We start from the raw sequence: 72,089 nt of genomic DNA, 5'->3' as shown, positions 1-72,089 counted from the left end.
CCTCTTCCACTTCTTCTACCGCCCATTCCTGTTACAACCTCCTCTCCACAGGAATCTACTCCAATAGAACCACAGACCAGAAATGATTCCTCTAGCATCACTCCCCCTGTGCACCACACCTTAACCACCGCTCTAATTCCAGCTACAGAGAAACTGAAAAGAGTGCAATGGCCAACATCAACTCATCAGGCTAAAAAAGGTAAAAGTATTCGACCGATAAGTAAGATTAGTCCTGCAAAGAAACCCAGGCGTTATATTCCCTATGCCTTACCAGGAGAGCATACCGGACTTTATGATGACTCTTGCTTGTTAGACACACCCATTATGGAGGCCTCTGAAGATATTCTGCGGGCGACGGTGGCTGGCCCTAAACAGTCACCAAATCAGCGATGAAAATCATAAGTTGGAACTGTCAGGGTTTGGGCAATCCCCTGACAGTCCTATCTCTAAAAGCCCTTTTGGCTAAGGAAAAGCCTGACCTGTTATTTTTGATGGAGACCAAAAATGTTGATGATGTTCTCCTTCGCTTGAAAAGATCTTCTGGTTTTTTGCATCACAGGCTGGTTAGCCCTGTTGGATCTGCGAGGGGCTTAGCTCTTTTTTGGAATGCAGGGTTCTCTCTGTCAGACTTCTCCTCCTCTCCACATTTTTTGGACTTTACTTGTATGGATATCTCCGATGCCAGGTCTATGAGAATTACTTGTCTTCATGCACCTGCAGTTGTTCAACACCGTCAGCATCTTTGGCAGACCTTACGTCATTTTAGTAGCTTCAATGTCTTACCTTGGGTATGTTGTGGTGACTTTAATGAAATTCTACACAGATGGGAGAAAATAGGATCTCGGCCACCAGACTCTTACCGCCTTGACTCTTTTCGTGAGCTCCTCAATGATTGCCGGTTGTTGGATTTACCTTCTCATGGTTGTGCTTACACGTGGTCCAATAACAGAGTTGGAGATGCTTTGGTGAAGGAGAGATTGGATCGAGCGGTCTGCAATGCTGAATGGTGTGTCTCTTACCCGAATGCTCAAGTGTTAGCTCTGCCTGCAATAGGATCAGATCACAGCCCTCTTGTTATTAACACAACACCCAGTATGAGTCGACGAAAGAGACACTTTACCTTTGAAGCTTTCTGGAACCAGGATCCCGGATGTCAATTAGTTGTTAAAACCTCCTGGCACTCAGCCTCGACAAGGGACTCTTCTCTTCCAGTAAAGCTACGTGCAGTTGCCACAGCTTTGTCCACTTGGAGTCGCCAGGTTTTCTCCCATAAGTGCAAATGGGCCATTGAATTAGAACATCAGTTACAGAATTTATCAAACCAGCACCCTACTATACTGAATCAATCTCAGCAACAAAAGCTTAAAATCGAACTTCAGCAAACATGGCAAAGGGAAGAGCAATATTGGGCGATTCGATCTAGGATAAACCGGTTACAATGGGGAGATCGTAACACTAACTTCTTCCATGCTACCACTCTTCAAAGAAGGCACCGCAATAAAATTACTATCTTGAGGAATGAACATCAGCAATGGGTAAGGGATATTGAACATATTAAAGAAATGACCACTAACTACTTCTCACAGCTTTATACTACTTCTGGGCCTAGACCTTATGCACAGATTTTAGAACAATGTCCACAGATGATTGATGCAGAAATGAATGCAGCTCTCCTTGCTCAACCCACTCTTGAAGAAGTTCAAGTTGCTACCTTTCAATTAGGGGCTTCAAAGGCACCAGGCCCGGATGGTTTAAGTGGTTTATTTTATCAATCACATTGGGAAATTATTAAAGTGGACATTCACAGAGCAGTGCTTCATTTCTTTTCTTCTGGTATATTACCTCCATCTCTAAACAGAACTGCTATAACCCTAATCCCCAAAACCCCAAACCCGGAAAGCTTGGATCAATATCGTCCTATTAGCCTATTGTTGACACCTCAATTTTTAGTATGTTTATTTTATTAATTAAGTTTTTATTTCTTTTATTTTTTAGATAATAAATAACAAATAACAAAAACAACAAAAGAAAAGAAAAACAAAAGCAGCCCCCCCCATTTTCTTCACGTGGGCTCGTGCGGCTTGGCCCCACCCCCCTTCCTTCTTCTTCTTCCCTCTTCTTCTTCCTCGCTCCTTCTTTCTCCGCCTCTGTAGTTCACGCGCGGTGGCCGGCGACGCGCGCGAAGGACGGCCTACGGCCGAGGGGAGTAGGCCGACGTCGGCCGGAGAGGATAAGATCAGGCGCCATTAATGCCGAGCGAGCTTCGCTGGAAAGCTCGATGGGACACCGGTTCGGCCGAGCGGAACCGGTGGGTAAGCCGGAGGCCGGCAACCGAGCCCCTCCGTCGACCGGAGTTCCTTCGCCTATAAATAGGTGGCCGCAAGCATCGTCGGAGGGCATCGCAAGCTTGGAGATCTTCCCACTGAGAGACTTCGGGGGAGGAATCGACGAGCGAGCGAGAGAGAGCTCGAGTTGTGAGCTCAGCCCACCCTCCACCGAGAGACTTCGGGGAAGGCTGGCGGCGAACAACTTCGAGAGGGTCGGATCCGGCCGGTGGAGGCTCGGATTTGGCCTGAGTGAGAGGAATCGGAGGAGGAAAGGTCGGATTCGAGGGGAAAGGAGGTGCCATCGACGCTGCCCGACGCCATCCCTGCGCCAAGCCAAAAGCTCCCGACCACCCCGACGCCGTCACTGCACCGGATCGCCACTGCTTTCGACACCCACTGTTGTTGCAGTCCTTCCTGACGCCGTCGACCGTCCACGCCGAAACTCCAGTCAGCCGCTATGCCGTTGTCACCCTCCGACGCCGTGCGTCGTTGCCATCTCTTGCCCTCGATTCGGAGCGAAGACCGGGATCGAGGAGGATCCACGAGATCGGCCATCGCGACACGCCGTCGCCACCGTTCGCCGTCCAAGCTGCCGTTCACGGACGGGTAGTGCTACCGCCGCCGCCGCCGTCGCCGTCGTAGTCGCCATAGCCTCCCCCTCCACGGTTCAACCGCCGTCGCCATCGTCGCGTCGCCGCCGCCGTCACCGCGTCCCCGCGGTTGTGCCTCGGCCCTCTCCCCCCTCGGCGCGCGGATTCGCAAACCCTAGGGTTTGCGATTTCCGGGTCACGAAGCGGATCCGGGTTTGGAAAGCGGGTAGGGTTTCCGCGATTTAAGGGCGGCGGAAACCGGGTCGGGAGTTGGGTCGGACCCGGGTAGGGTTTCGCTAGGAACCCGGCCCGTCGGGCCGGGTCGGGCGTCCCCAAACGCCCGGCCACGGCGTCGTTTTAACAAAAATAGAAAAATAAAATAAAAAAGATGAAAATCCGAGTCGGGCCCGCGTTGCGGCCCGTCCGCGATTGGGTCGCCGGCCCGGTCGGACCCAACCCGCGGATCCGACCCGGTCGGTTTTATTTTATTATTTTAATATAAAATAATAAATATTTTATTTTTAAAAAAATCAAAAGTATTTTATTTTCAAAAAAAATATTAAAAAAATGTTTTAATTTCCAGAAAAATCGAAAAATATTAAAAAAATATCGAAAAATGTTTTATTTTCTAAAAAATCGAGAAAAATCAAAAAATAATTTATTTTCCAAAAATATTAAAAAAATATTAAAAAATATTTTATTTTCCGAAAAATCAAAAAAATCAAAAATATTTCATATTTTCCAAAAAATGCCAAAAATCCAAAAAAGCCAAAAATTCAGAAAAAGCCAAAAAAGACTTGTATTTTCCCAAAAATACCAAAAATACCAAAAATACCAAAAAAATCCCTTTTATGTCCAAAAAATGAGAAAAATACTCAAAAATGTTTTCCTCCCAAAAATGCATGGAAAATCCCTCGAAAATCCAAAAAACCTCGGGGTTTAAACAAGATTAGGTACCGAAAGGGCATTAGTGATTAACTAGTGTAATCAAGTCCCCGATTCTAATTTCTCTCAGTTGCGCAGAGTGAGTATTTCTCCCGATACTTCACTTGGGTTTCTAATCAACCCACCCCAAATCGATTAGTGGCGACTCCATTTTAAAAATTGATTTATAGGTTAAAAACTTAAACTATTAAAGTCGTGAATTGGTGGACTTGGGAGAGTCCGGGCTTAATAAATTCAGCCGAGCCATTAGCCTCCTTAGGCGCTCGTACCCGATTGCGAGCGCCAAAAAAAAAAAAAAAGAGGTCGCGACACCTATGTAACTATGCCTACAAAATCTTTTCTAAAGTGCTAGCTAACCGATTGAAACCCTTACGCCTATGCTGATTACTGAAGAACAGAGCACGTTTGTTGATGGCAGACAGATTCAGGACAATGTTCTAATTGTACAGGAAGTCATTCATCAGCTCAAGACTAGGCAAAGAAGATGTCATTTCAAAGCAATTCTCAAGTTAGATATGCAGAAAGCTTATGACCGTGTTGAATGGGACTTTCTTAGAGATTATTTACTTCGATTGGGATTTCACTCCCATTGGGTTTAGCTAATCATGCAGTGCATTTCCACGCCATCTTTCTCTATCAAAATGAATAGGGAGTTTTTACCGACTTTTCACCCAACTCGTGGGCTGAGGCAGGGAGATCCCCTATCACCTTACTTGTTTATCATAGTTGCAAATCTATTATCCTTCCTAATAAGGAATGCTATGAATATGGGCTCGCTCAAAGGCATCAAGCTGAATCAATGGTGTCCTACTCTATCGCATCTCTTTTTCGCTGACGACGCTGTCTTTTCTCTTAATGGTACCTTGATGGAGTGTCAGAATCTTTCCAATATTTTAAACTAGTATTGCTTGGCATCAGGACAAACTATCAATCGCAATAAGTCTGGAGTTTTCTTTAGTCCTTGTTGCCCTACATCTCTTCAGGAAAATCTAGCTGGTGAATTACAGGTACCAATTTTACAGCGTTGTGGGAAGTATCTAGGGATCCCTACTGATTGGGGAAGATCTAAAAGAGATATGTTTTCCTGGCTGTTGAGCAGAGTTCATTCGAAATTAGAAGGATGGAAGGAGAAACTAGTATCAAAGGGTGGAAAAGAAGTTTTATTAAAGACAGTTATTCAATCTATCCCACTATATGCAATGTCTGCGTTTAAGATTCCCATATCATTATGTAAAGTTATTGAGAAAAGAATGGCAAAATTCTGGTGGAGTAATGATACAAGTAGATCTGGAATTCCTTGGCAGAGTTGGAAAAATCTTCAGAAAAGAAAAGAACTAGGCGGATTGGGTTTTCGTGATTTGGTGAGTTTTAATCACGCCATGCTTGGTAAGCAGGCTTGGCGTCTCTTGCATCAGCCATTATCTTTATGGAGCAAGTTTTTTAGGGGCTTATATTTCCATTCTTCCACTTTTTAAAAGCAAACAAAGGCACTCGGCCCTCATGGGGGGGGGCGAGCTTATTATGTGGGAGGAATGCAATTTTACCACACATTACTTGGTCTGTGGGAGATGGCACATGCATTAATATCAGAGAAGACCGATGGCTCCCTATGGGAATTCTAGGTGGACCTAAAGCCCCTGAAGAACCTACACTAGTTGCTGAACTTATTGACCAGACCACCAGTTCATGGAAGATTGATTTATTATATAGATTTTTCGACATGCCAATCATTCAACAGATCACAGACATTCAACTTCGGCCTAACTTCACTTCAGATGCACTTATATGGACTGCAACCAAACAGGGAACATTCACGGTCAAATCAGCATATCATGCACTTATTCGTACACAATCAGTACATCAACTTCAAATGCTTCTACATCATACCAACTTCCTACCCGGTTATGGCGTACCCTCCGGAAGATGCCTCCGCACCCAAGATCCGAGTCTTCCTCTGGTCCATCTGTAGCAATGCTTTGGCCACACAAGAAAACCTGTATCGAAGACACATATTAGACAATCCTTGCTGCACATTATGCAAAAGTAAGACTCCAGAAACATTAGAACATTTATTCTTACTCTGTCTGTGGACTCAACAGGTGTGGAATCATTCCCAGATCGGGGTTTCAGTCCTTCCCACTCACATTCAGCGTCTGGACTCGTGGATTGTGGCCACGATTGGAGAAGGACATCGCTTACCTCGGCTGGCCTTTATTTCTAATATTCTGTGGCAGATCTGGCGTGCTCGGAATGCCTTCGTCTTCCGAGGTACTTATCCCAATCCAACGCAGGTTGTAGAAGCGGCACTGACTCACGCTCAAGTCGATCGCTTATCTTCATCTCCTTATCTGCATCAAAGGAGTTCGATTAGAAACAGATCCCATCTATGGCGTCCCCCAGATCTCGAAGTTTTGAAGGTTAATATCGATGGATCTTTTCATCAAGGTAGCAACCATGGTACAATCGCTTGCATTTGTAGGGATCATCAAGGCCGACTTACCGATGGCTTCTCTTTAGGCGTTGTGGCTGTCTCCACTCTTCAGGTTGAGATCCAAGCCCTCTCTTTCTCACTCCGCCATCTTCTGCATCAAGGGCTTCAAACTGCAGCAATAGTCGTTGAATCAGACAACCTCACTGTAGTGGAAACGTTGAATCGTCGCTCTCAGCCGCCGTGGCGAGATCGATCTCTCTTCGCAGAGGCTGCCTTCCTTCTAACCCTTTTTTCCAATCTTACGTTAGGGTTTTGCTGTAGAGAGGTGAATACCATCGCAAACTGGGTTTGTAAGGCCCATACGGGCTCTAGCTTGACTTCTATTTGGGCCCTTCGTTTGCCCTCTCCTCTCTTGAATCTGTTATGCACGGACGCTCTTGCAGCGGCCTGTATGGGTTATTCGGATTAATGAAATATGGGCTTTCGTTCAAAAAAAAAAATTGCCATCTTAGAATACCAACTTGATTTCGTAAATATACATTTCCTCATACACCTAAGGCAAAAGTCAAACGTCTTGGTCCAACCATTCATAAACTTTTTTTATTTTTTATTTTTTATGTACACTTGCTATAATGTTCGATATAGAGAATGAGGGGCTCCCGATGTGAAATATAAAAAAAATGGGACCTTTATTGTGATTTTGATAGGTGCATGGAAAGAAATTGTAGATATTAAAGCAAAACAAAATGGGCAAATTAATAAAAATTTCAATTGCTTTGAATAATAGACATATAGGGGATAGCGACTGTTGAAGCTCAATTAACTTAAACCCCTAAATATTATTATAATCTCCACGGGAAAAAGAAGAAGAAGAAGCAATATCAGATAAATTAATTAAGCAATAAGCATTGGCATTATTCCTAATCTGCCCTGCACATCCTATGTCACAACCCGGTCGTTGCTGGCAGCCGCCCTCTTTTTGAACAGTTCACTGAGCTTTTGCTTTGGCCATAGCGTCGATTACGTAAATGCTTGTAGTAACTTTGTAATGCGTGAAAAATAATAAACTAGTTTCTTTTTTGGTGCGCGTAAATATAAGTACAATGAAAATATTATAGACTTTCACGAGCCTTATTGTAAGGTTGATAAGCTGGCAACAGAGATGGCAATGCCTCAAGGAAATGTTTATGTGGTGAAGAATTCTTGGCCTTTGCATGTTGTTGCGTTTGCATTGAGGGCTTTCGCATTGTGGAATGCACCTCTAGCAAGACGATTAGGAAAAGTGTGGGAGAAGATCGTATGATTCGGCCGCTTTTCCAATGTCCCACCGCCAAAATTGAAAGTTTGTTTTAACCGTTGAGAGATAGGAAAATAACTTAGCTGAACTCTAAAATTATGAAGCCATTTCGACGTAATATGTTTTGCCCTTGTTTTTATTGATATGCACTTGCTATTTTCAAGAAGTGCCTATTATCATTCAAGGAGGCAGCAAAAAGAATGGCCCAATTTCCCTTTGGCTTGTGGCCGTTATTCGGCCATGGTCGACAAACAACCATAGGCAAGGGCCGACAAGGGTGCTGCAGCTATGACTGGATCTCTAGCAAGGGCTTGACTATCATGGCCTAGGTGAGGACCAACCTCGCTAGATCAGGTGAGGGCCACCTCGCCGAGATCGGGAGGGTTCAACCCTCATCAACGGGCATAGGCCAAAGTGAAGGGAAAGGGAAAAAAAGGAATTTAAATAAAAAAAAATGCAAAAGTTGTCAACTTTAATGCTAGCTATGTCACGTAAAATGGCTGACAACCAGCCAATGCCCATGTCAACAATATTTGGACAAAATTAGCCAAAATGACTAAATTGACAAGTCATTAAAATATTTATGATTAAATTGATACTATTAAAAAGTTTATGATTAAAATAGCAAGTTGTTGAAAGGTTTTAGGACTAAATTGCAAATCATTAAAATGTAAAAAGATTGAATATGCACAATTGAAAGTTTAGGATTAAATTAACAAAATTACAAATTTTAGGACTAAATTGGCTATTGTACAATGGATTGAGGATTTTTTTTAGCAATTTTCGAGCAATTTTCTGCTTAAGTGCCATTACATAATTACAATTTTACAAAGAGGATTTTTGTTATATCCGTAACGTGCTTGCAACAATGGTGCCTTAACTCGCAAAATCTCATAATGTTTAATCCGCGCATGGTATTTGTTATTCGATTTGTTTGATCTCTTACAATCGCACTCAAGCTTTGAGAGAGCATGACAAAAGTAGAGGTGGCAAAATGGGTATAGAATCCATATTTTAAATCATATTCGATAAAATGGTCATAAATAGATTGCCTTAAGTTATAACGACATGCTTAAGTGAGTGGCTGCCTAACAATTTAATGAGTTTTAACTGGGTTGAAAACTAATCCATTTCCAACCCATATGAAAAATAGAGGAACAAACCCATTTCCAACGCATATTAAATGGAGTTCGGGGCCTTAGACTAAATATATGTCCGGCCAATTTTTATTTTTGTTTTCCACTTTTTCATATCATTTTTTTCATTTCCTTTTTTTCCTAAGCTCGGCAAGGGCCAATCGACCCTCGTTGCCCATTGGCGAAGCCGGTCATTGGGTGAGGGCCCCACCCTTGGCCAGATCTATCGGCATGGGTCAATTAGCCGTCTCTTGGGACTAGCGACGGTCGGTTGAGGGTCGGCCATCGCTAAACTTAGAAGAAAAGAAAAGAAATGAAACAGGAAAATAAAAATATCTTTAATATGAAAGTGCTTTAATATCATGAATCAGATATAGGTTGCAAAATTTATATTGCACAAAAATGAGTTAATTTGGATCGGATCATTTTCGACCCACTCGTTTAACGAGCCTTAGCTAATCCATTTCAAGTAACCATATGCCCATGATCAAACCACGGTGGCGAGGCATGACACGAACCAAGAAGGTTCCCTTCTCTTTTTGTATCATCTCAACAAAATCATGCGATACCCTAATAACTTTTGAATGATTGCTATTACCATCTTATAATACCGACTCAATTTCGTAAATATACATTTTCTCGTACACCTAAGGCAAAATTCTTAGGTTTTGGTCCAACTATACATAAACTTTTTATTTTAGGTACACTTGCTATATTGTTCGAGAGAGAGGGAATGAGAGGCTCCCGATGTGAAATATAAAAAATGGGACTTTCATTCTGATATCGTCGGACGCATAGAAAGAAATTGTAGATATTGAAGCAAAACAAAACGGGCAAATTAATAAAATTTCAATTGCTTTAAAAAATAGACAGATAGTGGAAAGCGACTGTTGAAGCTAAATTAACTTAACCCCTAATATTATTATAATCTCCGAGGCGAAAAAGAAGTAGCAACGTCAGATTAAATTAATTAAAGCAATAAGCATTGGCATTATTCCAAATCTGCCCTCCCCGCTCTATGTTCCAACCCCGTCATTGCCGGCAGCGGCCCTCTTTTGAACACTAATGCTTGTGATAACTTTGTAAGCGCACAAAACATAAACATACAAATTTTTTTGGGCGCGCGTAAGTGTAAGTACAACAGAAATATTATAGACTTTCGGGAGCCTCGTTGCAAGGTTGATAAGTTGGCAACAAAGATAATGCTGAATCGAGGAAATTTTTATGTGGTTAAGAATTCTTGGCCTTTGCATGTTGTTACGTTTGCACTGAGGGCTTCGCATTGTGGAATGCACCTTTGGTATGACGATTAGGAAAAGTGTGGGAGAAGATCGTTTGGTTTGGCCGTTTTTCCAATATCCCACCGCCAAAATTGAAAATTTATTTCAACTATCAAGAGACCATGAGTCAGTTGAATTCTAAAATTGTGAAGCCATTTTGACGGTAATATGATTTTCTTTTGTTTTTTTTATTGATAAGTACTTGCTATTTTTCGAGAAGTGCCTAATATCATTCAAGGGGGCAATAGAAAGAATGGACTGAGTCCTTAAAAGAGCACTGATTGATTGATCGATCTTGAATGATAATGTTGTGAAGCAAATCAAGCATGATGAGCCGCTCAATTCTAACTAATTGAACTGACTCGAACGAGAAGGAGGAATAGATTTCTAAATTGAAACCGCTTCATTCAAGCGATCAGTGCAGGTTTGTGTGTAAGAGTACATATTAGGAAGGCAAATCCATCACGAGTATGTGTGTAATAGCGTGCCAGTGAGCATCGAACTCTATTAGACGAATTGAAGATCCTGAGCCCTAATCACAAGAATGGCGCTATGATCGCTATGCTTTTCTATATCAATTTGGAACCAACAAGCGGCAGCAACATGAATTTATTGTTAATGTGTTAATGCCATGTCGGCCCATCAAGAGTGATTTAGGATGACAAATTCATCAGGGGGTTAAATTTGAAATTCTAGACAAAGTTGGTTTCTTTTGACAGAAAGGTATGTATTAAAATCAAGTTGGATTTAAAGTATTTTTTTCTAGGGAGTTGTGCCGAAAAAGAAATTGTATTTGTTAAAGTCGCTAGTGCCGGAGGCTACAGCATGCTTTTAAATCGACAGAATTGCCGAGAGGCAGGAAGGCGGAAATCAGAAGTAACAATTATTTAACAGAAAGGACCACATAATACATTCCTTGCAATAAATACCCATTTTTGAATTATTAGTTAACCCCCCAACACACACACTTCGGAGACAAAACAGGAAACTAAAATCATTAGTATAAGTAATAAATCTCATCAATTAATAATTTTATATCATTGGACTACATAATATGTCAAGTGTATCCTCATTAAATGGAAAGTGTAATCTTTCTCTTCTATATATCTACTCAATACATCACTACACAAAGTCATAAATCCTTCAATACTCTTTGAGAGGGCCTCGAATAGCTTAGGTGGGAATGGCCTGGGTGGTAACAACATCCAAAAGAATGAGGTTGATTATGCTCGTGGCGACTCTAATATTGTGGTCATCCAATGGTGCCGATGCCCAGATTACTTTAGAGGGCAAGTTGCAGTGTTTAGGGTCTTGTGGGAGCCCTACGAAACCTCTATGCTTTTTAGTTTGCCTCCTTAATCGTTCTAGAGAGTCCTTGACCTTCAATGCATTTGCGGTTTGCGATGTTGGTTGTTTCGTGTCTACTTGCCTTGACTACCATCCAGGTAATATTTTTCGCAGTGAGATCGGGCATATGACTTAGCTTCTTAAAATCAAGAAAATTATTGTATAAAACTGTTTTCTTTCTAAGTGTTTCATTGATATATTTTAAATGTGATAGAGGTTGCATACTAATTTGTTTCATTTCCTTGGATTTCCATTATGTGTTCTTGTTAAAAAAATTTAATTTCGATTTTGATGTGAATAGCTTTTTTAATCTCTTGTTTCATATTTGAACTCATTTAGACACCAAGAAAGCTGGAGATGATGTGAAGAAGGTGATAGCCTGTGCGGAGTCATGCTCTAGGGATTGCCCGAAGACCTATTAATTGCAATAAAATTTGAAATTTTTTTTTTTTTATTTGAAACAAAGGCAATTGAGTTATGCAATGCCTTTATGGTTTCACACATCAACTAATAAAAGAGTCTTTTCATTATCTGCTTGACCATAAGTGAAGTACATTTCTACTATGACATGAACTAGACATCAAAATGAAATTGAAATTCAATGCTCAAATCGAATTCAATTAATCAAATTAAACCCTAGTCTAGAATGGGTTAAGTTAAATCGTTTCAATCAGAGCATATTAACCCTATTTTGCAACTTGTGGATGTGCCAAGTTTGCTGAATTGAGAAGTTCCATTTGAATTTGCCAAAATTAGCCCCTGATTTGGATTGATATTAAGAAAATGGGTTGATTAAGTGTACAATCATGTCAATCATGAAGAATTAATCGGAACCCCGAATAAGGCTAAAAATGGAAATCTTTGCCTCGACATGCTAAATAAAAATAATGGTAACACGAATGAACTAAAAATGATCTCCGGATCAAATATTTAAAAAAAAAAAAAAAAAACTAAGCTAAAATATGACTAGATATGAAGTAATTTTATTTTTGGTCGATTGCGAACTGAAATCTAATAAATTCAGAAAAACAGATTCTTAATCAATTTTTGAGAAATTTTTGTGACCAAAGTAAAATTGAAACTAAAATAAAGCGTTTTTTTCTTACATTTTTCAATTGTTTTTGTCCTTTAGTGACTAATCACTAAAAGGTCGGTTTATGGTCAAAACTTCGATTTTTTCAAAATCTTTTTTGGCCAAAATGACATTGAGATTATTTGAGAACTTTTTGTGCAAAAAAACCAAATTTTAACTCTAGATTGACTTTTTGTTCAAAGGATTAATCAAAAAGTCAACTCGAAAGTTGACTTTTGACTTTTTAATAAAAATTATTAAGAAATCACTCATAAATGATTGGCCAATGAAAAAGAAATGAAAACAACACTTTTCATTTGAGAAAATGGTTCCATTATGATCGGAAACCCTAATCATGACGTCTTACCTTTATTGATGCATCGAAAAATCAAGCGTCAATAATATATATAATATAGGATAACATGATGTGTCAATGACTCGGAAGAAAAAAAAAACCTCCTTTCTCTACTTGCTTGAAGACTTCTTCGAGAAACTCCACTAGGGACTAAAATCATATAATTTGTTGAGGATTAAGTTGAATTTATCTAGAAGATTAGGGCCCTTTAAAAAGAAACTTGTCGATGAGATTAAATTTGACTAGTACTACATATAAAAAGAAATTCTCATAACAATGGCAACTTATGGACCTAAAATTTAGGGGATAAGAATAGTACAGGTACCAATACCTTTGTACAATGCTTACTTGAGTGCTAAAAACTTTTTCTTTTTTTTTTTGCTAACTTGAGTGGCAAATTTTTTTTTTCGCTACTTGAGTGCCTGATTTGAAAAATCGATCACCCGAGTGCCACTTTCGATTTGCCCCATTGAAAAAGCTAACATGGCCACCGAAAAATATTATTTTAATATTTTAAATATTTTATTATTTTTTGAATTTTTATTTTTATTTTTATTTTTATTTTTATTTTTGTTTTTGTTCTTTAGGGCTGTCATATGACATCCATATTTTCGGTTTCTGATTTCGATTAAATAAATTGGGCATTTCATCAACGTAACTACAATGTTTTTCTCTGAGTTGGCCACTCATAAGATAACTAGATTAGCTGGGTAGGTTATTAAGGACTTTAAGGCAAATAGACTTGAGAATTCGACCAGGAATCAACTTCTCGACCGTGCTTATCTTTAGAGATCATTGCGGCATAGTATAAAATCGATTTGAAATTAGAGATGGGTCGGTTCAATTAAGATGAATGAGTCGATCGTGAGTGACTCTACTAAATTGGAAAACTCCCGTTGACCGGCACTAATTTGATTTTACTGTCATTTTGGTACCATGTGTCCGTATTTGAATCCTCGAGATTTTCACGACAATCAAGAGTCGCTAATGTGCCGAGTGGGTTCATCGTGGCTCGAAGAAAATCAACCACGGGTCATTTGTCCTAAAAAGTTCTAAAAACTACTCGATAGTCTAGGTCATACTAAAAGCGCATTCGAGTGAAATTAACAGCCAATCTAAGTCCGATTTCAAAAAAAAGAAATTGAAAGTTCTGTGATGTCACAGTCATCTTAAGAACGTTGAATCGATCTTAGAAGATTTTTTCGATAACCGAGACTTTTTGGGAAAAAGTCAGTTTAGGGTTGTTTCGTTCAGTTGAAGCCGAGAATTGTGGAATTGAGAAGCATGAGGGATTCTTGGATGAGAAAAATAATCAATTTGATAAGTGAGACATCAATTGATTTTTTAGAGTCATTTGACCCCATCTGGCCAACTGTTGTTCAGTGGTCGTGAGGGATGGTAGAGAACTGCCGGAGCTCCCTCGACCACCGTGCGCTGCCACCTCGAACCGCCGAAGCTCTACCCGGCCCTAGCCGCCCTTGCTCGCCTTAACCCGAGCCTTCCCCTCACCTTTCTCGGCCTCAACCGCAGTGGACAGAGGGTTGGAAAAATGGGTATGGCAGCACCTATTTGGCCCATTTTGTCCATCTTCCCGAGCCTGGATGCTTAGCTAACCTTGAGGAAAGTCAATCCCCGTGTTGGTTTTGTCAATTTGAGTGAGTTTTACTCACTAATACTTTCGTAGTTTGCTAATTATACTTAAAGGTTGATTAGATTTAATTAAGTGCAATTAGGTGGTTAGTTAGAATGGATTAGCGATTATTAGTTGATTGCATTGCATATTAGTTAGGTGGTTAGTGTACTTAGATAGAGAATTGCCTATAGTATCTATTGGAAGCTTCTTGGGATTTTTCCCGACCCTTATTAGGTGTTAATTAGGAAATTTGAGCCTAAATGAAATTTTTAGGAATTAAATATTAATTTTCAAAATTAATTATTTAATTATTTATTTTCCGGAAATTCAACCTGGAATGGCCAGTGACCAAGATTTTATGGTGATGATCATGGTGCAGTCCGTTTATTTAATTGAGCTTTATATTGTGCTAAATTGAATTTATTGTATTTATTTATTTAATTTCCGAAATTATTTAATTATTTATTTCCCAAAAATTCAACTGGGATGGCTAGTGATCAGAATTTTGAGCTAATTGTCGTGGCGTAGCTCGTTTATTTAATTGAGATTTATTTTGTGCTGAAATGAATTAATCGTGATTATAAGATTATTTTCCGAAATAATTAATTTGGATAATTAATTGGAAAATAACCAAGTGTCGGTTGACAACACCAAAAGTTTTTTTTGGTGGACTATAAATAATGGTGGGATTTGTGGAAATGAAATCATAATATTTTGGCTAAGGCCGGCCGTGTACCCACACATGAATATTTTATTGAGAATGATAAAAATGGTGATTTTATTAAATAATTATTTTCAACATACTATAAGAGTATGGCTAGTAGCTTCTGGTGAGCATATATATTATTTTCGGCATACTATAAGAGTATTGTTGGCAGCTTATGGCGAGCATATATGATTATTTTCAGCATACTATAAAAGTATGGCTGGTAGCTTCTGGTGAGCATATATATTATTTTTGGCATACTATAAGAGTATTGCCGGCAGCTTCTGGTGAGCATATATATTATTTTCGACATACTATATGAGTATGGCTAGCAACTTCTGGTGAGCATATTATTATATCAGATCACTGGATCTGACAGCTTCTGGTGAGCTATACTATCTATTTATCTGTTTAGAGTGAGCAGTCCCGGACTATGGTCGAACTTATAGATAGTATTGAATGTGTCAACCAAGCATGGGTCGTGATGACATGTAATCGATTGGGTCGATTGATTATTGGTTCATTCTGATGTTGTGAATTGATTGATTGAATGGAAATGACCGTGAGTGGTCTTGTTGGCATGTAATTGATTAGGTCGATTTGATCGATGCTTCACTCAGTGATGTGATTGCTTGGATTCCTATTTAATCTGTGCTAATATGCAGGTGGAATCTAAGGCTAAGGTAAGTCCTCTGACTCATGTTGTGCATAGGCAGCCCTAAGGTGTATTAATTTACTAATCGAGTCTTAGGGGGTAGAACTTGCTGAGACGTGATCTCAATGGTTATTGAATAATCATTTCAGGACCCTAATGAGGAGCTTGAGGAGGAGGAATCCGAAGAGGAGAACCTTAATGTGGAACAATATGAGAAGGAAGATTTTGGAGTAGAAGATGACCATGAAGAGGATTCTGAGTACGACCTGGATGAGAACTGAGATCCCATCTTGTTTTGTCAGACCTTGATTATATGTGAATAAGTGTTAGATCAAACCCCTGTGAATAGTATTGCATTATATACTATGAGGTGCTTGTATAAAAGAATAGTTATGAATTTCAGTATGAAAATTATGGCATTGCTTTTCTATCACATTGCTTTATTATCTGGGGATTTATAACAATTTTCGCATGTGCATATTAAAATGGAAAGGGCCGGCGATACGTCATGGGATATCGCTTTCAAAATCAACCAAAAGTAAGGGATATGCGCGTACTTAAGGATCAGGGCGTGACATGGCAAGGGTCACCAGCGACCCTTGATGGCTACAAAACCCTTGCCCTCAGCCGCAAAGGCCTTAGGCAAGGCCATCGATGCCTCGTTGGTGGTTGGTGAGGGAGGCCACAAGGATTCTCGCCCAAAGCTGACGAAGGCCCTTGCGGCCTCTCTAGCAACCAACGAGGTTCTAATGGCTTTGCCCAAGGCCTTTAGAACCAATGGCAAGGGTTTCAAATAATTTGTCAAGGATTAAATTGAATTTATTTAGAATATTAGGGCCTTTAAAAAGAAACTTATCGATGAGATTAAATTTGACCAGTACCAATGCATAAAAAGATATTCTCACAATAAATGGCAACTTATGGACGTAAAATTCAGTAAGAGAAAGAAATCCTGTCAACAAATAAATTCTATATCATTTGACTAGACAATATGTGAAGTGTATCCTGATTCAACGGAAAATGTAATCTTTCTCCTATAAATGCCTTTTTAGTTGTCAACTCATTCGGCAACTTGAATGAATCTTTGAGTATACAAAGGTGCTATACTAGATCTACTCAATGCATCACTACACCAAATCATAAATTCTTCAATACTCTTTGAGAGGGGCTAAGATTAGCTTAGGTAGGAATGGCTAGGGTGGTAACAACATCCAAAAGAATGGAGTTGATGAATACCAAGAAAAAATATTGTATAATCTTATTTTCTTTCTCGGCGTTTCATTGATATATTTTAAATGTGAGAGGGGTTGCGTATTAATTTGTTTCATTTCCTTGGATTTTGATATATGTGCTCTTGTTAAAAAATTCGATTTCAATCTTGATGCGAATAACTTTTTTAATCTCTTGTTTCATTTTTTTAATTCATTTTTAGACACCAAGAAAGCTGGAGTTGATGTGAAGTATTAAATTCAACAGAAATCTTAAATAAATAAATAAAAAGTAATAATAAAAATTGAAAAATATTATTTCAGCTACTTCAATAAAAATAAACTTCGGCGTTTCTAAACTTATCCCCTGTTGTGGCCCTCAAGAGTCTGTCGATGCTACCCTGGAGGATCCACACTTGGCCAATAATATTGTTTTATGCACTCAAATACTTCCATTTCAAATATTGGACTTGGCCAATTTTTTTCAAATTAAAAATACCCGGTAAAATAATTATGTGTGGTTACGCATTTAAATTGAACCATAAAGCATGATACTCAACCATTTCAAAATTCCATGATTTCATATACTATATAAACATTTTTGGCGTCAAAAATTGACACATGGTATTTTTCTTTTTAAATACCAAAAACCTATTTTTTGCGATAATAATCACCAAGCATCATCGAGCACTCAATTGCACAATTAAGCAATCAATTTCATATTTAGATTCAACCATGATGATTAGCACAAAATTCTGCAATTATTCCGTCACAATTTACGCTAATTATAATTAATTAAATAAATTGCAATTAATTAAACTGAACCACTTAATTAACCTAACCATGTAGGCGCATCATCAATCAGGTCAACATTTTTCCTTCCCACATATAGCCAAAACATCAAAATCCCCTTTTAAAAATAAACTTAGTAACTTTTTTTTTTTGTTCAAACCTTCCGAAATAAATTCGTACGGGGTCCCGTATTTGAAATTAACCCGCCAAAATTTATACGCACCTCGTATAAAACCTCCTCATTTTATTGAGCAGATAAAACTTGGCATCTAAATCCGACACCATTCTAATTTATTTTCCAACCACCCTCTTTTGAAAACAAATCTTAGTAACCCCTCTTTTTTCTTTTTTTTTTTGTTCCAAACGTTTAGAAATAAATTCATAGGTGCTTACGTACTCAAAATTAATCCGTCAAAAATTGCACGGACCTAGTTTAAAGTCTCATTGTTTTATTGGGAAAATAAGTTTTGGTGTCCAACCCGACACTTACTTGTTTTTCCAATTGAAAGCTTAAAAGGTCATCTTTTGCAATAACCATAATCCATCACCATAGAACAACCACTCACATATTATCATGCATAAGTTCTAAGCTTTCAAAAGTCACCCACATCACCAAATATATATTATCCAGCAAGCATAACATCAAGAACAACCATAAAATCACACCTGGCCCTAACCAGCAGAAACTAGGTCACTCGCATGTCTCCAAGTTTAATTCCAAAAACCTACCGAACGAGCTCAGAAAATTCTCAAATTTGAATATGTTGTAAAGAACACCTAAAAAAAAATTGTTCATGAAGACACCTTAACCCAGATCATTCTAGATTGAGAGAAGTAAATCGCCCAATTCATTACCAAAACTGTGTCCGTTTTCCAGAAATCACGTTTTCCAAAACCATCTTGGTTTAAGATGCAAAACTTGTCTGTTTGATCTTAAATTTGATTATGTTAAACTACAAAATGTGATAAAAAAAACTTTTATGAAGAAACTCTTTCGAAAATCGAACCTTAAGAGTTGATAAAAATCCTTTGAACATGAAAGAGTCATTGTTTCCAGCATAATCTGAGATTCTATTTTGCAAATGACGATGCCGAAAGCTAATTCTTTTAAATCTCTAAAATCTTGAGTAAAATATAGACGTGCGGACCCCTAGAGTGCCTTAACTTTGGCCAAAGAGACACTTAAGTGCCATAACTTATTAAAGGTACACTTAAGTGCCAAAATCGGAGTAAAAGGGATCACTTAAGTGCCAATCCGGCCAAAATATCGACGTGACACTTTTCCGGCAAACCAAGCCCAAAATGACGTCGTTTTACACGCCGACATGGCTAAAACGGCGTCGTTTTGGGCTAACGTGACAAAAAAATAAAATAAAATAATTAATTAAATTTATTTAAAATATTTAAAAATAATAATTTTAAAATTAAATTTAGTTAAAATATTTACATTAATAATTTTAAAATTAAATTCAGTTGAAATATTAAAAAAAAAAAAAAAAAAGGAAAGGGGGAGGCGGTGAGGGATTAGCCGGCCCTCAGCTGCCGCCGGGAAGGGCCGACGACGGGGGGGAGGGTCGGCCGGGGTAGCCGGCCCCTAGCCCGTGGGCCGGCGACCCGCCGACCCTCCCCGCCGTCGTCGGCCCTTCCCGGCGGCGGCGGGCGGCGAGAGCTAATCCCTCGGCCCGCCTCCCCCTTTCCTTTTTAATTTTTTTTTTTAAATTTTTAAATTTTTAATTATAATTTTAAAATTTTTAATTATAATTTTAAAATTTTTAATTATAATTTTTTTTTAATATTTAAAATAAATTTAATTTTAAAATAATTATTTTAAAATATTTTAACTAATTTTAATTTTAAAATTATTAATTTTAAATATTTTAACTAAATTTAATTTAAAATTAAATTTAATTAATTTTTTTAATTTTTTTTTTACCACGTCGGCCCCAAAACGACGCCATTTTGGCCATGTCGTGTGCAAAACGACGTCGTTTTGCGCGCTCGCGTAAAACGCCACGTTGGCGTTTTGGCCAGACTTTAGCCAGAGTGGCACTCAAGTGATCCGTTTTTCTTCGAATATGGCACTTAAGTGTACTTTTCGTAAATTATGGCACTTAAGTGTCCCTTTGGCCAAAATTATGACACTTGAAGCGTTCTTTTGCCGTAAAATATATGTCATAGCTAAAGATATTTAAAACATTTCTCAAGAAGGAAGAAACCCCAAAATCGCAGCACATTTCCATCCACAAAAATGGTAAACGGCGAGCATCCAGTAAACTAATCCGGAAGAAATCCACTAAATTTTGCTAAACCACCCTCATTAGTGCTAATATAAACCAATTAGATTAACACTAATCCATATTAAGGATAATCTCACTCAATATTAATTTAACTAAGTTAATTAGTACTAATCTAATAAGAAAAAACTTTGTACTAATCTAACCCCCTAAGTGCAATTAACAACTTAATCAAGGATTAGGGATTTAACTCACCGGAATTCAATGGTGGCAAGTTCATCGTGACGACAAGGTGATGGCGGTGAAGACCCGAGAATATCGTGTCTCCAACGGAGGCCCCACAACGAAGGAAATGGCCCTACAAGCTCACTACTAGAGGGCTTGGTTCTATGGAGCTGCCGGTCAGACAGGGACGAGCTGCTGGTGGTTGCTGGCAATGGCATGGAGGTGTGGCTTGGTGTGGTGGTGATGGCGTGAGGCTGCTGGAGTGTTGTTGGTGTTGTTGGCTGGTGGTGTGCAGCAAAATAAAGAAGAAAAAAGGCAAGATCAGAACCTGATGAAGAAGGTGGCATGAAGTATGATGGTGCTGGAGTTGTGGAGATGGATGTCAGGTGGTGTGGAGATGAGTGGGTGGAGGCGTAAGGGTGGTGGCAACAAGAAGATGAAGGAGAAGTTGAAAGGGAATGAGCTGCAGAAGAGGAAAATGGGTCGCAGCAAGGGGGGGAAAGAAGGGAATGTGCGTAAGGGTGAGGGAGAGAAATAAAAGAAGAAAAAGGAAGAAGTGGGATGGCAGATAAGGGAGGAGAGATTGTGCGTGAGAGAGAGAGAGGGAGAGAGGGAGAGAAAGTCAATGAAAAATATCCCAACCATCATCACCTTGCCACAAAAGTCCTCTTACGTTGATCCCTTGTCTCCCAAATACTTTCTTAACTTTAATTTCTCAAAATTAAACCAAATAGGGCAGCCAAATAACACACCCCTCTCCCCATCCGAATTTCCACTCCTTTTTTGAATTGTTCGAAATTGATTTTTTCGCAAAATTTTGAACTCAACGAAATTTTGCTGAAAGATAAGACAATGTCTTAAAAATAAATTGTGACACGTTCGAACGTCTAAATCCTGAAACCAAATTCAATTTCGTAGTTAAAATCGACCAGACTCGATTTTAGTACAACCTAGCCTATCAGGTAGCTTTTAGGGATTTTAGCGTGTTTGATCCGTGATCGATAATTTTCGATCCACGTTTGTGCATCTTCAACTCGTAGGCTACTCTTGGTTGTTATAAAAATTGCAAGGTTTCAATTACGGATACCGAGTATAAAATTGATGGAAAACTGGGTAAGTGCCATTCAACGCGAATTTCGCAATTAGGCAGAATCACCCGCAATTCAATTACGTGGTTCAGTCGAATCGATCTATATCCGATCACAAATCAATTATAATGGTGTTGTATTGGCCCTTGCTGATTATCATGGTTGAGCGATCGATTTCTGATTGAGTTCTCAAGTTTGTCGCGTTTATATCTCTTAACGGTTTCACCTAATAAATAAGTTAACTCGAGAGTGATTAGCTCCGAGAAAAATGACCATAAGTGCATCGACGAAATGCCCATTTCGTATAATCAAGACAAGGTCAAAAATTCAAGATGTCACAACTCTTCTCCTCTTATAAAAATTTCGTCCTCGTAATTTAAACCATTACAATTTTTCCACAAAAAGGTGGGGGTACTGACGTCTCATTAACTCTTCGTTTTCCCACATAGCTTCTTCTGTCCCACAGTGTTGCTAGACCACTTTAACCAAGGGGATCGTCTTGTTGCACAGCACTTGCTCCTTTCGATCCATTATCCGAACTGGTTGCTCCAACATCGTCCCAACAAACTGGAGTACTGCAAGCTCTGCCATACAACGCTTCAAACGGTGCCATCTGGATACTCTACTAATAACTGTTGTTGTAAGTGAACTCAACTAGATGAAGCTATTTTTCCTAGCTTCCTTTGAAATCCAATACGCAATCTTGCAGCAAGTCCTTGAGGGTTTGAATTGTCCTCTCAGATTGCTCATCTGTCTACCGAATATAGGCCGTGATGTACTACAATTTTGTTCCCAAGGTAGTCTGTAAACTTTTCCAAAAATTTGCCTTGAACTTCGGGTCTCAATCTGACGTGATCGTCATTGGTACTTCATGAAGATGAACTATCTATTGCATGTACCACTTAGCATATCTATCCAATGCAGAGTCCTTTCGTATGGCAATGTTCTCCATTCTTGGTTCCTCAACTAACGTATCAACTACAGTTGTCAAACCACCTTGGCAACCCCATCGAAAGAGATTGATCAAGGAAACTCCTTATTTTATCTCAAAAGTCTTATATTATGAAGATTCTTGAACATTTCAATATACAGCATTGTAATCCTATTGACAGCCCTATTATGCAAGGTGAAGACATGAGTACTAAGATGTGTCCTAAGACTCCAGAATAAATTAAAGTAATGGAAACCGTTCCTTACACTAATGCGGTTGGAAGTTTGATGTATGCTATAATATGTATTCGACCCGACATATGTTATGCCGTGGAATTGGTAAGCCGATATCAATCAAATCTTGGTCAAGCACACTGGAAAGTAGTAAAGAGTATCCTAAGATACTTGAAAGATACCATGAACTATCAACTTTATTACCAATGGAATGATTTACGCCTATTAGGCTAAACAAATGCTAATTAGGATGGAGACCCAAAAGAGCATAATCGACTTCTAGATATGCATTCTTGCTCAATGGATGCGTGATTTCTTGAATAACAAGAAACAGACATGCACAGCCTTGTCTACGATGGAGGCATAATTTATTGCATATTTTGCTGCAATGCAAGACATAGTATGGCTAAAACGTTTCTTAGAAAGTTTAGCCACTATCACTAAAGTTCCAAGATCGGTGATAGTTTATTGCGATAGTCAAGTAGCCATTGCCTATGTGAAGGATCCCAAGTATCATGGAAGAACGAAGCACATTGATATAAAGAAGAACTTCATAAAAGATATAATAGTATAGAAAGAAATGGTCCTACAATACATTTTAACCAATAGAATGATTGTTGATCCATTTACAAAGGCTGTTCCTAGAGACATATTCTTGACCCAAATGATGTCACTAGGATTGCGTAGAATGTGATATGTGTTATTATAGAGGATCATTAGTTTATGTATATGTGAACATATGTATTGTACTTATTTATTTATTGATGACTTGATATTTTATTAATAAGTACAAATCCATTATGAGACTAGCACAAACATACATATATTATTGGAAAGTATGTTAGCAGGTAACGATTGGCTCACTCACATGAGTAATCGCCTCAAGTGCTATAGTTAACACATTGAGATGAGACATTATGTATAAATAAATGCTAAAGAGCAAGTTTAGTACATAAAATAATACATCGCCTTGATTGGAGTCAAGATGAGGTCTGTGATTTGTTTATAACATGATAGTCCTACAATTATGTATGCCTGAAAGATGCCAAATGCAAGTACTTAATTGGGCGCTATAGAAAGCAAGCTGATATAGCACTCAAGCTAAACATGAGTACATGAGAAGCACGTGACTATGTTTAGGCTGAGATCCGTATAGTAGATATATTTAATGAATGACATACGCTCTTATATGCATTGTACAACCAACAAGGGAATGTGAGTTAAATTATCTCTATTTACTCATCGTGTGAGCTCTTGAGGTAAGTTATTATTTGTCTGATTTTGTACCCTATGTTACTTCTGACTATGTTCTCGAAATGAAAGATTAATGTTGCTATTTTAGCATATTATCGGCGGTCATGAATAGATATGGCCTTATGGGAGTGTCTAGGAAAGCAATTGTTATGAAATGGAAAAAGACATGAGTGCGAAGGAAGGCTATTGTTGTTTTATATCTATCACATGTATTTACTGGTTGACCAATTATATTACCTTATGTGATTGAGGATATAATTGTAAATACATGATGTTTTAAGAATAATCAAGTATAGCCTTTAAAGAATAGATATACTTGGATTGATGTAACAAAATATGTCTGAGGCACTGTGAGACATCGATTGTTTATTCCTTTTCGAGTTTGCAGCCATTATGTCATCCCTAACAGGTGCATAATTTGAGCTCCCAAGTGCAAGTGTATTTATTGGTCGCACGGCTTACTTGCCAGTATGAATTGTTTTGTAAAGATGATGAATGTTGAATGCATTATATTCTTGATAGAGCGCTATCAAGCCCATTATGTCTGAGTGGGAGATGTTGTATTGATGCAATTGTAACGTACAATTACGTCTTGATATGCTACGATGGAAAGACACCTTTTGAAAGGGTGTGATGGAGTCATATAAAAGACTCCTGAAAACAACCTTTGGTATGGTTGGAAGAACGTACTCTCAGAAAGAAAGCGTTATCTTTTTCTTATCCCCTTTCCATCAAAGAAAAAGTAGGCGTTCTATTTCTTCTTTATAAGAACAATTGGCATTTACGCTGTGGAAATCGGTTGTTTTCCTTGTAATTACGTTCAGACCAACGTGAGGTAATATTGTCCGTGATTCATCTATAATTCAACATTTGTTCATGGGTAAATTGTTGATCGCACATCGGAAATAGGTAAGTCGTTTTCCACCAACTTGAATTCCAACATGAGAGGAATGCAAGGCAATGCCGTAATGGAAGAAGTGAACAGAACGGTCGTCTGCGTCGGTCATCCCAACCAGAACTTGGGAGCAGCGAACTCTAGTGAGACTTATAGCCACGAAGACAGCGTTGTCTTAACTGGAATTCCTGCCGGACATGTCCTTCGTTGATCACACCAGGTCAGCTCATGATTTGACTTGACCAACGGCCTCGCTGCTGCAGCTCTCGGCGGCTCTTGTCTTAGATCTCGGTCTGGCGTCGGAAGACAGGGCAGAACAAGGCAAGGCGAGGTTGAGGCCATTTGGGACAGACTCGACCGTTCCGAGAGGCGTCGCTGCATGTACGAGTGTTGCCCGGGTCAGGGGCACAAGGACAAAGTATCGGTGTGAAGCGGGTTGCCAGAGGTGCTGGCGTGGCGTCCACCGGATCACCATCACGGCGAGAGACCGGATGAACGACCGAAATGGCGTCCCGTGAAGGGCTGAGCTCAAGCTCGGATGCCTGTGGAGGTCCCGTTCTTGGAGATGAAAGACTCGAGACTGAGCCGTTTCTTCTCTTCTTTTGGGCTTCGTGTACAAAGTCCACTAAAGCTGAAATGGGCAAATTCTATAGATGGGCCAGAGTTGCTCGAATTGGGGTATGAATTGGTTGACCGGGCCTTATCTTTCCTTTTCTCTCTCTCTTGTTTTTTTTTTTTTTTTTGTATTAAATTTTCATCATCTAAATGTCCACATGATATATCGACTGAAATTCAAGTGTCAACAATATAAAAATGAATAATATTACCTTTCATGTAAGGCTAATTTCGAAAAAATGAAAAGTGAGATGAACTTAAGTTTTCTTGTGAATGCATTTGATGAGTCTAATCAATGCTAGAGTCTAAGTTTGCATTCAAATGATATCTAAAACAATTGCATGGACGTTAATTTAGTCTTCAATTTTCCAACTTTGCCAATTTAGTCATAAAGGTTTGTGCATAGTTCCAATGAAATCATTCTAGCCAATTTTCACCGAAAATCGTGTGCCACGTAGGACAAGTGGACAATGATTAGACTACCACATCAATGATGTTGGTGAAAATTGACGAGAATAACTACATTTGAAATTTATGATAGGGTTTAAAGATTAAATTGGTATATTGAAAAAATTAAAACTAATTTGGCATTTGTACAAAACGTCTAAGATTGATTGAGTAATCTTTTAGATAATCCGTGAGAATAATGTAAATTAGAGTCTTGTGAACCAAAGTTCCATTAATCTTTTTTCTAAGACATGTCTACGTTCCGGTGGACCGATTCTTTCTACAAGTCCACTAAACTTATCATCCAATCATCTTATCGATAGTTCATAATTCATTCAGAAGGCTACAAAATTCAGTAGTGATTTCTCCCCAAAAATATTGAAATCCAATTAATTTATATCAAAGATCAATAGTACATTTAAAAAGATCATATCAACACGTTTAACAAATAACGGGTCATGCAATCCCCAGTTTTGAGCTTTCCACGTAAATGCCCAAAACAACTCCATTATCATCATATAGAAAGCTTGCCCTTTCCGAATTTGGTTTGGCGCAATTAAGCTTGTAATTATTAAGGACTTTCACTCACACAACATCAATAATACATCAATAATAAGACACTGAAAATTGGCTATTTATGAAACAGAAGGTCAGTGATATCCCTTTCTGCAAGTACCTTAACTTTTGCTCATTATGCAATCCGCTACGTGAACCTATTTTTCAATTAAGTATTTATTTATTTATTTATTGTTGAAAGAAAGATTTCATTTATTTTTCAAAATAAGCAAAAAAGGCTTTCAAGCCTAGCAAATCCCAAGTATCTGCCAAACAAAGTAAATGCCAAAATGCAAATAACAAAGCACAATCTGCAACTAGCACATTCTAATTTTTCAGAAGCAGATAATAATTTTCAAAAGTAAGGTCTCAAAGCCCAAACCCATACCTAGAAGTCTCAAAATTGAACAAGACTTAGACCTCTAAATTATAGTAAATAGTTTTTGCAAATGATAAGCACTAAAATCTCGCTCAGTTCATTGGCCCAAGCCTTATTCTCCAATATGTTGGAATCTCGATTTCGTACTTTCGTGAATTCATCTGAAAATATTGGGCTCGTTAGAAATCTCACGATCGGACCGGTGCAAAAATCACAATAAATAACCTTTCGTTTCTGCATTTTAGAGGGCGGTGAATCTACGCATTGGTTTCTTGCTCCAATTCTCACGTTTCTCTTGTTTTCGTGTGTTTTTTTTTTTTACCCGCACAGGCACCAAAACTTGCGTGTTGTCAAAAATGCATGCCAGGATGTTGTAACGTTTGTTGAGAATCATAATAATTTATAGTATGTTGGTGTGTTGCTCGATTAAGTAGTCGAAACTGGAGTTGAAATGAAAACTCAAAAGCATAGAAAATGTCATTATGCTGCCTGTTTGAATAGTTGAAAATGTATGTTCTTAGGCATTCATAATGTCAAAATTAGATCTCGAGTTATATGACATCATTATGCTGCCAAAATGTCACTAGAAATTATACATGTTTATAGCCCGTCAGGATGACTTTTTAGATCTAAATTAGGTTATTGCACTATAGGCTATCACATAAACATGATAGAATGCACGTTGTTATTGTTGCTCCTCTAAACTGTTTAGTGTAGAGGTGACATAGTTGGTGAATTTATCACACATAGATTTTACCTCTGTCCCTACATAAAGAAAAGTTAGATTTGTAGGGCGTGCATGTTTTCGTTTCTTTTTTATGTTTAAGAACAGATTTTTTTTTTCGTTTCTAATAAAAAACAATGTAAAACGTTTGTTGCATTTCCGTTCAAAAACTGTTTTGTTGTTCCCGAAACAAAATTGGAACAAAAAAAAGAAACAAAAAAAAAACTTACTTCTCCATTCCAGAAACAATTCTTGAAGGGCTAAAAAAAACAAAAATGAAAAGAACAAAAACGAAACACTTCTCTGTTCTAGAAACACTCTTTCGTTCGTGCCCTACCCGAACGCTCTCCCTTTTTCCGGCGTCTCTCACAAGTTCACCATCAGTTGACTCTCCGGCGCCTCCCACTCGGCTGACTCTCTGGCAACTTGGCAACTCCCCACTCCGCTGACTCTTCGACGCCTCCCACTCCGCTGACTCTCCGGCAACTCCCCACCCGCTGACTCTCCGGCGCCTCCCACTCGGCCGACTCTCCGGCAACTCCCCACCCGCTGACTCTCCGGCGCCTCCCACTCGGCCGACTCTCCGGCAACTCCCCACTCCGCTGACTCTCCGGCGCCTCCCACTCGGCCGACTCTTCGGCAACTCCCCACTCCGCTGACACTCCGGCGCCTCCCCACTCGGCTGACTCTTTAGTGTTTACAACTGCTACTCCTTCACTAGCTGAAGCTTTTGAATCGAGGTAAGTATCTGCTACTCCTTCTCCGTTCGACGAGGGCTTTGGTGAGAGCCACCCCTCACAAATCTGGGCGACGGCTGCTCGGGGCTCGAGCACGACAGCTCGCTCGAGCCAGCGCTTGCCCAGATCTGCGAGAGGCTCGCTTGAGTGAGCTCTCGTGCTCGAGCCCCAAGCGAGCGTTGCTTGCCTAGATCTGCAGCAGATCTAGGCGATGGCTGCTCGCTGGAGCTGCTTTGCCGAGCTCGAGCTGCTTTGGTCACTCGGTAGAGCAGCGACGCTCGCTCGAGCGAGCCCATGCACTCAAGCCCCGAGCGAGCAGACTCGCCCATGTGCGGTAGTGTTTTCTCGCTCGAGCGAGCGTCACGAGTGGAGCAGCAACTCTCTGCTCGCTCCAGCGAGCGTCGCTGCTCTGCTTGCTCAGGCGAGCGCTGCTTGCTCGAGCGAGCGTCGCGAGCAGAGTAGCAACGGTCTGCTCACTTGAGCGAGCGACTCACAGGCGAGCGCTGCTCGCTCAAGCGAGCATAGAGATGACATCTTGCAAGACTATTGAGCGATGATACTAGCTGTGGAAGGGCTCTGCTCTATTATGACTTTGTACACGTCGCTGAAGTTATCCATGCCTCGAGCAAACAGTTGCCAAAAGAGACTGCCGGCACACGACCCTTGGTTGCTTGCACTCGTGTAGATTGCATCCTACAACCTCCCGAAATAGCTGTCCCTCTTTTCTAAGCTGTAACCCGATGAATTTGATGACTTGCTGAATTCGCCGAGTATGATCGGCTTATTGAGGGAGTAGAGTAGCAACGCTCTGCTCGCTCGAGCCAACGACTCGCAGGTGAGCGCTGCTGAGGTTTTAGTAGTGTAAGGCGTAAGGAGCATTGTTAACTTAGGAGTAGACACAATTTTGTCAATGCATTTGCTAGTTTTTGCTTATACACTCTGTTTTACGTTTTTGAAAATTGCTGCTTTCATCCTCAGGTAGTTCCATCCATTGTCATTGCATTTGTGACATATGATAATTGAATGATGATGTGAAGGGAGAAGCATTATGGAAGCTGAGGAATGGCTTATATCATTCGTCCTCTTACTTTTTTATAACAATCAATTAAACTTTTTATTTTCCCCCTCTAATTTTCCAGATGTAGTTTTTCATGAGTTGTCCCTATTGTTGGTTTTAGGGTCTTGTAGATGTAGGATGTGATTTATGTTTTCGGTTACAAGTAATCAAAATGCCGATACATGGACATTTTGAAATGTTTAATGATGTGTAGTAAGTACTATATTAATCTCCCCAATGCAAAGTCTATCTTTTCTTCAGAATGTAAATCCATCTTTCCCTTTGGATCAATTTCAACTGTTTCAGTTGCATTAGCCCATGAACTGTCTAAAGAGATATGTTTCCTTGACTGTGTTACACAGCAATCTCTCTTCATGTCCTCATGTACTGAGACGATCGATGATTATGTTACAATAATAGAATTTAGTCTATGGAATTTGGTCCACCGCATTAGGAAGAGGGACACTTTGTGAAGATGCTGAGGTTGAGAGAATGAGTCTGTCAGTTCTTTCTCTCTCAGAGAGAGAGAGAGAGTGAAGTAGAGGAGCAATTTTGCTCCCCTTCCTTTCTTTTCCTGATTTTTTCTTAGCAATTAATTAATTCTATCCATCTATTTTGCCAATTTGAGTGAGCTTCTTTTCCCAAGATTGTTCCATCTGTTTTAGCTTTTTCAATGATGTTTCTTTTTTGCTTTTTTGCAGATTGTACATTGGAAAAATCATTTAAAATTTCAAGAGGACGCCAGATTGTCACCTGAAGCAAGGGATTTGATTTGTAGGCTTCTTTGTGATGGTCAAGGATATATTAGGAGTTGAAATCAAAACATTAGATTGAACTTTCGAGCATCCTCTGGTGTCTGTCAAAAGTGTGGTATTTTTATAGGTCGGGGTTAGAAAAAAAGGGTGGAGGTTGCTCTTTTCTTCTCTCTAAAAGTAAGTCTGGCAATATGTAATCCAGCTCTGATAATTGCTCCCCCTTTGTTCTCATGTCGACGTCTTCTTGTGAACTTGCTGTAGCTGTTGGCTTCTCATTCATGTGTTGTGTCAATAAGTATGAAGGAGGAATAAGGCAACAAATACAGTTCATTGGCTTTTGATGCCGTGAGAAAGCTTCTCTTTTTCTTTTCTTTTTTATGGTGATGTCATGTATGAAAGGGTCTATGTTGAGATCTATAAGATACTATTCTTTTTGCTAGTTCTTATTGTACAAACTTTACTTATAAAATTTTCTCTCAAGTATGCACATATGACCATGTTCAAAATGTTTTTCTTCACTCACCATGATGAAAATTAAATTGATGAGCATTTCATGAGAATGAGAATTCAATACCAAGTTTACAGTTTATTAAAAAAAAAAAAGCACTTGAGAAAATTTGGTACAAACTTTACTTACTAAATTTTCTACCAAGTATGCACATATGATCACATTCAGAATGTTTGTCTTCTCATCATGAAAAAATTAAATTGATGAGCATTTCATGAGAATGAGAATTCAATACCAAGATTACACTTTATTATAAATAAAAAAAAAAAAAAGCACTTCAAAAAAATTTGGAACATAAATTTTTTACAACGTGTTTCTGTTCTTTTTCTATTCTAATGAACAAAAATTATGTGCAGCTACCAAACGTGTTTCTGTTTTTCTATTCCATAAATAAAAATTTTGTCTGCGATTTAAACGCGTTCTTTTGTTCAAAAATATTCGAATGTAAATAGTTTTTTCTAATTTTGTTCCCTGGAACAATTTTTGAACAAAAATGTTACCAAACGCGCCCGTAGTTAATCCACCTGCTCCGAGTCACGCACAAAGGACAGAACAAACGATGTTAAGGCCTAGCACTACTCTTTACATGATATAGTAAATCTTCTTACCAAATTGAATAAACTTGCTTGTGAGATGGGAAAGCTAAATAGAGAGGCAGGCCAACAAAAGAAAGTTGTATTGAAATGCCACTTTGCTTCTCGCACTTCCTTCTCACTTCCTTTGATCACCTTTACTTGGTCAAGCTTGGAGGAAGCATGACATTAGAACACCTCTTTATCCGCGAATAACGATACAGGTTATGTACCAAAGGAATTGGGTCCGAGTGTGAAATAGGCTTGATAATGCAGTTGAAGGTTAAAAAAGAAAAAGAAAAATAGCCATCGCAATTCGAACGCATCAACAGAGGCCAAAAGCATGCAACCACTGGCACTGATTTCATGACTTTGACTTGAAAAATGATTTTAAAAAAAAAAATTGTTTTGACGTAACTGAAAAGAAATGATGTGTCTCTACATAAACGTCACCATGTTTGAGTGAAGCCGCAAATAGAATAAATGACTCCTTACACAGTGTGGTTTACATTTCACATCGTTGTCATATTTTGCATCCGATTTGCTATGCTGTGCTATATGTGATTATTGCTGTATCATGCCATTGTTATGTCCTGCATTTGATTGGCATGTCATAGTGAATGTAATTATTGTCATATCATGTCATTTTATTGTTATGTCTTGCATCTAATTTGCCATGTCATTCTATATGCAATTACCGCCATGTTATGTCATCTCTTCCTTATGTTTTGGATCTAATTTGCCATGTCATGCCACATGTGATAATTGTCATGTCATGCCATTCCAACTTTTTGTGTTGCATATAATTTGTTATGTCATGTTGCATGTGATTTTTGTTATGTTTTGATTTGCCAAATATACTACACGTAATTATTATCATATCATGCCGTTGTTATGTTTTGCATCTGATTTGTCATGTTTTGTTATATTTAATTATTGTCATATCATGTCATTTCATCGTTATATTTTGTATCTGAATGGCCATGTCATGTTGTATATAATTATTGCCATATCATGTCATCTCATTATTTTACCTTATATCCAATTCATCATACTATGTTGATATTGTTATTGTCATGTCATGTCAATTCATTATTATGCTTTACATTTGATTTGTCAAGTTAGTTATACATGAGTATTGTAATTTCATGTCATGTCATTTCATTGTCATGTTTTGCATCTAATTTGCCATGTCATGCTGCATATGATTATTGCCGTGCCTTGTCTTCTTGTCATTATGTCTTACATTTGATTTGTCTTATCATGTTGCATGTAGTTATTGTTATGACGAATCATCTCGTCGTTCTGTTTTGCATTTGATTGTCATGTCATGTTACGTGTTATTATTGCCATTTGCATCATCACTTGTTTGTACGTCTTATTTGTCATATCATGTTGCATGTAATTATTGTCATATCATGTCATTTCATCATTATTTTTTTCCATTTGATTTACTATGTTGCATGTGGTCATTGCCATGGCGACAACTTCTTGTTATGTCTTGTGTGATTTGTCATGTCATGCTCTATATTATTATTGCCATGCCATGTCATGTCATCTTGTCATCATGTCTTGCATTTGTTGCCATGTCCTGGTGCATTGATTATTATCATATCATGTCATTTCATCATCATTTTCCATTTGATTTGTCATGGCTAGTTGTAAGTGGTTATTGCTATCTTATATCATTCTTGTACGTTATGATTGAAGTTTGCATTTCAATTAATAGTTTCATACACACTTACACACAAATAGTCATGTCATACTACGTGTGATTATTGCCATTTGCATGATCGTTATCTTTTGTATTTGATTTATCATGTCATGCTACTTGAGACTATTACCATGTCATGTCATTTTTTATTTTTTTCCATTTGATTTACTATGTTATGTTGCATATGATTATTGCCATGTTATCATCTCGTTGTTATGCTTGCATGTGATTTGTCATGTTATGCTATATATAATTATTGCTGTGTCATGTCATCTAGCCACCATGCCTTGCATTCGTTGTCATGTCATGTCATTTTATCATCCTATTTTCCATTTGATTTGTCATGGCTAGCTATATATGATTATTGCCATGTCATATCATTCTTGTACGTCATGATTGAAATTTGCATTTCAATAAATAGTTTCATGCACACTTTCACACGAAAACGGAGGCATGCCACTACACACGAGAAAACGTTCTTGTTGATCAATAACCACTTTGACAAAGTGTTTTGCAAATATTTCAAGATTTTCAAATAAAAACATCTACACGTTTAGGAAATCAATTGATGAATGCTTATCCAAAAACATGCTTGCGGTATCGAAAGGGTGTTATGGGATTCTAATCCATCCTACGCGTAACTAACTTATGAACCTTAGACCTCATGTTATTGTTTGACCAGTCCCTACACGCGAGCACCTAATTAGTCGATTTTCCTATCACTATTTGGATCTTTTGGCTGTCAATTGACTTAGGTTTATCTATATTAGTTGGTGGGAAGAGCAACTCTGTTATGATATTTATGTTCATGATCCTATCTTGATCCAATAGTTTGCTCGAACCTAGGGTTGATACTAGGGGTTGAAGGCGATGCCTGTATAGGAATCTCTAGTCTACGGCTTTAAATTGCTAGACGTCCATTCGTGTTAACATATAAATTACACGTATCCTATTGCGTCATATTTGAATATTCTCTCTGTAATTCCTGTTTTACCTTGTGTCATTCCAATGTTGTCAGTCCTAAATTTTAGTTTCTATCAATCATTTGAGAACAAATAAAAGAAGTTTTTTCGAGTGTTCCGTGGGATTTCGTGGAAGATAAAAGATCATGGGATAACCAAGGCAATCGCACTCGAAGGTTTTTTTGTTCATATTTGTTGCCTCAATGATAACATGAATATCTCTGAACGGCCTAATCTCTCTAGAGAGCTCCAATTTACCAGCCTACCACATTCCCTAACGAAAATATCATGGATGGATAGTGGATGATATATATAGGAACGCAATAGATATTTATCCTATGTTTGTGGGGGGAGGAGTAAGGAAAATTTGGAAGGAAAATGCAACAAAATTTCGAATTTTCACTCCATTTTGTCTCTAAAGACATGAAAAGTTTTTCCATTTTCCATCAAAACTCCCCCTTCGCCCCATTTTTCTCCATTTCCTAAACACAGCAATAGGGGTTTAATTGAAAAAAAAAGTATGGGTGGGGAAAGTAGGAAAGAATCCGAAAGCTTGGTGCTGTTTTAGCAATTAGTACAAAGATTAGGCTTTAACTTAACAAAGAAGCTAACCCCGCCTTTTCGGTTTTCTCTTCATTAAAATTGACCTCCGAGTCAACGCAGTCGACTAGCTTTCACGTACACACACACACACTCTCTCTCTCTCTGTGGCGCTTCGCAGTGCTTTTCCGTGCTGCTTCCGACGAAGAAGATGGACCGGTCACCGCCAATACGCCATCGCCCTCCCAGCCGCGGCGGCGGGAGAGGCGGCGGACGCGGCGCTGGGCCCCCGCCTCCACTGCCGCAACACCCGTATCCTTACTATCCTCACGCTGGAGCCTGGACTCCTCCGACTCTTCTCATGACACCACAGGATCATCATCATCATCATCCTCCTTTCCATCATCCTCACCAGCATCAGCAACAGTTTTTCCCGAGCAACATAGAGCGGCTGGAGATGATCGACTGGGCCGTCGCGAAGGCTCGGCAGGATCTCCTCGCCGCCGGATTGAGCATCTCATCCTGGAAGGTCTCGCAGGCCGCGGTGTTGGCTCTGCAGGTCGAGTCGTGGAGCTCCTTAGGATTCAGCATGCAGCAAGTGCCATCTCTCCAGAGCTTAATGGTTGTTGAGGGAAGGGTAAGAGTTCTTTGATCGTTGTTAAAGTTTTATTTCCTCTCTGTTTTTGAGACTGCTTGAAACTGTGTGGAATGAGTGATGGCTGATGAAAAAATCCCTGTTCTAAGTAAACTTCTTCGTCAAGGTCTTCCTCTAAGGTCAGGATACTGTGATGGTTAGTGGGGGCCATGAGCATGCTGTTTTTTCTTCTTCTTTTTGTACTTTTTTTGTCTTCTGCCTTTGCTTTTCTTTTCTTTTTTTCTTTTTTTTTTTTTGGGGTAAAGGCCTTTGCTTTTCTTTTATTTCCTAATAATTGCGCTTAATGTGCCAATGTACTCCATCAAATGCACGAAACATAATCCCTAAATCTTTTATTTATTTGATTGAGATACCCATTGGATTAAGGTAGTTTGCTTCCCCGTGCATTATCATTCTTCCTCAAGCAAGTATTTCCTAAATATGATACTCGAATAGTCTACAAGGATTTATGGTCGTCTTCTTTCCTTTGCTTTTGCCATGATTGCTTAACATATATCTGCAACCTACTTGTGGTTTTCACTTAATAGAATGTGGGATTAATGACATAACCACAAAGTCATAGATAAATGATCATACAAATGGTAGAAAAGTTGAAGAAGTTAACACCTGGAAAGGGTTTCTATATGCTTCTACCTAGTATAAGTTACAAATAAAGTTCAATCTATGTTTGGAAGGGTTTTTAAGCAGATCTGTTGCCCAACCCAAACATGTCTCAGGTTTATCTTTTAAATTATACACCTGTGAAAAGACTTTCTTCCTTTTTGACTCACTTATTTGTTTAACATTTTTCAGATAAATTCATTTATCCATTGCTTTGTCGAAACCCGGAGAATCACCTCATTGTATGATCTGGAAAGAGCAATCTGTGAAAATGAGGGCATTGAACGATTTGAAGGGCTTGCACTGGGCCCATTTTTGCGACATCCCCTTGTTACTCAATACTTTTCCCTGAACAGCGATGTGACTGAAGTGTTCAAGATAACAAGTGGGCAGATTGTATGGTACCTTGGTAAATTTTTATCTGAACGCAGGAGTAGAGAAGGCGTTGAGATTGGGGACCTCCTCAGCTTTATAGCCAAAAAGAAATCAGTCTCACAAGTGGAAAAGCTTGGAATACGAATTCAAAGCTTGGGGTGTGTCCTTTTTTTTTTTTTAATTTGTTTTAACTGATAACAAAATTACAGGGGACAATGAAAAAAATAATAGGAAAGCTGATTTCATCCTATGTCCTTTAGATGCATAGTTGCCGATAATTTTCTTTTTTAGTTTATTTAGATTTTTGGACACAAAGATTAGTGATTGCACAAATTATTAAAGCACTGAGAATGTAACTTAACTGATGTTTCCCAGGTTCTAATTGACTTGCTTGACAAAGTTGACACTAGATTTTAAGGATTGAATTCTTCAGAGCAACAGCACATATTAGGATAATTGTATTATTTCAGTATTTAGTTGCTCTTGATAGCTACTTTTCAAAATTAGCACATGCAAACAGCCTTTTTCAAAGAGGAAATTTTCCTATCTTGGTTCACTACTTAAAAATCTCCCTCTATTATGCACTCCTGATTTTGTGTCCTCAATTCTTATAGGATGAGCAGTTAAACTTGATGATTGCAAAGTGAGCAGGTTCCTTATACGGTGAACCTTTGTATAGTTGAACCTGTCTAGTTGAGGGTGTTCCATTTGGCAAACATACTAACCTTTTATCATTAGGATTAGTGAACCATTAGAAAATGGGATGAACAAGAAATGGATATAAAACAAACTCAGGGTGAAGTTGCAGTTTTGAGAACAGACAAACAACTCCACTTGCTTGTTTGAGGCGCACTGTAGAAAACAGATCTTTTTTGTTTATTAGAGATGCGAATGCTAGTTTGCCTTTTGGAGTTCAAGTTGATGCGTCCTAATGGATGGTCTATGCATCCTTGAGTGTATGTCCTGTTTGTCAAAGCAATACACAACTGATGCATGGAAAGCATGGTGGGGCATGCTGGCTGGAACAAGATGGTTTTGAGTTGGGGAACAACAATGCTGGGCAGGGAGTAGAGATAATGGGGGTGATCTCTGTCTTACTCTACTCTGCTGCTTGCAACCGTCTTTTTGAATGCTTTAATTGTCAGCTCTGGGCAACGTTTTTCTTCTTTTCTTTTCTTTTTTTTTTTTTTTTTTTTTTTTTTTTTTGGGGGGGGTTGGGTTGCAATTGTGCTAGTGGAGTATAGAGTAAGTGAGGACTGCACAGAGACTTCAAGGTATGAGGAATCTGTCTGCTTCACATGTTATTCTAATTGGGAGTGGTTAGTCATTCTTGTACCCTCTCAATACGCCAAATGCGTTCGACATTTTTTTTTTTTTTTTTTTTTTTTTTTTTTTATCTTACCTGTTGTCTAGAGATTCCTATGTACAGATGACACGTTAGGTCATGGCTCCTTGAATTATATCAGATTAGATGGTAAGTCGACATGAGGGATCGGTGACAAATAGCTCATTGTATTATGATCAGATAGTAAATCATATGAGAGTTCAACCATGAGTAGTTAACCTTTCTCGATGATGACAATTGTGTGGTTACAATGCATTTGGGTGTAATGCATTCCGTGGACATTTTTATCTGGTGTATCAACTGGGATAACTATATTATATTTGTTACGTTTACTGACTTGTGGTTTATGAATGAAAGCTTCATTATTATTTCTTTTTTCCCTTTATATATGTAGGTGTCATATATCCTTTATCTTACGTGCAAAGAGATCGGAAGTGACATGCTTGAGGACATATTTGAAGGAAGATTCTATCAGCAAGGACTTAAGTTTTGCTTATTTAAGTTCAGATGAGGAATTCAGTGATGACTTGTTAAATGAAGATTATAATTGGAATGGAGATGGAAAATCAGGCCAGTACATGCTACTTGATGCATCTATGAGTTCGCAGATGATTGAGAGCGAAAATTTCACTCATGCAGAATGGCTTAAAAGAGACACGGAAGAGCGGGACATAATTCTGATGGATGGAACCAATTTCACAAAAAAGGGTAGGAAAAAGAAAGGTGTTAAACTGGTTCTGGAGCCTAGTTCTATGAGAATTTTCATGAAAAAATGGAAGGATGAGTGTCGAGCATGTTCTCTTCCCGTGGTAAGTTCATGGTTTTCGTTCCTGACATGACTGATGCGATTAAATAACGAGTTTCCATCTACAATCCATCCCTAGATTTTCGGTGTTCGACTATTGAGTATCTCTTGAAATGAACAATAGTAATATTTAAGTGCTTCCACTATGAATTTTTTGGGTTGAATTCATACAATCACTCTACTATTTTACATTGATAATCCCTTGACTGCCAATACCATTGGGTTACAAGTAGGTTCTTTTGTCTATTTTATGTCTGGTTATAGTTGAAACTATGTATATTTTCGGTTGCCTTATTAGCTAGGCTAGAACATAATACTACTGTGGTAGTTATCATTTTGCTTAGTTTGACACAATAGTAGTAAATGGATAGAGATAACGTTTACGTGTTATATCATGCATGCTTTCAGAGTAACTTATGAAGTCTTCTATAATCATACATAAATTTAATGAAGTAATTAACTATTATTCTAATTAGTGAAGTTATGTATGTATTATAACATTATCTGTTATAAGCAATGTTCTTGAATCAAGATTAAAATCGTGAATAGTAAAGCTCATTTTCTGAATCGTGAATTGAATTGAACTGTGAATCGTAAGATTCAGCAAGTACCTATAGAGTAACTTTAAAAGAAGGATATCTCACTGAAGGCTGCCTATTAGTTGCCAAAAAATATATAAAAAATGTAACAAGACACAGACATATAATATTGAAGAAATATCATGCGATTGTTTCAAATGAACCCAAATGACCGATCTAAGAAATTCAAATGATACATTTGCCAATAAAATCGTGATATGCAAACATTCACAATATTGAATTTGCATACAGCATAGTTATCGTGAATCAAAAAATATTGTAAGATATAGAATTTTGGGTTAGAATTACGGAAAAAGAAATCTTATTTTGAGTGCAGGTGATGATCCCTATGTATAAGAAGATATAATTTCAATTGCTACCTAGATTCATTATAAAGTGCAAAGTTTATTTTTTCAATAATTCTTTAACTACCAACATTCAACATATATTGAAAAATGTGAAAAAGTTACATCATTTTGATAGGTAAATATATAAAAAAAACAAAATCAACTTATATGTGTTGGATTGTAGAGTTGTTAGTAAATCCCATCTCCTCGCTTACAATTCAGGTGATCGGTGATTTACCTGGTAGAAATGCATCACTAGGGCCTCTAATTAGATCGAATCGTACAATGAATCGAGAGCGGGACGATTCTAATGACTATAATATAAAGCACGATGCCAAAACATATGGCGCCCAAAAATCACAAATTCATTGTATCAAGTCATGCAGATTGAATCGAATGCAAGTTTCGTTTGTCATTCTAATGCTGCATTTTGATTCGTAGCTACAAATCAAATTGTTTAGTATGTGAATCTAATCAAATTATACAATTTGAATTGTGAATCGTACAATTTTGACGACACTAGTTATAAGATACTTAACTTTATATTCATATAACATGCTCATAGACATTATTTATATCTTAATTTTTTAGTCATTAGTAGAGTAGCAACCATATTTGTACATACTAGATTCCTTCATTAAAATGACAATTAGAATCACTATAATCATCAATAGTGCTATTATGATGATAATGTACTTAGAGTAGTTGTGTAAATAAATTTTTAATAATACAATACAAGTAAAGTGAGAGAAAACAAAGCTGGGCACTCATGGAATAGCTGTTATGGCTTTGATTGTAATAGCTTTGGCAGTAATAGGGCACTATTAGTGCAACCAAACGAACTAACACATAGACTTGTGATATAATAGACAATACCGTGTCTGAATGCTTTGTATATGATTTAGTCATATTAATGCAATATGAGTGTCTTGGCATTCATACTTGTTAGAATGTTTAAATAATTAACTACGCCTTAATCTAATAGCTTAAATTTTTAGAGTACTTAGTAGTGATCCCACAAAATCTTACATTGTATTATAGCTGGAGGTCCCGAGTTCTAATCTTTTCAGGCCCCATTTTCCTCCCAATTTAAATTTTCATGCTTATTACTAGGTAAAAGACCAAGAGTGTTAGAATATTTAAATCATAAACCACATCTTCATCTAATAGCTTAAGCTTCTAGAACAATTGGCAATGGTCTCAAAGCTGGAGGTCTTGAGCTCAAATATTTCGAGCCCTCATTTGCCTCCTCAATTAAATTTCCACACCCAGTACTAGGTAAAAGACCAACCTAAGTGAGAGGGAGTGTCAGAATATTTAAATAATAAATAACGCATTAGTCTAATAGCTTAAGCTTTTAAAACAGTTGGTAGTGGTCCCATAAAATCTCAAAATACTATAGGATACTTGGCACTTCAAATCCAAATATGTTCTTTCAGAATTTTGAGTTAGACGTTTATATGCATATCTTTGGCCTATCACCACCTAGATCTAGTCAGTGGTTGATTTTATGCTTTAAACTCTTTCATAAAACTAATATCAGCTATAGAAAATGGGAAGAGGTTGATACGCAGTCTTTCCTGCATTAGTAACTTCAAGCTTTCACCATCATGGCTGACCATACAAAATGCAAAAAGTACAGATGTACAAAGATTTTTGACTGGGTATATAATGTCAGAAAGTGTCTTAAGGCAGTGGATAAGGTGGTTAGTTGGAATTCAGCATGCACAGCTTCTGAAACAAGTTCTACATCTTTTTAGGTCATGGAGAAAATGCTAAACATGTATGTACCCAACCAGAAAAGGCGACGCAAGATGGGCACCATGCTTGCTGCATATCCCTTTGGTTGGGTTGTTGAATGTTGCTGTAAGTTGACCATGATTTTCCATTTTCCTATAGACAGTATATCTCTTACCTTTCGAAGTTCAGTTTCAAATTGACCGTAAAGGCAGAATCTCACTTTCTCCTGAAACATATTACCTATTTTTATTTTACCACTTGACTGCTATGTGCTACCTGTTTCTGCTTCTTAGTTTGTTTTTATCTGCAAAGTTAAGCTTGTAGAGGAGCCAATGGAAGTGGGACGTGAAACTATGTGGGGAAAGAAGGATGAGGACAGAATCAGAGAGGCTGTGCCTTGTCTGAACATCTAGATGTTTAGCTGCTTCCATTGTTTTGAACCAAGAAACCTACTCTTAACTGCTGCTAAAATTCGAAAAACTAGTTGTAGCAAGTTGGTCTACCTAAAAGTACCCTTTTAATTGAAAAAACTTGTGGTATGGTTATAGAATCTTCCTTTGACATGAAGGAATAGTAAGTTGTTCTCTTCTGGAGGAACTTTGTTAGTTTCTTGGAGTTGCTGATAGAGAAATCTTCAAACTCTATACCTTCAGTTCACAATCCATCAAATTTTCTTTTGTGTTATATAATGGGATTTTTTTTTTTTTGGGGTAAATCCTGTTACATTCAAGTATTCAGGAAGTAGCTGGCCGATGTATGCCAGTTACAAGTGCAACAGGAACACTAAAGGGGAATTAGAAAACGGAAGGAAGGAGAAACATCACAGCTCTCTCTGATCCTTATTAATGGTAGGTTTTAGCTTAGAGAACTGCAGTTCTAGTTCCTCAAAAGATTTGATATTCCGCCTTATGCATTTTGGATGAGACCTCCACATCTCTTTTCTTTTTATTTCCTTGGCGCCACTTCTAGCGCTCGTGGAACCTTTTGACAGATTGTGGCATATCGTGAGAAATTATAGACAATGATATGAAGTTGGATCCAATGTCTATTGTTTCTTGACAACAAAGCAGAAGATGATCCACAGCTTTTCCTGCAAAAGCAACATTGACATGCTTTAGCAGTTTGAGGTAGTCTGACATTATACCTGTTAACATATTGTATGAGCTTTGCTTTTGCACTCGGCTGAAGCAAAAACAGGGACTTTGGATGGAGCTTTGACCTCCAATATAGCTTTCGTGGGAAAGAAATGTCATTCTTATTCTCAAACCCCTATGGTATTGTTAAACAATAAATCTTCAGGGTCTATGTCACGTACTATAGTTCTCTGTCTGCCCCTTCTCCTCTGGTCTTGGATAATGACAGTTTCTCAGAAAATGAATGAATCTGTCAGTCCCAGTCTGATTCCCCATTTAGCAGATCCACCATACGAATCAAATAGGATGACAGCAGATCTTCTTATCTTCTGCAATAGCTAATGATTGTGGATAATTTCCAAAAGAGCAATATTGCGGAAACATAATCAGCCCAGATTTTCATTCTCTGACAATTAGTACCAAACCTGAAGCCAGATGAAGTTAGAGAATTGTTGTAGCTTTTACAGTGTTGTTCCATGTGAGTTAAGGATTCCAGGAATGCGTAGTAGTGATCCCCATGCTCTTGTCCTAATAGAGTTCGAGTGAGAACTCTTTCCACCAAAAAACATTTCCAAAATTTCTCATGCATTCCCTCTTTACCTTTCCTCCCCCACCAACTTCCTTCCTAAGGAGAAGCGTTCCAAATAGCATCCGACTGGACCTGGTGAAAGTTATGAGCGTATAATAGTTCCCCTTCCTTCCAATTAGAAAATCTGTTGGTGGCTTCATTTCTTCTATTTTGTATGGACATTACAATGCATAAATGAACGTCCAGGGGAGAGCATCATCAATGGAGATATTGTAGTTAGTGTTGCAACAATGCTTAGCCAAGAAAAGCAGTTTAAACCAACTTGATAGGGTTGTCACCATCCATGCATTTTTAATATGCCTCCAGTTATCTGTTCCCAGTTATCTGTTCCATGACCTTATTACATTATTCTATTAAGCTGAAAATTTTGGTTATGCCTTGATGTCCATCGTATCAAGAAACAGGTTTGATTTGGCTTAAAACACGAATTGGCCTTTTTTATTCGAAATTTGAATTAGAAAGTTAAGTGCATGCCACAAGATTTGGGAATGTTTCAGGTTTTTTTGTTATCAAATAAAGATTGAGTGCATGCCACGACGTTTAAAAACATCAAAAAGCAAAAGTCATTTTAAACACACCTAATTTGAAGTCTTGTGGTGAAAAAAGAGAGTATTTTGCAGATTGTCTGAACTGCTGAATTTGTGAAGAATGGCATGATTACTCGTTCGGTGGCTTTATTACTTTGCACTATCTAAAACATTTGTGGAAGGGCTATTTTTTTTGGCAAACTTCTAGTCTCAAACTTTGTTTATCATTTTTTATTGGTTGGACAACGTTTTATTTATTTATTCGATATCGTATCATCAGTTTATAGGAGTCAGTTTTCATGGCTCTTTATGATTGTATTACCAGTATGTTACTTTTTTTTTTTCCCTAATTGCAGGTAACTTGTATCAAATGTGGAATGCTGGAAGATGAATATGATGTTATTGGTAAACAAATGTTGAATGGACTTATGGTGCCAACCCCGTGTCTGTAAGCGAAGATACACAATCAAGATTAGAGAGTGCAACTGACAAGGCTCAGCACAGTGCAGAGCATACAAAAAGTATCATCTTAAAGCTTGCATTCCTGAGTCTTTATCCATTATCGGTTCTTAATTTGTATAATTGTGAGCGATTCAGTCAAACAATTGCCTGAAAGCATGTGTTTTTGACTGTGCCCTCTTTTCTTTGTTCTTGCATCCATCTAACTTTTGTGTTTAGTATACCATGCACACAAGTACATTAGATCTTGTCCTAGGGCAGTGTTATAGAGAGAAGCAAGCATAATTGGCCTTGGCACGAGAATAAGATGCCTTATTAATTTCACATGGAGCAATATGCGAATTGCAACTTTTTATCTTTGATCTTGTATAAATTACAAGGCTATGTAACGGAATATAAGTTACAACCATTTAAAATGGAGGAGATGAGTAGGATGTAAAATCGAAATAGTGTGTTGCTTGAAATACTTATAGTTACAATTTTTTATTTTAGTTGGGGCATTTGAAGAACTTTACATTTCAAGGTTTTACAATAAGATTGAAATAAAGGGTTGCTTGAAGTACTTGTGGTGGAATTAATATTGGCTTCATTAGTATTACTTGGTCAGTTCATATGATAGCTGATTATATGTGTAATTTGTATATGCTTTGCCTCAACTAGAAATCTCACCTCTTAAAATATACATTGGATAAACATAGGGGACCCATTAGTCTCATCTATAAGGACAAAACAACATCTTAACATGGTAACAGAGTACATGCCAAAGTTTCAAATCCTAGGGATCCCTGCTGTTTTTATTTTTCTTTCTTTCCTATTTTTCTATCATTGAATTCTGTCATTAGTTCTTTGTTTAACGTTGTTACATTTGCATGCTGTGTTTTTTGTGACACGAAATAGGGAGGGCTAAGGATATGCCCGATATAAAATAGAGATGAGTTTTGCTGATTGCTTAAGCTTTTGGAAAGATCAATCATTTAACATCATTATTTCGTAAATTTGACAGAATTTTGTAATGTTAAATGTATAGACGGCCTGGATTTGAAGTACTTGTTTGATTAAATGAGTGGTTCAGATAAAATTTAGACAATTCAAGACCTTATGTAATGACCAAGTATGTTTTAAAAATAAATGATGTGGAAAATCATGACATCCCTTCACATGTGTAAAAACTTGATTATGGGAAAATTTTTACTTTGATGGTGGCAGTGTGGTTAATACGGAATAAATGTTTGAGTTCGAGTATTTGCATGATTATGGAGTAGAAAGTTGGACAGACGACATGCATGAGTTGACTGGAAGCTATGGAGCTGACTCTAAATTAGAACGAAACTAGATTTATAGAGGTTTATCTTGATATATGACATTTGGAAGAATGTTTATTCCTCTTTACATCTTTAATTGGGCTACCTTGCCCTGGAAGAAAATTTGTTCCCCCTTAAATCTTCAATTTTGGATGGAGATATATTCATGTATATTTCACCCCGAGTTTCTCAAGGGCAACAGACTGAATGATCTTTGGGAAATGTGCTCGATTGAAAATCTACCCTGGTGGCATATATGCTGCTGCAGCTGGTTCATTGTTGGCCTTTATTCTCCATATTTTTTCCTGAGATGTCACAAACTTGTGCAGTTGCTGATGCTGAGGTTTTTTCTCATAGACGTGTCTTGTGACATCATCTACCTATTTATCAATTGATAGGTGTCATTGTTGAAGACATTGCCAGAGAAATTGATGCTTATTATCAGCTTGATCATGAAAAAACGAGCAACAACACATCAGTTCTGGAGATAAGAGTAAATTTGTTGAGAAAGCTTGTTGACTGTGACTCTTGGCTGGCAAAGCAATTTTGTGTTCGTGAATTTGAGTCACTTGGTTATGGAGAGTTTTTTAATTTCATGACAGAACACATATCTCTTATGCCTACTGGGTTGAAACAGTTCTTGAATGGTGACATGTATGAGAAGTCCCACTTTGAGGTTTGCATGCTGCAGCATCAGTTGATGGTGCTAATATCACAAGCATTGAATTGCTTGTGGAATGGGGAAGTAGTGACCAAACAGATGATTTCAACATTGCTTTTGAAGCAATTTCCCAATCTCAGTTTCAAAGTGGAAGTGGGTTCAGTGGAGGATTTTCTAAATATTGTTGGGGAGTATAGAGGTGTTGCAATGTCAAAATGTGTCCTTTTCTCTCAGACATTGATGGGTGCTCATGGGCAGGCTATGCCGACACTTGATGATGATTATGCAGTTGAAGTTGAAACCATTGGTAGAGGAACTATTGTCTCAAAGAAAATAGGAAAATTGGAATCAGTCACATCTCGGGATGCAATTGAAGTCTTACTAAGGGCGCCAATGCTGTCAGATTTAAGTCATTGGTCACATTGGGACATTAAATTCGCTCCACATCTTGGCCCTCTTGGAGGATGGTTGTTGAAGGAAGTTAACAGAACAGATTTGTTGTGTTTAGTGACGAAAGATGGGAATGTGATCCGGATTGATAGTTCAGCTAGTGCGGATTCATTTCTGCAATCTGTCCTTCTATCATCCCCTTTCCAAACAGCAGTTCAGTTGCTCTCTTTGTTCTCGATACTTGGTGGACAAAAGCATGTCCCTCTGTCTCTTTTAAAATACCATGCACGTCGTGCATTTGAAGTCATCTTGAACAATCATCTGGAACATAAGGAAGTGACCGATAGTTGGAATTTTCAGATGCAAGAAAAAGCAGCTAGTACGTTCAAGCTGTTGGATGAAGTTTATGCTAGTAGATTATTGAAGAATTCCACTGGCACTTCTAATGGATCGCTTGTTGCATCAAGATTTTTTCTTGAATGCCTTGGTTTTATTCCTTCAGAATTTCGTAGCTTTGTTGCTGATGTGTTGCTATCTGGTATGAAGCCTGTCATTAAACATGTACCTTCAACCATCTTGTCAGAATGTAAACTTATGGAGGACCGAATCATGCTTCATGAAGTGGGACTATGTCTTGGTGTTGTGGAGTGGATTGATGACTACCGTGATTTCTGCTCTTCTACCAATGATGAGATGTGTAACCCCTATGAAGCTCCATCATTCAAAGCTGATGCCTCTAAGTCAAGCACAGGCTCACTGTCTGCTATATACAATCCACAAAAATCATCTCCTGCAGAAGTCTGTCTTGTTTCTAAGGGTCAGAGTAACATACGTAATGAAATTTGTCACGGTTCTAATAGCCAGGAAGTTTGCATAGACAAGAGTCTGGCACGAAATAAACCCGTTGAATACGAGGATGCTTACTCAATCATTGAATCTATCAGGCGAGAAGAATTTGGTCTTGATCCTGGTCTTTCTAGTACAGAAAGTAGCTTGTTGAAAAAGCAACATGCCCGTCTGGGAAGAGCGCTTCAGTGTCTTTCCCAGGAATTATACTCTCAGGATTCTCATTTTCTTCTTGAGCTAGTAAGTTCACTGTTGTTTTTTCATTAATCTTTGTTTTTCCTCTCCAGTAGCAGTCATCTTTTAGCAAGATAGTACTGTGAGTTTACAATATCTATTTGCCCCATTGGATTTTGCTTTAGTTGTTTGTTTGATCTATGGTCGGTGATGATCTTTTGTGGTCATGTCATTCATCCATACTTGTCAAGTTCCTTGGGTATTAATATGTGCCTCTGAGGTAAATGTCTACTCTTGTTTTGCTGAAGCCTCAAGCTAAGGAAGAAATGCGATTTCTGCCTAGTGACTACTGACTACCTTAGTGGAGCAATTAATGACATCATTTTACCCAATTGATTATTCACACAAACATATAAAAACCTAGTCATATGCATAGGAGAAAGTGGCATTCCTTATTCATGGTATGATATGTTAAAAGAGTATATTGTTTTTCTTTACTATGCAATGAAGTCAAATTACGCTTATATTATGTATAATAGCAACTTGATGGACTTTATGGTAGTTTTATTAGTCAATACATGTCAAAAATATTCAGGAAACTAATGACTAGAATTGGGTGTAGTAAACTTTTTATGCTTCTACTCAGTAAGATGACATCTGGTTCAATTATGCTAAGAAAAATGAACATCAATAATTACAGCTTATGCTGCAAATTTCCATTTCTGCTCTTAAGGAGATCCTATGATTTTCACTTTGCTGAGTCCAAATTTATAAATTTTGAAGACGAACTCTAAAAACTTGACAAAGCCTCATTTGATTCCCATGATTTGGATGGCTTAAACCATCCTCCTTTATCTGCATTACTCTGAACTTTTGTTTTTGTGTTAGTCATCTTATTTTGTGATCGAGAATACACTCAACCTAACCAATATTACCCAGCATGTTTATTTTATCTATTTCTGGAAGTTAGACAAAAGTTTGTGGACAGGCATTTATATTTTAAACCAGAAAAACAAAGCTGATTAAATTTCAATGCTCTAATGGGACTGGTTGTCCTTACTCTTTGCTGTAGGTTCAAAATGCTGATGATAATACCTATTTAGAAAATGTTGAGCCAGCTCTTGTATTCGTTCTTCAGGAGTCAGGTATCATTATTCTGAATAATGAACAGGGCTTTTCTGCTCAAGACATTAGAGCACTATGTGATGTTGGCAATTCTACGAAAAAGGAAGTGCTGGATACATAGGGAAAAAGGCATTGGTTTCAAATCAGTATTCCGTGTAAGTAAACATAGCCTCATACAATGCCATCACATCCTTTTCTTTTGGCAAATTGCATACCTCTTTTATTGCATGACCTCAAAAAGTGTTGGGGATTGAATATGCCTGAAAAATGGATTTGAAGAAAAAAATACGGAAGGCAGCAATGATATTGCGTTATTACATGAATGTAGTCTCATTTTGTCTAACTGCTTGAGCTTTTGAGTTAGAATTTTTATATGGTATTGGTGCCAAGTCTAAATTCTTCAGGCCACCATCAACTAAATAGTATGCCAATAAAGCTATCAATTGTCATTGCAAATTACTCCTATTGCCTCCTGAAAGAGCTTCACCAAAAAAATTTAAATTCTTCTGCAGGTTACTGATGCACCAGAGATTCATTCTAATGGATTCCATGTAAAGTTTGACATAAGTGAGGGACAAATTGGTTTTGTTTTGCCAACTGTTATACCCCCTCTTGATCATAACATGCTAAGCAAGTTAACATCCACTAGTTCTGATCAGTTCGATACTAGCTGCTGGAAAACTTGCATTGTTCTTCCCTTTAGATCTGATTTGTCAGAAGGAACTGGAAGGAATAATGTCATATCCATGTTTTCAGATATTCATCCAGCCTTGCTACTGTTTCTTCATCGTCTTCGGTGTATTACATTCAGAAATATGCACGATAATTCACTTGTTATCATGAGAAAGGAAACTTCTGGTAATGGCATCATTAGGGTTTCATATGGTAAGGAGGAAATGAATTGGTTTGTTGCATGCAAGAAGTTGCATGATAATAATATTGGTCGTTGCAATTTCCAAACGACAGAGATCGCCTTGGCATTTGGACTCAAAGAATCAACAGATGGAAATTATATCCCCTGTCTTGATATGCAACCTGTTTTTGCATTTCTTCCTCTAAGAACTTATGGTCTGAAATTTATACTGCAAGGTGATTTTGTTCTTCCCTCATCTAGAGAAGAAGTTGATGGGGATAACCCTTGGAACCAATGGTTGTTGTCGGAGTTTCCTGATTTGTTCGTGAATGCGGAGGGTTCTTTCTGTTCCCTTCCTTGTTTCAGGGATAATCTAGGAAAAGCTGTGACAGCTTACATGAGCTATGTTCCATTGGTTGGTGAAGTCCATGGATTTTTTTCTAGTCTTCCCCGAATGATCATCTCTCGGTTACGCCACTCAAAATGTCTACTTCTGGAAGGAGATGGTGCCACATGGGTGCCTCCTTGCAAGGTTGTCCGAGGTTGGAATGAAGAGGCTCGAGTTCTTTTACCTGATCATTTGCTTCAAGAGCATCTTGGCCTGGGATTTCTAAAGAAAGACATAAGTCTATCTGATCCTTTGGCAAGGACATTGGGGGTTGAGGAGTACGGCCTAAAACTTCTACTTCAGATTATAACGTCTTTATGCCAGAAAAAGGATAGCCTTCCATCAATGGGTTTGTCTTGGTTGTCTGCGTGGCTGAATGCAGTTTATGAAATGTATGTGCATTCAGCGCAAGCATCACGAGACCTTGGAATGGGCACAGATATCATAGAAACCCTCCGTAAGCTTCCTTTTATTCCTCTCTCTGATGGTACTTTCGGCTCTGTGGATGAAGATACGATCTGGCTGCACTTTGATGTATCTGGGAATGACAGTGAGCAGGGAATGGATGCTTTCCCAATGTTATATGCAAAGCTCCGCATTGTAAACCCTGCCTTCATAACTGCATTGGATGTTGATAACTATCGCTTAGACATGTCTTCAAAGGACAACATCATCAGGATGCTCCTTACTGTTGGCGTGCAACGTCTATCTACACATGAAATAATGAAGGTGCACGTCTTGCCTTCTATTTGTGATGACAAGAGTGCAAGTTGGAACAAGAATCTGATGACAGAATTTCTTTGCTTTGTGTTTAACCATCTACAATCTAGCTGCCCTAGTTGCTATGTTGAAAGAGATTTTCTGATATCAGAGTTGAGAAACAGAGCTTTCATTCTAACAAATCAGGGCAACAAAAGACTGATTGAGGTACCGATCCATTATGGTAAAGGATTTGGAAGCTCTTTCGACCTCTGTAAATTGTTCAACAACATTCAAATGGAATGGCATGACGCAGACACCATCTACTTGAAGCATTCTTCAACTAAATCTGTCGTCAATGGAAAGAAAAAGTGGAAGAGATTTTTTGAAGAAATAGGCATCACAGAGTTTGTTCAAGTTGTTAAAGTTGATCGGAGAATGTTTGATATGCCCGATACATGTTTTGGGAAGGTGGGAGTGGAAAGAGACCACGTCTCCTCAGGATCTGAAGCTGAAGATTGGGAATCCACTGAGTTGGACCATTTATTGTCATTGTTGTCAGCAAGTGGAAATCGTGTTGGTTGTAAATTTCTCTTAGAGGTTTTCGATAAATTGTGGGATGATTGCTTTAGTGACAAAACCATAGGTTACTTGAACGATAAGTACAATGGGAATAGGACACCCTTCAAATCCTCATTCCTGAACAGCATCTGTGGTGTTCCATGGGTTGTTTCATGCATGGATGACAAACTTCACTATCCCAAGGACTTATTCTATGACTGTGATGCTGTGCACTCTATTTTGGGTTCTTTCGCTCCTTATGCTGTTCCAAAGGTTAGTTTTTTATGGATTTGATTTTGCTGATTACTTTTGGTACATAAGGAATGTCCAGTGTTAGACTCATGTCTGAGCATTTGGCCATTAATTTCTTTTTTGCTGTTGTTCTCGTCATCCAATTTCAGGATCTCACACTCTTGATAGGGGTATACAATATGCAAATAATTTTGTCAATACGGTGATAGTTTTAGGCTCACTAGAATCTAGTTTTTCTGTTTACCTTTTGTTTTTTTTTTTTTAATAATTGATTGTCTATTTAATCTTTCTCTGCATGTCCTTTTCCTTACTCCTTTTTGGAATAAATGAAACAGTCATGTCAATACCATTGAAGGTTTTTGGGCAGGAGGATTTGACCGTCTGGTCTTTGGGTAGGAATGTAAATATAGACATCTAATGACTGGAAAACCTTACAAACTTATGGCATATACTAGATAAAAGTAAACCCTGAAAAAAAAAAAGAAGAGTGCACATAAAGAAAAAGAGAGAAGAAGCAGTCAGTATTGGTGGGATTACCTTGTGATTCAGGAACAGAATTTGGATAATTTTGTTAATTTGCTTGCTTAATTAATGCAAAATATTTGCCCTCCATTGTCAAAACTTGCACGTGGATAGAACCTTGGAAATTGTGTTAGAGTCAATAGAAATATGTAAAAATGGAATGAATCGTGATTTTACATTATCATGGATATCAGCATTCAGGGTCCATCTGTTGCTCATATACTTGGTATCCTGCAGTAACTGCAAACATAACTCAGGGCAAGAAAGAAATAAAGTAGGGACTGATATCGATGTTAATGCAGTGCGACTTTTTAATTTAACGCCACCACTTGATGTTGGTACTTTGACTTAACAATTATAAATATCTTTTGCTTTGTCTCTTGATGTTATGCAAAATGACGGTCTAGTATAGATAAACCTGGCTGTTCAGGACTTTGGTCAATAACCATGAAGGAATTGCTCAACAGGTGAGAAGTGTGGCTCTTTTACAAGATATTGGGTTTAAGACCAGAGTTACTGTTGAAGATGTTGTGGAAATACTGAGAGTCTGGAGAAGATCAGAGACCTCTTTTAAGTTTAGGTACCACCGCATTCCAGGAAATTCTTGTTCTTTTTTTTCTTCTCACTTGTGTATTAAAAATAAAAAGGTAATCCAAGTATGCAGGATGTTTGCAAAAATATAAAGCAGAAACAACACAGGAAATTCTTTCTTTCCCCTGCCATTGAAAATGTCATTCACAGCAAAAACGTTGGCTGTTCTCTCCCTTTATTCTGTTCCGCATTTGTTGCTGAGGTCTGGAGTTGGCATTTCATTTCGTGCAGTCCCAAATATTTATCTCTGTTTAATTTATTTATTTACTATCTGTGCTACATTGACTCTTTGGTTTTGGAAAAGAAAATGTCTAATGATTTTGGCCATCAAGTCATGGAAGCTGTTAACTTTATCATTGAGAGGGTTTTATTCCTAGTGTGGAGAAATGGAAACTATAATATGTTGAGATTGGCCCGTACTGATTCTCGTATTGTGAGCTTGTATTGTTCCTATTAATTTCACAAGTTTGTTTTAAATAAGTTGGGTAATGGAACTTTCTTAGATAACATTATTTATTAAATTGTCCCTTTCTGCTTTTTCTTTAACTCTTTAGAGGTCATTGCAAGCCTTTGATGAGGTTGTTATCTTCCCTTCCATCTTTATACCCTCCCAATCATTTTGTAAACATGCTTCCGATTCATATATTTGAAATTGAGAACTACATCCTCTTTACTGGACTAGTATACTATATATTTTTGCTCCAAATTAGGAAATGCATAGCGTGTTATTGGTTTTAAAGAACTATCTCCCAGTTGCAAAGTAAATGTTGCTTTTGTTTAAAACTGTTGAAAAATCAACCTAAAAGTTTAAGCTGTCATCAGGTATAAAAAAATTTCTGGCCGACTCTTGGAACTTTTACAACATTGCATCTCTCCTGCTGTCATCATTGCTTGCAAGGTGCCATCTGTTGGCTTTATGAAGATATGCAGATAAACTGTCCTCCCAATCTTTTGCCTGATCAGTTAGCATTCTGGATTAACCCCGTATATGGTTCATTTGAAGAAGGCTTTCTTTCCTTGTTTCTACCGTTAAATTGCTATTCCACAAAATAGTTTACTTTTTTCTCCTTCTCATGCCAGTGTTGCACAAATGTCAAAAGTATACACTTTCCTATGGAAAGAAGTTGATACTTCAAAAGGGAACATTGTTGAAGATCTCATCTCGGAGCCATTTATATTCTTCCCTTCTTTATGTGCCTCTGGGGACGAGGATGTTGTGTTGGGCTCATTTTTGTCGCCAAAAGAAGTTTTTTGGAACGATTCAACTGAGTTTTTTAACCAAATAGAAGAAAATGATTCCAAGTCTGGTGCAGTTGGAGCAAAGCATCGCCTCTTGAGCAGGACATTGTGCAATATATATCCAGGCTTGCAGGATTTTTTTGTCAATATATGTGGGGTTGACGAAATTCCTTCTTTCCGAGATCATTTTCAGAATTTGCTCCATCTATCAACTACCGTTTTGCCTTCACAAGCAGCAAAATATGTATGTACTACTACAAGTTGATTAGTTATGATTCATTGAGGTGTGGCTAATTAGCCCATTTTTTGGCTTTGTGCATCAGGTTTTCAAGGTTTTTCTGAGGTTGGTAGATGAACTGAAAGGTGGAAATGTGAGTTCTGAAGATATTTTACAAGTTAGTGGATATCTTAAAAAATCAGAATATACCGTGCTTCCCACTCTTCGTAACAGATGGGTTTCTCTGCACCCTTCCTTTGGACTTGTGTGCTGGTGTGATGATGAGAAGCTAATGAAAGAATTCAGCATTTTAGATAAAATTGAACTTCTACATTTTGGGGAGATCGTTGATGATGAAAAAGAGATGATTTATGTCAAACTACCTCTTCTCACGCATGCTTTGGGGATTCCTGCATTTTCTGAGGTAATTTGCTCCCTTGCAACTGTATTTTACAATGTATTATGGAAGGTTGTGTCTAGATTCGGGTAGGAACTAGGGAAGTATAGTTTCAAAGTCCACTTATCTCCGTTTTGCATTCACACAGTACTAATATGCGATGTACTTGCATGGGGGATTTTATCATATGTTTTTGACAAGGATCACTTTTTAGATGTATCTTGCCTAGGTTTTCTGGAATCATTTGAATTTCTTGTGGCTTTGGCCAGAATTCTACTCTCCCTCGTATACAATAGCGTTTTGTTAACGAGCACCCCTATAGCACTTTTTAACCACACCTAACAAAAAAAGAAAAAAAAAATATCCTCATTTTTTATACATTGGTTGTGCATAGCACAAGGAAAACGGTGCTTTGGAAATGATAAAGTTTCTTTATTTGGATGTTTTATGAGTGTCCTTGGGGCACTCATTAGCATAATCCTATACAATAATTTACAGTGGAATATCAATGTGATGAACAATGTCTTAGACCCAAATTATTTAGAGATGAGCTAAAGAATGTTGAGGAATGTCCCTTTGGCTATGTTTTTATTTGAGTTCATTAGAGAGGCACCAACAGTGAGCTAAAGAAGAGCTTATCTAGGAGGAAGAATGTACAATGTTTATTAATGCAATTCCATCCATGTAAGTTCTTTTCACCATTCCAAAAATACATAGTTCCGGACATTTATCTGTAGTGGAATTATTAGAAGAACCTGGACATAATAAAACGACTCAGATGAGTTGACTTGGTGAATTTGTTGTCTCAGCAAGAAATTTTAAGATTGGATGGAGCGGTACCACCAAGCATGGCCAAAAGGACTGAACTAGGAAATGTTTCTTCAACTTTTTAAGTGACGGATCACCAAGTCTAAGGCTATGATCAATATGCAATGCTATGACTAGAAACTTCCACAAGATTAAGTCTTCGGCTATATTAACAGGATCATTTACTTCAGGCCTTGTACTTATCTTCATCATTTTCAATTATAGAGCAACATAGCCTATCAAGCCTCTTCTCACTATAAGGTGGGTTTTAGTATACATGCCGTTCCTGATTAAGTACTATATCCTTTAACAGAATCAAAATCATTGGTCTTTAGCATAAAAAAATGACTAGGCAATATCATTTTAAGTTCGGCATATGGGAGAGATGAAGCAATAAGAAAGAAGATACTTTGAAAAACAGTGTCTAGCACATCTCAGCATTTGATGGTGTATATTTGGTGCTTTGGTGAGTGGTGCTGTGTTGTAGCTCGAGTCACAAGAAGTTTCTAGCGAGTGATATCTCTATATGATCTAGTGATTAGTGAAGGAAATGTTTTTCCATGCTTTACTGATTGTAGGGTCAAAATAACTCCCTTTGTGATGTGTGAAAACTTTTTTTTTTTTTTTGGTAAAAGTAAGAATATATTGAGCTTTAAACCAAACTATACAAGAGGGTATTTAAACAGAAATCTTAAAATAGAACTTAACAACGAGTGGGTATTTAAACACTAGTTCCAAGAAAGTTGATTTAAATTGCCTCCTTTATTGGAGATTTTAAATCAAGCATTAGCTTACTGCTAGTTATTTATAATGGCAAATTCTTGACTTGCAAGTCCGGATAAATACATTATTGAAATCATATGCTCTGGGACTGTGAAATTGTCATGCAAACTACTAATCACCTTGTTTACTTTCTCACATTTAGCATTTATGCAGGTTGTAACTCGTGAAGCTATATATTATGGTCCAATGGATTCTAGCTCCAACGCCTCTTTTGTAAACTGCGTTCTTCCTTACGCTCAGCGTTACATATACTTTGAACATCCCAACACATATGCCAAACTTAAACAATCTGGATTTTCTATTCTGAGTCATTTGCATGTTGTTGTTGTGGAGAGGTTATACTATAGGAATATCATAAGGGATTTGAGCGTTGCTTCTGAAAAGCGATTGGAGACCACATCAGTTCTTCAGGTATGTGCTAGGAATTTAGGAATGTTCAGGATGTTTCTTCTTTTCTTTGTTCAACCAAAGAAAATGCAAAACAACCTACATGCATGGTATGGATGGAGGACATTTACATTTCTTACCTTTCTTTCATTGTATGTCTCATGTACAGAATGAGAATATCAGTTTGTGACGTCAAATTGAAATTTGATCCAACTCCAAACCTTGTTGGGGTCGCCTGATTTTGGACATGTTTAATCTGCGACATACTTGTGATTTGCATCATTCTGATGCTGTTTATTCTCTAGACCATTTCTATGAATTATTGGAAACCAAATAGGGGAAATGTTCTTTAATCAAGTAGTATAGGATCGCATTCTTATGATATAGAAGCATGAGTTTCCTTGTTAAGTACTACAATAACTCCCTCGATTTTGACAGGGTAATACTTTATTTGTCACTCTGGGGTCCAATTCTCATGTCTTGTACATGGAGATTTCTCGTCTATTCTTTGATGGCACTCCCAACATTCACTTGGCAAATTTTCTTTACATGATCATGACAATGGCAGAATCAGGTGCTCAAGAGGAGCAGGTAGAGTCTTTCATTGTAAATAGCCAGAAGGTGCCAAACCTACCAGGTGATGAACCCGTGTGGGTCCTTTCCTCAGGATCTTGGTGTGAGGATGATGGATTATTAGAGAACAACAGCTTTTCAGCAACAAGAAAAGTGCCAAAATCCTTTCAGGCCAAGAGAAGGGCAGGATTTACCTCAACTTGGCCTGCTTTTGACTGGAAAAGTGCACCAGCGTCAGCTTATTCTCCTTATTACCAAGTTAAGACACGGGCAGGAACTGTAACCACAAGTACTTGCTCACAAGTGATGGAGAGGGATTGTGGTGAATTAGCTGATGAAAGTGGTGGCGGCTATGAGGTGATTGTTGATTTTACCACTGAAGATACAGCAACAGTTTCTCCTATTCAACCTTCAGTTTCTGATAGAGCAACAGATGTCAGCAATTTGGATTCTTGCGCAGATGTATCAGGCAATCATATTGATATGACTCCAATTTCTGATCTACCTGACTTGGATCCACCTCCGTTGATTGGAAGAACAGTGCTCAAAATTGGCACGCTCGATCCAGAACAAGCAAAGTTAGTGGGAAAACAAGGAGAACTCTTCGCTTTCAGACATCTTGCCAAGAAATTCAGTAAGAGTTCCGTTAAGTGGGTCAATGACGATGGTGAAACTGGTCTACCCTATGACATCACCGTTGAGGATGGAGGAGGACTTCGATACATAGAAGTCAAAACAACTCAATCAGAGGAGAAAGATTGGTTCTCCCTGTCAACAAATGAATGGCAATTTGCAGATCAGAATGGTCGTAATTTCAGCATAGCACATGTCATTTTGGTAGGCCACAACAGAAACAAAATCAAAATATTTTCAAATCCAGTTGAACTCTGTCGCTCTGGGAAGTTGCAATTGGCCATTGTGATGCCAATCTAGCCATTATGCCCTTAGTGGCTCGTCTCGTGTCGAGTCTCTCATGCCCTAATGAAGCAGTGTACATAGTGACACCAAACCACCGGTAGTGCTGTGAGTACCTTTCTCAGATGTAGGGAAGTTTGGTTTTAATCTTTCATGGTTAGTGATGGAAGGAAATGAGCATAACTTGAGCAGTTCTTTTTTCAGTGACTTCTGAAGATGGTTAAGCTTTGTAAAACTAGCCTTTAGAATGAGTGAGCTGCACAGAGCTATTAAGCATGATTGCGCAACTTGTGCCATGTAGTTATTTAGATGGACTTATATCAATAATCACACTTCTATGTAGTTAAAGAGTGAAAGGATATTTTGTTCTAGATGAACCCACGCCATTAGGTTCCTTGTCGATATCTTCAAATTGTAAGGTCAAAAGACGGCAGTGGCTGGTAAAGACTAGAGTACTTAGCAACATTCATGGTGAAGTCAGCGGAACAATAGTAGGTGGTCAAACTTTTTCATGAAGCAGTATCTTGTACATGTTCATTCGTACCTGGATTATTTTCTGTTTCTAAGGCGGTAGAAGTTTAATTCCTGGACTACTATATCATATTCTTTCGACACCAAGGTAGTTTCCAGCATCAACTCCGGTTTCTTAAGGTTCCTGATTGAAAAACTTGGTTTTCTTTCAAGAACAAATTCGATTCCCCGCCAGGTCAACCTTTATCAATGGCTAAAGCTGATCTTATACAAAATAATGCCGCCTTTTGTGATACGAGCAATTAATGTGGAAATAATTCTCTGGACATGTTTACCTGATGGGAGAGGTTTCGTCCCATGATAACAGAAGCTGCTTAAACTAGCTACTAAAATTCTTAACCGAAGCATCACTACCTTTCCCCCTAAAAAATTGAAGATGGCAGGTAATACTATGAAAATCAAGGGTCCTAGTTTCCTTCGCATATCATGGCTGCTGTTCGAATCTTATGGGTGTTTTCGAGTTTGGTTTGCAGTTATGTCTGTGTTTGGAGGTGCTGAATAGATTACGTGGAGCCAAATAGCTGCATTTATTTGTGCGTCCGAGACCTTTTCATTTTCATGTACATCTTGTAGATGCCAAACGGAAAAAAAAAAAAAAAAAAAAAAAAAAAAAAAAAAGAATTAGAAAGAGAATCAACTTCATGGCAAAAAAAAAACAAAAATGAACAGGGAACAACTCGTGCAGTTCACAGGATGGGCATATCAATATGTATCAATTGCTCAAAAAAAAAAAAAATATGTATCAAATGCAGCAATGTTAGTTGATTAAAGGTCAACGGGGTCAATTTATTTTCTCTTCAACCCCTGGTCCTTGTTTGGTTTTCCTTTACGTTGGCGTCCTTGTTAGGATCGGTTGGCAAATCGAATGATATAGATGAGGAGATACGCAAACTCAAGATGTCTGTTAATACACGAGGAAGGCTGATTGCTGCAGAGTTTCTGTAGCAATTTCATCTGATTCCTCTAATTGTGCCCATTTATATAGTTGAATTTGGCCCTCGAAAGATTTTCTCAAGCCAAATTCTCATGTCCATGTGCAGCCACAAGCTGGTATGTGATTCCTGAAACTCCACTCCTTTAGAGCTCCAATGTTGGCAAGAATAACATTGTAAACTCTAGACTAGCTCTGGAGCTTTGTTTGGTAGTACAAGTAAGGATAATGCAAGAGATGGTGATAGAAAAATTTCAAATGGCAATATTGTCCATTGTGATCATTCTGACTGCTGAGATTTGTCAATTCGTATCATCCAAATGCCTGACTATTGATATTATATGAGAAGAGTTTTAGCTATGTTACTTAATCATCTGATAAACCAGGTACTCGATCGGACAATTATAAATGCATGGGATGTACTTGTGTAAAACCCTATTGAACATTGCCTCGTGATCTTAAATAAGAAGGCTTATGGATCTTTAGTTTGGCATTGGATTATTGGGATAAATCCATAAAAGAAGTCCCCCCAACTCGTGTGGTTTTGGCCATTGATTCCACGAATTTTTAATGAACCTCTAAATTTCATCGGTTAATCAATTAAGTCCTTTCATAAACCACTTGATTATTATTGATGTGTTTGCTAATATGACCTTTTTTTTAGTTTGAAAAAAGAATGAAATCGTGTGAAATTGCCGTTAAACTCTAAAATTCATTTTAAAGTGGCAATAACAACTTAGAAAAGGAAAGTTGGAGAAAAATTAAGGAAAACGAAAATAAAAATTTCTGGATTGTTTCCCGTCCCACCTTATGCTCGTGGGCTTGGAAAAAATTGCTCCTCCTCAGAGATAAATTTCGGCAACATTTTCGTTGGAAGATTGGGAATGGACTCTCAATTTCTTATTGGTTTGACCCTTGACATTCGAAGGGGCCGCTCAGCAATTTCTTTTTTGGTGCTGAAATTTATCGTTCTGGTCTACCTCGTTCAACGTTGGTCGCGGTTGGTCTCACTCTTCTTAGCCCTGTTTCTTCTGTTGCTATTTCCTTGGCAAATTGGGGTGAACCACCCCCCCCCCCGTACTCTCATTTGATTCTGATCGCCTCCAGTGGTTAGGCCATCCCTCGGGCAAGTTCTCTACTGCGTCGGCTTGGAATTTGATCCATCCAAAGGGTCGGGTGGTGCCTTGGTCTTCTTTTATTTGGAGCTCATCCTTGCCCCCTCGTTATCAAGCTCTTATGTGGCTTATTACTCGGAACCGCCTGCCTACCCAAGTCTCTTTATCAGCGTATGGCAGAATCCAGCATGCGGTATGTGCCTTTTGCTCTCTTCAACCAGATTCCATTAACCACTTGTTTTTGCTTGCCAAATTACTTAGGGGTAATCGGTTCCCAGTTCGGTCCGGTTCCACCTTGAAACCGGGAACTGGACCGAGAGCACCGGTTCCCAAAATTGCGAACCATGGACTAGACCGTTTGGTCCTAGGACTGGGAACCGGACCGGACCATCGGTTCCAGTCCGATCCAATAAAATCAACTCTACTTTTTTGCTCTTGGTCCAACAAAATCAGCTCTATTTTTTTGCACTAAAGAGTTACCACGCTCCGAACCGATCAATTTAATTCTATTCTCGGGCGATTCAACAAAACTAATCACACATGTTTCCACGTGCAAAATATTCAAACTTCACTTGTGTGATTCACACTTCATGTGTTTCACATTTAACTTTAACCATGAAGGCCATGAACAATTTGGCTAAAGGTTGTGCTTGGCTTAGATTTTATAGACAATCTCTTTTCTACTCTTTGAATGTTTAGTCGATGTGAGACTCTTGGAGACTTGAAGTACCTTGTGGGTCTCTTGGAGCCTTAGTCTTACATCGAGTAGAAAATGAAACTAACAATGAGATTTTTTCTATAAATGAAAGAGTAACAAAAAGGGTTTTAATGATCTCTGGCCACATAAGAGGTTGCTACCTCAAATTGCAATTTTGGTTGCAATAAGTTATCATGTTTTTATATTTTATTATTTCTATGTATATAAATTATATATAAAAAAATTTGTTTCGGTCCGATCGGTCCAATTCGGTCCAATTCCCACCTTGGAACCGCGAACCGGACCGACCGGCCACCGGTTCCAAGATTAGGAACCGAGAACCGGACCACCGACTGTGGGAACTGCCCAAAATTGTCTGGTTCGGTCTGGTCCAACCGGTTCCCGGCTCGGGCGTTCCCATTGCACACCCCTAAAATTACTGGAAGCATTGCTCATTATTGGGCGGCTAATTGCAACCTTGCTTGGCAAAACAAACCGTGGTTGGAAAAGCTTGAGTGGGCCATAAATCATTTTGCTGATGATGACTTTTACCAATCTCGTTTTTCCTTTCGGGCCGTTTGTTATATCATCTGGAAAGAAAATAATAACATTATCTTCCGCAACCAATCTCTTTATCTTCCAGCATTGAAGAATATCTTCATAAAGCCATTAAGGATAAAGCACTAGCCTTCCATCATGTGCCAGACACTCTTAGAAACAGAAGGTTACAACAAAGCTAGGGATTACACCCTTCAATCTTTGAGTGACTTTGCTATTCTTTATTCTCTGAGAGTAGGAGGTTTTTTTTGCTCGTTCCTGGGAGGTTTCTTCGGTTGCTGAATCTCCTTCAGTTGCTGCAGTCTTTTGATCTTGGTCTTTGGTTGTCGTTTTTGCTTGTCACTTGTAGTGGCTTGTTGCTGGCCCTCGGGGCTGTTGTCTCTTTCCTTGTCTCTACAGTTTACCTTGCTGCCGCTTTCTTTGCTGTAAGCTTTGAGGAGGTTTTTTCTCCTTTTTTGGGCATCCTTCCACTCATACTGACATGTCGGTCTCTATGAGTGTAAGCTTTTGGTGCCTTGTCCTTTTTGTACATTTGTTGGTTATAATCATTATAATACCTTACCAAAAAAAAAGAAAAAAGATCATGGAAACTGAGAAGCAATTGCTTGAAGAGACGAACATCTCGTTTCTTCTCATTTTCTTCTCTCTTATCCAAACAGACCAAAGAAAATACTACTTTTATTATAGTAACCTTTCTTATTCCTCCTCTAAGAGCCTGTTTGCTTCACTAAAAATTTTATGAGAAAAAAAAAACATTTTCCATGAAATCATTTAAAAGAAAAATGATTATTTTTTATTTATTGGGAAATCCTCAAACGGTGTACATGTGATAAATTTACCAAAATTAATTTTTAATCATGAAAAATCTCAAATTTGTACATTTATGACAAATTTACCCCAAATGACTATATAAAAAAAAAACCCAAAACTAGTATACTTATGATAAATTTACCCCAAAACAATATGGAATTGGAGGCAATTTCCTTCAATTGGCTTCAGACCTCACTCTACAAAGGGTATAGTGGAGGTGTTAAAATGGGTCGTTAATGAGTCAAGTTTTATTTTCTAAAGCACCCATAATGGGTTTTAAAATTAAAGAGAGTGAGATATATGGGTCTTAAATGGGTCGGCTCTACACCCATTTAAGACCCATTTATCAACCCATTTATTTTCACCCAAAGCCAAAACCTCACAATCTCTCTCTTCTCTCTTTAACTTTATAATTTTTTTTTAAATTATAAAAATTGTCCATTAAATTTGTGTTGTATAAAATTATTTTAGCAATACCATTATATATATATATATATATATATAATATATATATAATAAATTAATTTTAGTTAAATGGGTTGGGTATGGGTTGGGTATGGGTCGAGTCGGGTATGGGTCAAAATTTTTGCATTGCAATAAACAGGTTAAATGGGTCGATTTGAGTCGGACCATTTATGATCCGACTCAAACCCGACCCGACCCACCCATTTAACAGGTCTAGGGTATAGATTCATTTTTTTGGAGCAGGAAGCATAAAGAAATGCTGAAGATACACTGTCGTTGGAAAATCTTACCTTGCATCTTTGAAGAAGATAGAGATTGGGAGGCTCAACTTGCTTCTTGACTGATGCAGGTCACTTTCCTCTTCTGCAGCCGTGTCTTGTGGACTAGATAAATTGTTATCATTTGGTGAAGATGTAGCAAACTGTTTGAATTTACAGTGACATGAGTAGTATGCATCAATGAAATAGTCAAGATAAATAAGGTAATAGATTACAAGTTGCAGACATTTTCTTCAGCTCATATTTGAAAGTAACCAAAAATGGTTTAGTTAACAACAATATAATTGAAAATGATTTAGTTAACAACAATATAATTGTTGGAGATGGTATAGACAATGCCGCATGACCGCCGCAATCGCACGATCATCGCATGACCGTCGCACGACCACCCCACGTTCGTCGCACGATCATCGCACGACCACCGCACGACCACCGCACGACCGCTGACCGTCACCACCGACCGCCATTACTCACAAAGCAAAGCTGGTTACTTATGATCCCATCTTCGGAATGATGAGGAGTACAAGAATTTATCAACATTAATTTGTGACATGAAAAATAAGTGCCACAACTGCACTCTTTTGGCTCAGATAATGCTAATGAATCTTTACCAATACTAAAAAAATTCTATCTAACATCATTAAAGATATTCACTAATTTAACAAGCATCAAGTCTATTTACTGAGTGGGTGAGAGAGATTCACTAATTTAACATTCGTTGCCTATGTTTACTAACTGAGTGAGTGACTAAGTGAGAGAGAACCTATTGCCAAATATGTTGAGGTTGGGGCTCAAATTAATGCTCCATTGGATACTACCACCTTCCCCGCCAGTCCGTAACACGGCTATCCGAGTGCTTGAAGATAATTGCCTCAACTTCTCCTCTGGTGACCACATCCCTTTCTAGCTAGATGAAAAAACTCAAAACTTTTATCCAAAATTCAAGACTTTTATTAAATGAGAGAGATCTACCAAGGCAAAAATATGCAAGATACAGAAGGAGAAGAAATGCTTTCTTTTTTATCATTTTTTCATCTTTGAATTGTTAATGAACCCACATCATTTGTTGAATCTATGTGATCTATTAACCCTAAGTTTTATTACAAGGCATTAGACCTATGAATCTACTCCCTTTTTTTTTATTTGTGATTAAGTAGTTAGTCTTTGAATTTAAAAAGAATGCAAAAATAGAATAAGAGCCCTTTTTAAATGAAGAAATAAGAAAAAATCTTGTTTCCAAATTGTCCTGACCTAATCTTGGGTGCCCTACCTAGGGTTTGATTAATGGATTACTAAGTCTTAAACTTAGCTCTGGCTCTCCCAATCCCATATTAATTTGCAACTTAGGTTCAAATAGTTAGCATGCAAAAGATTATCAGTTAAGAGTCGCCACTAATCAATTCATAGTAGACCGATTAGGCACCTAAGGAAAATTTTCTTGCCCAAGATAATAGTAGATTTTCAAACGGACTGTCACATCTGTGACAATGTGGGACTCTTTGGATTACTTCTATCAAGAAGCACAAAAGAATTTTTCTCTGTTTTACATTATGGGTTCACAATGAAGACAATATGCAACCCTCAGAATAAGAATTTAGTAGCCTCACATCATACTTAGAAAGATGAAAATTGTTGCTTCCATCACAAGGGGCATTGTATCTGCTTTAAATGAATAAAAATTGCTTTCCATAATATTTGCGTGGAGGAAACATATACTTGACAGACTTCTTGTAGTGGGGGCAGGTAACTTCTCGGGTGCAATGATGCTGTAAGTTCATTTCTAATCAACATAAGTTTCTTCTCCTCCTCCTAAATGATCATGAGTTCCTTATCACTGCACTTCAAGTAATCGTCATAATTTGAATGAGCTTTTACAAAAAATGGAGATTAATTGTGGTCCAACTTCTTTTTGATTTATCATCAACTCTTTCCTATACATGTAGTCAGAATGGCAAAGATATGAAGCTCTTCCTGCTTATTCACAGCTCAAAAGGCAACTCTTATTTTTCAATGCCACGGGAGAGCAAAATTAACTAGAAAGGATCTTAAAAAGTCAAGGATGGTAAAAATGTTCAAACTGTTCTCTTATCTACTTCAAAAACTAAACTAGTTTTCCATGATATAATCAAGAGTCTTCTAATGCAAGCTGCCAAAGAAACAGGCACACTTAAGGAAGCTAAAAACAAGCTCGAGAAGTGTGTATAATAGCTAACGTGGCAGTTACAACTTGAAAAGCACTTGAGGGTATAATATATTGAATTTTTTTGGATGAAGCTTCAAGACAAAATTAGACCATGAAACATATGCAAGACGCAATCTCAAAGTACTTAGTGCTCACCTAACGTGTAGTCTCAGTAGCATTGTCCTCTCTACAATGGGAGGTCTCCAAATCCATTAATCTCTCATCAGTTTAGTTAGACTAGCTTTGCTAAGATATCCTTTTGCCCTAAAGTAGACAAGGGTAAGCACATACTCATTTCTCGACTGCTAGAGATGCCAAATGTTCACTAAATGTTGCATAATACAACAAGTAGCACACTAGAGGAATGTTTGATTAATTCACAGGCACAAAGGACCCACAAGTACGTTTTTTTAGTACGAACGAGCATGTCTTAATTATTTTGTACACATAGACATACTCTTGCTTTACATAATTTAATTATGGAAATACCTGTCCCACTACATATTGACTTGGAAGAAACCAAAAACCAAAATATTGAGAAGCTACATAATGCTTTGGACAACATGTGCAGCCTACTAGATGAAGCACACGCTGTGGTCATCCTTGGGAAGGAAGCAGCAAAGTTAGCTATTAAGCAAGCTCCTCCTATCATAAAGGAGATAGCAGTAGTGGAAGATTCCAAATTGAAGCCACTAATAAATCACAATATGGAATTGGAGATAATTTCCTTCACTTGGCTTCAGACCTCACTCTACAAGGGGTTTAGATGTATTTTTCTGGAGTAGGAAGCATAAACAAATGCTGAAGATACATCGTCGCTGGAAAATCTTACCTTGCATCTCTGAAGAAGGCAGAGATTGGGAGGCTCCACTTGCTTCTTGATGGATGCAGGTCACTTTCCTCTTCTGCAGCCGTGTCTTGTGGACTGGATAAATTGTTGTCATATGGCGAAGATGTAGCAGATTGTCTGAATTTACAGTGACATGAGTAGTATGCATCAATGAAATAATCAAGAGAAATAAGGTAATAGATTACAAGTTGTAGATATTTTCTTTAGCTCGTATTTGAAAATAACCAAAAATGGTTTAGTTAACAGCAATATAATTGCTGGAGATGGTATAAACAATGCCACATGATTGCCGCATGATCGTCACACAACCGCCGCACAACCGTCACACGATTGCCGCACAACTGTCGCACGACCACCGCACGACCACTAACCGTCGCCACCGACCGCCATTAGTCACAAAGCAAAGCTGGTTACTTATGATCCCATCTTCGGAATGAAGAGGAGTACAAGAATTTATCAGCATTAATTTGAGGTTGACATGAAAAATAAGCACCACAACTGCATTCTTTTAGCTCAGATAATGCCAATGAATCTTTACCAATACTAAAAAAAATCTATTTAACGTCATTAAAGATATTCACTAATTTAACATGCATCAAGTTTATTTACTGAGTGAGTGAGAGAGATTCACTAATTTAACATTTGTTGCCTTTGTTTACTGACTGAGTGAGTGACTAAGTGAGAGAGAACCTATTGCCAAATAATTGTTTGACTCCCAAAAATCCAAAACTGGTATATTTGTGACAAATATATCCTCCATTAAATTAGATTAAATCAGCAACAAAAATTGTATAATTTTGATAAACGGAAAATAAAATTTCAAGCTAGTGCACTACTTAACTATAATGTGTCATCTAACTTATCATAAGTGCACTAGTTTGGGGTAAATTTGTCAAAAGTGCACCAGTTTTGGGTTTTTGGTGGTCAAAAAATTAGTTTTGGGTAAATTCGTTACAGGTATACCGATTTGGGATTTTTCAAGATATTAACCCTTATTTATTTGGTGATTTAGAATAAGTGACTTCCTTATTGCTAGAAGAGAAAGTCATTTTTCTCCCAATCCAAGTTTGTAGCTTTCAATTTATAGAAAATGTTTTCCATAGCTTGATTATTTTTCTGTCATCCAAATACTGGAAAGTCGAAAAATAGTTTTCCTTCAAACAAATAGATCCTAGAACTTAAAATCTCTTTTCACCCTAGGTGAGAACCATAAGTGAAGCTAGAGGCCAACCCAATTACCTCAAACCACTTACAGCATAATCGGGGATGTATCGGACTAGATTCGACACAAGCGAAGTGGCCATGATGCACCCGGTGCCCCTTCTCGAGCAAGTTCTCTCACAATTTATTTTCTTTTCTTTTTTACTTTTTTCCAACCATCATTTTTTTGTTTGGCTCATTCAGATGAATTGTAGAATTTTTCATAGTTCCTGCAATTTTATTTCTAATTTGATGATTAAAAATATATCAAGTCACCAAACACGTTGGCATAGTTAAGTGTTTTAATGAAGAAAATATTTGACTGGAATAATGGATGATATCTAAGGACTCCATTGGAGTTAGATCAAACCTTTTTTTTAAGATTCAATTGCTAAAATCACACAAATTAGGGGATTCATTGTGAAGCTATCCCTTTTTAAATAAACAAATGAAAAAGTTCAAAAGACAACAATGTAAGTAGGGGTGTGCAAAATACCTGGGAATCGCCCGAACCGCCTGGGAACCGGATTGGAACCGCTCGGAACCGGCGGTTCTTGAGGGAACCAGTCCGATTCTCGGTTCCATGGGCGAATCTGCCCGCCCGCCCACCCGGACCGGATTGGAACCTTTTTAATATTAAAAAAATTACTAAAAGAAACCCTAGATTAGATCTCATCTCCTCACTCCCTTCGTCTTCGATTCTCTCTCTCTCTATCTCTTCCTCGGTTCTTCCTAATTCTATTGTCATTTCGATTCCTCCCCGAGCGTCGACACCACTACCGCTACTGTTCACCCCCTCACATCAGCCGCCACCTGCCACAGCCGCTACTCCTCCGCCTTTGCTGTCCTCCTCGAGTGTTGACGCTACCGCCACTGCTCCTCCGCCACTGCTGTTCACCCCTTTTGCGCCGATTGCTACCCGCCACAGCCACTGCTCCTCCGCCTCTACTGTCTGCCCCCTCACGCATGCCACCTCTGGTGTTGCTCTCGCATAAGTACTTTTTAGGAGCTGTAGTTTTTTCAATTCTCTCCTTCACACCAAAAAGTGGCTAAATGAATAAGTGGTGAAGTATGCTGAATCTTGCCGTACTTCGATGAATAGTTATTTTCAGATTGTACCCATTTCTCATTGGCTAGTACCGACAAGTTGCTAACCAAAAGTTGGGGATTGCAGCTGGGGGCTTCTTACCGAAGTTGATAGCTCTTGTAGCTGAAGTTTTTTATGCTTGTTGTTTGAGGCAGCAATTATGTATATGAAGCCCAATCCAAAGCTGCAGTTTTGGTGGTTCTTTGGTCCATTGTGACATTTTCATAGATTGTGTGTAAAACATAGAAGCTTTGTTGTCCCTAACATTGTCATCGAATTTCTAAGATGATTTGGGCAGAATTTTGACATAAAAGAATTCATTGTTGCATCTTATTCAAAACTTCCAACACATCCTCTAGTAGACCTGGGAAAATGCAGTTAAGGAGAGTGGCAATGGGAAATTGTCTTATAAATTTTTCCTTACTCTTACCTGTTGAGATCTTTGAATTACTAGAAGTGTAGCAAATCTTCCTAGTCTTTGCAGATTGTGTGGAAATTGTCCCCTTCCATATTTTGCAAGTTTGCTAGGTGCCAATTTTGTTTCTTCCCTTGTGCTCATTGGTTCTACTCATCTGGTACTCACAAGATTGCACTTTTGGCTGTTATTTGTTGGCTTGAACACAGGGACATGGAGCTTGTGATTTCTTTCAATGGGCAGATTCTCTGGCAGAAAATGTGGCCTCCAAAGATGTTGCAACTTATGTTGTTGCACCTCCGGAAATCATGGAAATTGAGTCGACAATGGCAGATGCTAGTGAAGATTACGAGGTAGATCCATTATCGATGATGGATAGTGGAGAGATTCAAGGAGTCATTTGCATATTCTCTGCATCGGAACGTGATGTGAGGGGTTTGGAGAGTGAGAGTTTAACTCCTGAGGGCGATTTGGATACTCAAGAATTGACTGTGGAGGATGTGGATTTGGGGGAGTCTACTCCAGAGCAAATGCAGCTTGTTTCCTATCTAACATCTCCAGCTAGTCTCAAACAACAAGAATACTTGAGGCAGAGATAAGCTACTGGTGGCATGCTTGCTGGAAGTAGAGGTACCCTATGAGTCATCTTGAGGGTTTTTTCCCCCACCGCACTTGGTTTTTTTTGTCATTCACGTGTAGTTGATTGTTATTTAATGTTGAGCAATCATCTATTAATTATTGTTTTACTTTTTGGAGATTGGAACTTGGAATTTCAGAGCTCAAAACTTGGGAACCGGACCAGATCGACGGTCCGAGAAACCAAAATTGTTTCACGACCGTTCTATGTTGAAAACCCAACCATAGACCTCCTCCCCTCCTTCCCAACTCATAGACCCGACCGTTCTATATTGAAAACCAAAATTGTTTCACGTCAACATCGATTCCATGGATCCACCCGGGAACTAGACCGGACCGGCGGTCCAGTTCCCGGGTGGATCCCGGTTCCAATTTTTCGGAACCGGTCCTTAGCGGACGGTTCCTGGTTCTAGGTCGGGAACCGCCCGCCCGGACCATGCACACCCCTAATTGTAAGGAATATTTCTATAAATGCAGTAATTAGGAACAATTTAGATCAACTAAGATTGTTCGACTATCGTTAACTGTTGACGATCACATTCCATAGTTACTTCTAAAATGGGAATTCTGTTTCTCGCATATATTTTACATCCAAATAAATAACAACAGATAATTAGTGCACCTTGCCATGCTTGGCACTGGTTTTATATTTAAAAATCTATAGAAAATTCGGGTTTACTTAAACTTTTCCTCATACCCTTGCACATTCAATTATATAGTACTTTTAAAATTACATAATCATAATACTTAATAAATGGAAGGAATTATCACGCTAAATAAAATACATCATTTGACATTCGTTATTGATTATGGGTTCAACTTTATTTTCAATTAGGTACCCTACCTTTCGAAGTTCGGCTCCACGTGAGACTCCGCAACAAAATTACTTTGGATCATAGTAATCTTGCCCTCCCTCATTATGTTCACAATAATTTTAATGAACTTATTGGGCCAAAGCACTTTAAGAATTTAAATATAAAAAAATGCCGTATTTTTCTCTATTTCTAATTATATGCAATCTCCTCCAACTAAAACCTATCAATAACTTGGTTGAAGGAATTGGTTACAATAACCGACAATGGAGGAAAACATGGCAATATATTTCTATTATGAAGAGTAGAATTGGCCATTCATGACTCTTGTTTCTTGTTTGCCTTTCTTATATGGAATCATTTTATTAGATGAGAAATTATTTCTATTGAAAACAAAAAAAAAAAGTACTGGTGATTTAGCTTAAGCATGATAAGTACTTTATTGAGTTTCATAAGTATCGTACTCGATATGATGAAAAGATAATATATAGTCTATAGATTATGTAGATCATATCTATCTCAATCTTCGTAGAACTTCACTCAGCAGAGTTCAACCAAGGGATGCTCGACCTACTGCTCGACTTAATGAGAAATCAAGTAGCTTCCTCGGCCAACTGAGACTTCACAGTGCAAGTGTTCGATGAAAAACATGGGAAAGTTGTGGCAAGGATGCTGTAGAAGGAACCAAAGAATTATGTACACGTAGTGCAAAACAAAAGAGAGTTATTTTGGTGCCCATTTTAGAGGGAAAAGTATCAAATAAATTATAAAATATTGCATTGATATCAATTTAGTCCTAAATATTTCAATTAAACTAATTTAATTTTAAACCTTTTCATATTTGTACCGTTTCAGTCCATCTGGCCATTTTGGCTAGCCAGACGTTGACGTGGCAATTTTGAAGAATATTTTTTATTTTTTTCGAATTTTTTATTCAATTTTTCTTTTTTGCCTTTTCTTTTTTCTCTTCTTTATCCTTGGGCATCTTCTCCCACGATGGTTGGCAAGGCTTACCAGCCACTGGGTGAGGGCCATGAAGCCCTCAACCGGCCTCTTCTAAGGCCACGGGAAAAGGCCTAGATTTGGGGCAAGCCGCCTTGCCCATAGTCCCCAAGCCTCGCAAGAAGATGAAGAGTAAAAGGAAGAGGAAAAATAAAATAAAAATTAATAAAAAATTTAAAAAAATTGCCATGTTAGCGTTGGCCGAATGGCTGGCATCAACCAACATCCACATCAACACCAGCCCGTCAAACTTGGTCTAATGGACTAAATTGATGGTCTAATCAAAAGGTTTAAGATTGAATTAATACCAATGCAATATGTTTATGACTTTTTTGATACTTTTTCCCCAATGTGGGCAATTGTTTCCCTAGAAATAGAAGGAAGTGGTGCACTCACAAACCAAAGTTGTTCCTCAAAAAAGATAGGGATACAAATAGAGGGAAACCATCCAAATAGTTCTTAAATTTTAATTTAATGTAGTCTCTAAATTTTTAATTGTTTCATGTGGTCCCCAAACCATTAGTAATTGTCTAATGTAGTCATTTTGTTTGCTCAAATGACGTATTAGACATAATTTGATGATATGGATTATTATATGTTGAGCTGGATTTTTTAAATTGATGAGTTGACATGTCCATCCCATACATCTACTTTAGAAAAGGAGGGGAAAAAAAGACTTAATATTCCCATAATTAATTGATGACATGAATTATTATATCCTGATTTGAGATGAAGTGTAACTTACTTTTATTGTACATCGTTCAAACTTAATGGATTGCAAACCATATTGGTAGATTCCATTAAATTAAATTAACAAAAGGACAACATAGAATATTTTCATAGTTGATGGATTAGATTAAATATTTATTGATAATTTAGGTACTACACCAAATAGATTAAAAGTCCAAGGACAACATTAGATATTAAGCAAAAATTCATGAAGTGTTTGTATCATTTTCCTTACAAACAACTATTACAATCAGTTATCCCTTACTATGAATTCATGTACTATCTCTATCATAAGATAGTATTATCTGTCCATTGAACTATAGATTTCCCAATTGGTGTCAGCGAAAATGGTTGCGAGCCCGAAAGCCCGGACCAGACCAGCCTCGTTTTTTAAGCCCGCATAGGCCTAGGTCAGGATTTCAAGCCGGTATGGCATGAGATGCTTAAGCCCAAAATAGTCCACACTTGTCCGAATTGTTTTTGATAAATAAAAAGATAAAATCCTAAATATAAAATATGGAAAAAAAATAACATAAAAACGTATTATTTATACTTAAAAACACTTAATTGAAGTCATGAATAAGTTTATACTATACATATAGAGACGTGATTTTTTAGCCAAAAATATAATAAGCAATCTATTTTTAATAAGGATAAAAAAAAAAATTGCGCTAGATCCAAATAGTCCCGGACCGGCCCAATCTCTTCTCTTTCCTCTTCCTCCACCTCGTTGGTAGTGCCCGTTGTGCCTACCCCAT

At 38.0% G+C, this 72,089-nt stretch overlaps 2 protein-coding genes and 1 long non-coding RNA gene across 3 annotated transcripts; 2 read left to right on the top strand and 1 right to left on the bottom strand.

Annotated features, from left to right (window-relative positions):
• Positions 1-680: 680 nt before the first annotated feature.
• On the bottom strand, positions 681-1,257 carry LOC120287716. The gene is made up of 3 exons (XR_005545979.1): positions 1,121-1,257; positions 861-1,044; positions 681-714 (listed from the first exon to the last, which is right to left on the bottom strand). It is a non-coding gene; the product is annotated as an uncharacterized LOC120287716 (long non-coding RNA).
• Positions 1,258-34,364: 33,107 nt separating this feature from the next.
• On the top strand, positions 34,365-41,057 carry LOC120287208 (protein NO VEIN-LIKE-like). Its single transcript, XM_039299928.1, has 5 exons — positions 34,365-34,836; positions 35,647-35,987; positions 37,569-37,983; positions 40,665-40,770; positions 40,957-41,057. Exons 1-5 carry the CDS (start codon positions 34,411-34,413, stop codon positions 41,055-41,057), a joined length of 1,389 nt encoding a protein of 462 aa, XP_039155862.1. The 5' UTR covers positions 34,365-34,410.
• A 3,803-nt stretch (positions 41,058-44,860) lies between these two features.
• Positions 44,861-57,570, top strand: LOC104417112 (protein NO VEIN). Its single transcript, XM_039299925.1, has 10 exons — positions 44,861-44,924; positions 45,052-46,790; positions 47,797-47,869; positions 47,919-48,004; positions 48,362-50,623; positions 51,592-51,704; positions 52,796-53,198; positions 53,278-53,595; positions 55,312-55,569; positions 55,984-57,570. Exons 1-10 carry the CDS (start codon positions 44,861-44,863, stop codon positions 57,049-57,051), a joined length of 6,384 nt encoding a protein of 2,127 aa, XP_039155859.1. The 3' UTR covers positions 57,052-57,570.
• Positions 57,571-72,089: the final 14,519 nt, after the last annotated feature.

The sequence above is a fragment of the Eucalyptus grandis genome, chromosome 8, assembly GCF_016545825.1.
Source record: "Eucalyptus grandis isolate ANBG69807.140 chromosome 8, ASM1654582v1, whole genome shotgun sequence".
Classification (NCBI taxonomy): domain Eukaryota; kingdom Viridiplantae; phylum Streptophyta; class Magnoliopsida; order Myrtales; family Myrtaceae; genus Eucalyptus; species Eucalyptus grandis.
The sequence above is the reverse complement of the archived record's forward strand: the minus strand, read 5'-3'. Positions and strand labels throughout refer to the sequence as shown.

Coding starts and splice junctions, on each gene's coding strand:
- LOC120287208 (XM_039299928.1), top strand. CDS start 34,411: ATGGACCGGTCACCGCCAATACGCCATCGCCCTCCCAGCCGCGGCGGC. Junction 34,837..35,646: donor TAATGGTTGTTGAGGGAAGG/GTAAGAGTTCTT, acceptor AACATTTTTCAG/ATAAATTCATTTATCCATTG. Junction 37,984..40,664: donor GAGCATGTTCTCTTCCCGTG/GTAAGTTCATGG, acceptor ACATCTTTTTAG/GTCATGGAGAAAATGCTAAA.
- LOC104417112 (XM_039299925.1), top strand. CDS start 44,861: ATGATCTTTGGGAAATGTGCTCGATTGAAAATCTACCCTGGTGGCATA. Junction 53,596..55,311: donor GGATTCCTGCATTTTCTGAG/GTAATTTGCTCC, acceptor GCATTTATGCAG/GTTGTAACTCGTGAAGCTAT. Junction 55,570..55,983: donor AGACCACATCAGTTCTTCAG/GTATGTGCTAGG, acceptor CGATTTTGACAG/GGTAATACTTTATTTGTCAC.